Genomic DNA, 72089 nt, shown 5'->3' with positions numbered 1-72089 from the left:
AACAGCTCAGGTATCAAACATGACTCCCCCCATCCGCTTCAGCCTCACTACCTGTAAACCCTAGAACACAAATGTAGATAGGGAGCTGAATCAGTAAGTTGCAAAGTTGGGGTGCGAGAAGACATAGGAAATGGGACTTAGAAATTAAGATGAATCAGATACCTGCAGTTTTGAGTCTGCTGCACGAGAGGGGATTGCGCGTGAAGGATCTCGCCACCGATGCAGCGCCATCAGCGTGGGGAGAGGGGAGAAATCAGCCAGAGCACGATGGGTACCAGCGGAAAGAAACGAAGGGAACCGAACGATGATGCAGCCCTGCCGGCGTGGAGGATGGAGGAATCGGCCAAAGTGGAGTGCGCCGAGTGGAGGAGCCGATTCCGATCGGAGGAAGGATGTGATGGGAGCGGCGCCGCAGCACCGCCGGCGTGGGGGATTGAGGGAGGAAGAGGAGCGGCGGCACAGGCTCGCCGGTGTGGGGAGGCGGAGGGAGGGAGGGGAGTGGCTGCGCACGCCGGCGAGCGCTGTGAACAAGGTTGTCGGTATCCCGATACGTATCCTAGTATCTTACGATACTACGATCCTACCAAGTCGAAACGATACCGATCCCACATAGTATCCTAATTTTCATAGTATCTCGATCCTACTATTCATTAGTATATGATCCTACAAAATTTTAGGTGGTATCCTGATTCTACGATCCCTATGATACTATAAAATATTATTTAAAATAACATGGTATGAAAATAATGTAAATAAATATGTTCAAATTTATATAAAATCAGTTAAATATATCAAAACCAACGTGGTTTCTCTTAATAAATGCCTCTGTTTGCATGATATATATCATTACTACATTTTTTTATATAGAATGGCTACATATAATTAATATAAATATTAATTAAACTTAAAAAAGAAAATCTTATAGTACCCGATACTACGATACGACTCTACGATACGATATTACTTTGAGTAAAACGATACTAACTAGTATCCCGATCCTGACAACCTTGGCTGTGAATTGAGGGGAAAAAGCACAGAGAGAGGAAGGAAGCTGTGAGCTGCAAGCTGTAAGCCGTGGCGGAGAAAACGTTTTGGACGCCGTGCGATAGATTTTCTGTTGAAGGATATATACATGCTATCTTAGGCATTTTACAATGCACCTCGATATATTTTTCAGTAGGACACACTAAGGATGTGTTTGGTTGCTCGCATCCTTCTAGCCTGGCCCATCTCCCAGATTCGGGCTGAGCTTAGCCTGGTTAAGGACATACACATGCAGGTATTTGTTTGTCTGATTGGAACTAAACTGGATATGGCTAGATATTGTTTGGTTGGTTGCATTGAAGATACTGGATGTAGAAGATTTTGTTTGGTAGGTAGTATGAACTTCCAGTGCAGTCACCTTTTTATTTGATAGGGTGAGATTACCCCCCACAATATCATATATATTAAAAAACTATACTAATATCTAATTTAAGCAATTAGTTATATTTTGACCACATAATAAAAAAGTGCATTTACTAGACTTTAAGCACGGTATACATTATTTTTTTCTGAAGACTACAGTAATTCACTTGGATATACAGAGCCGGTGAATTAAAAAAAAGGGGAAAAGAAAAGGGGAAAAAAAAAAGAGAAAACACTAAGCTTCGTGGTCTCGGTGAGCTCGCGGCGGTGCAAAAATAGAAAAGAAAATGAAAAAAAAACAAAAAAGAAAGCACGAAGCTTCGTGGTCTGGGCGAGCTCACGGCGGCCGTGAACTCGGGACCGCCGGATCTGGCTGCCTGGCCGCTGGAGGGAAAACGGATGGTGTTGGTGAGGGGATGGATGGCGATGGCGAGGAGGGGATTAAGGGCGACAGTGCGACACAGAGGAAGAAAGGGAGCGCAATGGCGGCGACGGTGGCACGCTGTTGGCCACCAAATCTGGCAAAGAAGAGAGGAGGAGGAAGACGATGGCGGCGCGCTGTTGACCGCCGAATCTGACTGTGGAGATTATGGATACCCCATACCTACACGGCATGTATAGTCCGACTGGGTATGGAGTGCCATGTATAGATAGAATTTCTTTAGGAAGACTCGGGTTAAATTCTAAACTTGTGTATCAAGGAAATACCCGAGATCCTAGTCGGTTACGATTGTATTTTATCTGTAACTATATATTTCGTTAGGGATATGGACTGTATTTTGTAATACGGACCCCTTTCCCTATTTAAGGAGGGGTCCGGGTGCCTCTAGGGGCATAACTTTCTCCCAGATCATACTATCAATAACACACTCGGTGGATCAATCCTCGGACAGGAGTAGGGTATTACTTCTTAAATAAGAAGGCCTGAACCTGTATAAAATTCCTTGTCTCTTAACCCATCCACTTTTCCAGCTTGATAGCCACTCCCTTTTAGTATTGCCGAAATCTTGTTTCGACAGTTGGCGCGCCAGGTAGGGGTAGCGTCAAGTTTTTTGCCGACTAGTGCGATGGGTTTCGTCTCCGGCATCGACGACTTCGTCTTCCCTTCCGGGTAGGCGTTCCGGTTCGGCAGCCTCGACTTCATCACCAACGACTTCGGCAAGATTTCTCTCCTCGACTCGGATCCAAACCAATCGGGAAGAGGCCAGGTCTCCGCCCCGTTCGGTGTCCCAAACTCGGCCGAGATCTACCCCAAGATCATCTCGATCGAGTCGGCTTCAATCCACTCGGACGAGATCCAATCTACTCCAACACGACCTGATCAAGACGATGGGTCCTATCCCTCAATCTTAATGAGACTTCCCGATGATCTGGCTGCTGTCTTCACGACCAAGGCGTTTCCCACCCGAAGACCTAGATGGGATCCAGCTTCGGCTCCGATCCGATCTAGCTCTAGGGAGGTCGGCGTTATACTCCAACCTCTCGGGACGGTCTCGACGGAAGAATTGGACAGCTACCTCAGCTCCCTCGGTGTCAGTTCTCGACCAACAGAGATCCTCGAGTACGACGACTTCGGCTATCGTTACGACTACACTAACTTCGACGAAAGCTACGAGGACAACTACACGCCTCTCTTCTTCGGTGTATTCATGGCCGACAACGAGACGGCAGAACAGCGCCGAGCCCGAGAAGCAGAAGAAGAACGCACGCGACAAGAAGCTGAACGTCGCCGACTGGAGGAAGAACGACAACGACAAGAACAAGAACGACTGCAGCGTGAACAACAAGATCGCGAACGGGCTGCCAAGGAGGCTGAGGACCAACGACAGCGCGCCTTGGAACCCGGACGACTAGCACGAGAGCTCATCGGGCAAGACGACGTTGACGGGACGACGGTTTTTCGTGCCCCACAACAGAACGCGGTTGTAGCGATCACCCTCCTCGACACCCTCCTCACTGAAGATGCGCTCAACCAAGCTGATCACGTCGTCAACATCTTGAACTAGACCAAGACCATGATCGCCGCCTCGGTCCCGGCTAACTGCGCAAGCACCCGCACGCCGACTGGCAGCCGAGTTCCACCTCTTCGGTCTCAAGACTATCATCAGCCAAGCCTCAATGTCGTCGCCGAGGGATCCAATCGTAGGAGCAGGGATCATGGTGAACGATCCGTTCATTCACCCCCTGACCGGCACAGGGAGCGTCAAGCTGAACGCCCCCGCTCCCCCCACCGCAGGCGTCCCATCGATCTTCGCGAGACCATTAACCAGCGACGCGCGGCGAGAGGCCACAATCCTCATCATTCACCAGATCGCTCCGACGACAACGTGGATGGAGTAGCTGCCTTCACAAACGACCTACGTTAAGTGGATTGGCCAGCTGGCTTCAAGCCGCTAGAATCGAGAAGTATGACGGCACCACTAACCCTGAGTCTTGGCTCACCGTCTACGGTCTCGCCATCCATGCAGCAGGAGGAGACAGCAAAGCCATGGCAAACTATCTACCCGTGGCTCTAGCGGATTCTGCCCGGTCCTGGCTTCACGGGTTACCCCGTGGCACAATCGGATCATGGGCGGAACTTCGCGACCACTTCATCGCCAACTTCCAGGGTACCTTTGAACGCCCTGGTACACAGTTTGATCTCTACAACGTCATTCAGAAGTCGGGAGAATCCCTTCAAGATTACATCCGACGCTTCTCCGAGCAACGCAACAAGATATCCGACATTACCGACGACGTCATCATCGCCGCCTTCACCAAGGGCATTTGCCACGAGGACCTAGTCGGCAAGTTCGGGCGCAAGCCTCCCAAGACGGTCAAGCAGATGTTCGAAAAAGCCAATGAGTATGCCAAAGCCGAAGATGCTATTACCGCGTCCAAGCAATCGGGCACCACTTGGAAGCCGAAGAAAGATACGCCGACTACAGGGGGGAGTGGAAGTACCAATCACAAGGACCGCAAGCGTAAGCCCGAGGAACTTGTGGCAACCACTACACCATCCTCCCGACAGCGTTCCCGCGTCAACACTTTTGACAATATCATGAACTCCCCATGTCCGCATCATCCCAATTCCAATCACGCGGCCAAAGATTGCTTCGTCTACAAACAGTTTGCAGAACAATACGCCAAGAATGCACGCAAGGCCTCCGACGGAGATCAAAGCACGTCAAAGAAGAAGGATGATGAAGATGATGCCCCGACTGGTTTTCAAGACCATCGCAAGGAACTCAACCACATCTTCGGCGGACCCCTGGCTTATGAATCCAAGAGAAAGCAAAAGCTGACCGAACGGGAGATCAACGCTGTTCAGCCCGACACGCCCCAATATCTTTGGTGGTCAGAGACAACAATTAAGTTTGACCACTCGGATCATCCTGACCGAGTGGTCCACCCGGGGCGGTACCCCCTGGTACTAGACCCAGTGGTTCGTAACGTCAAGCTTCGAAGATCCCTCATCGATGGTGGCAGTGCACTCAACATCCTTTTCGCCAAGACTCTGGACGACATGCAGATCCCTCGCACGGAATTAAAGCTGAGTAATGCGCCCTTTCACAGAGTCATTCCAGGGCTATCCGCAACACCACTCGGCCAGATCACTCTTCCGGTCACTTTCGGCACTCGGGAGAACTTCCGTACAGAGAACATTTGTTTCGAGGTCGCTGACTTCGAGACAGCATATCATGTCATACTCGGACGCCCGGCGTTAGCCAAGTTCATGGCCGTCCCGCACTATACCTACATGATGATGAAGATGCCCGGTCCCCGAGGAGTCATATCCCTACGGAGTGACATCAAGCAAGCCGTCACGTGTGACAAGGAAAGTTGCGAGATGGCCCACACCCGCGAGATCACGCTCGCCCGAGAAGAAATCCGACTGGCTGCGTCCACAGCAAGCGAAGGAGAAGTGCCTGCGACCAAGACGCCAAAGACCGGAGAAAGCGACGCCAAGACCAAGAAGATTTCACTAGATCCCTCTGATCCTACCAAGACTGCTGTAATAGGCGTTGAGTTAGACTGTAAATAGGAAAGTGCGCTCATCACCTTTCTTCAAAATAATAAAGATATCTTTGCGTGGAAACCATCCGATATGCCTGGTATTCCTAGAGAGGTGATTGAGCACTCTTTACATGTCAAGGAAGACGCAAAACCTATTAAGCAACGACTCCGCCGGTTCGCACAAGATAGGAAGGACGCGATCAAGGAAAAATTGACCAAGCTGTTAGCAGCAGGCTTCATCAAAGAAGTCCTTCATCCCGACTGGCTGGCTAACCCAGTCCTGGTCCGGAAGAAGACGGGGCAATGGCGCATGTCTGTTGATTATACCGACCTTAACAAGTCTTGCCCTAAAGATCCTTTTGGGTTACCTCACATTGACCAGGTAGTTGACTCAACGGCCGACTGCGAGTTACTCAGCTTTTTGGATTGCTACTCTGGATATCATCAGATCCGACTAAAGGAATCCGACTGCTTAAAGACTTCATTCATCACGCCCTTCGGGGCTTACTGTTACATCACCATGCCTTTTGGATTGAAGAATGCAGGAGCAACTTATCAACGCATGATCCAGAGATGTTTTTCAACTCAGATCGGCCGCAACGTTGAAGCCTATGTAGATGACGTAGTCGTCAAGACCAAGTAGAAGGATGATTTGATTGCGGATCTAGAAGAAACTTTTGCGAGCATCCGCGCTTTCAAGATGAAACTAAACCCTGAAAAGTGCATCTTCGGAGTACCGTCAGAGAAGCTGCTTGGATTTATGGTGTCCCATAGAGGCATACAAGCCAACCCAGAGAAAATCAATGCCATCCTCAACATGAAACCGCCAAGCTCCTAGAAAGGTGTTCAAAAGCTAACCGGCTGCATGGTGGCGCTCAGCCGATTCGTTTCACAACTCGGCGAGCGGGGGATGCCCTTTTTCAAGCTGTTGAAGAAAACCGACAATTTCCAATGGGGGCCCGAAGCACAAAAAGCCTTTGAAGACTTCAAAAAACTTCTTACTACCCCACCAGTCTTAGCTTCACCACACTCGCAAGAGCCACTGTTGTTATAAGTGTCGACAACTTCCTAGGTGGTAAGCACAATCCTGGTTGTTGAGCGTGTAGAAGAAGGCCACGTTCAAAAAGTCCAACGACCAATCTACTTCGTTAGCAAGGTTTTGGCTGACTCCAAAACAAGATATCCTCAGGTTCAAAAGCTACTATATGGTGTTTTAATTACCGTCAGGAAATTATCCCACTACTTCCAAGGTCACTCGGTCACGGTGGTCACATCGTTTCCACTCGGGGATATACTTCATAATCACGAAGCAAATGGGCGGATCGCAAAGTGGGCCTTAGAGTTGATGTCCTTGGATATATCCCTCAAGCCGCGAACTTCGATCAAGTCCCAAGCTTTAGCCGACTTTGTTGTCGAGTGGACTGAGTGCCAAGAAGGCGTGCCTGTAGAGAAGATGGAGTATTGGACCATGCATTTTGACGGGTCAAAGAGGCTTTCAGGCACCGGAGCAGGGGTTGTTCTGATTTCCCCGACTGGAGAAAGGCTGAGCTACATATTGTGGATATATTTTTCTACATCCCATAACATGGCAGAATATGAGGCGCTCCTTCACGGACTAAGGCCCCGTTTGGTAGAGCTCCTAACTCCAACTCCCAACTCCAAACTCCAACTCCAGTGAGAGCTAGCTCCTCTAGGAGCTGAGGTAGGTAAAAAAGTGTTTGGCTAGATTACTCAGCTCCATATTTCTACATCCTTTGTCGCCATTTCATCGAACACCTTCTAGGCGTCGCCTTGACGTTGCCGCCGTAGCCAGTCAGCCCACGAGCCACCGCCGCCGAGAAGCCCACGCATCTCCGCCGCCTCCCAAGCCGCTGCGCAAGCGCCGCCGCACAGGCCGCCGCCGTCGCCCAGGCTGCCTCCTGCCGACGCCCCCGCACGCGACTCGCCTGCCGACGCCGCCGCCGCGTGCCGCCCGTCGCGGCCACCGCAACACCGCCCGCAGCCACCGCCACCGCCTGCCGCCGCCGATGCGCCGCGGCCTGCTGCCCCCGTATGCTGCCAACGCAGACGCCGCCACAACCGGTTGTGGCCGTCGTCGGAGGATGGGGAAGAAGATGGGCCATCGTCCCCCAACAGCCGCTCTCCGCCGCTGCCGCAGCCCCCCGCCGCCAGCCTCCGGCCGCGCGTGCGTGCCGCCCGTCGTCATCCCGCAGCCGCCGCCGCCCGCCGCTGTCGCTGCCCGTCGCCGTCAACGCTGCCGCAGCCCGCCGATGCCGCCGCACTAGCTCGGGATTGGGAGGAAGATTGGGGGAGGAGAGAGAACGGGAGGAAAGAAGGGGTGAAAGGGTAGTTGAGTGGCATTTTCGTGTAAATACACTAAAATATTAGAGGGTAGTGGGTCTTTTGGGGTGGAGTGGAGCTGTGTAGCAGCAAAAACCCAGCTCCACCCCCGTAGTTCATTTTCTAGGAGTAGCTCTGCCAACTCCACTCCAAAAAAAGGTGAATCTGGACCATTTGGCACAGCTCCCGCTCCAGGTAAGTTGGAGTTGGGAGCTAGAGTTGTGCCAAACGGGGCCTAAGGATTGCAATCTCTTTGGGAATCCGGCATCTGATAGTCTGTGTAGATTTTCAGTTGGTTGTTAATCAAGTCATGAAAGAATGGTCCTGCCTTGATGATAATATGACCGCTTACCGGCAGGAGGTACGCAAGTTGGAAGACAAATTCGACGGACTTGAGCTCACCCATGTTCTTCGGCATAATAACGAGGTGTCGCGACCGAGAAAATTGCCTTTTCCCGAACGCTAGTGTATTAATCCCCGTCCCAGGAAATGCCGGGGTACACCAAACAAACATGATACAAAAGGCACATCTTTATTATATCGATTATATTTACATTATTACAAAGGCACTTAAGGCCTGACAATCAAAAATAAACAGCAGCGGACTAGCGGGCCTACGGCTCCATCTTCACAGGCGCTCAACTGGGGTATAAGCCAGGACTCCACCTAAGACTTCTTCTCCAAAGCTTCTCTTACTGAAGGGGGGGAAAAGATTGAGCAAGAGTGAGTACAACCACAGTACTCAGCAAGCCACACCGGCAGATGCATGATTAATGCAAGGGGGGTACAAGGGGATAATAATATCGGGGTTAAGTTTTGCAGTAAACAGCATTTAAAAGTCACTTAGTTGCCCAAAGCTATTTTGTAAACACGATCCTAGAGCTATACAATATTATTAATCAAGGTCGTGAACCCTCACGAACCTGCCTTAACCCAAGGCCTACGATGATTCAGACCGAACTGGCAACCCGACCCTGGGTCCCAGCTCGTCCCAAGCCAACCCAGGCCAACCATTCCACATTTTAGTTGTTAAGCAAATTTTAAGAATTAAAACACTAACTTGGGTACATTGCTCGGCTTGCCCATAACCGAGGGCGCGGCTATTCGAATAGATTATACTCTGATCAGAGGTGTACATCTTTACCCACAAGACACATCTTCCTCACGTGTAACCACGTGCCACATACCACCACGGTATACGGACGGAAGACGTGACATAGTTCCCAACCCATCCTAGCCATAAACAAGAGTACCGACCCAACCCCACCTACGGCCGGAACCCCCGGGACAGGTAGGCAGGACTGAGCCCCCAGCAGCAGGACACCAGCCCTGTACCATGACATCTCGACTACCGGGCCGCAGCTCGTGTAGCCTTCATTTGTCCTAGAGATGTCCATCGACCCCCGACTTCGTCCATCTCCATCCGTGTACTTTTGTTTATAACCAGACTGAGCCACAAACTAAGCCTTACCCACTAGACATGTGGAAGTACGGTAGTGCTTTGCAACAGAGGCCCGAGCTTAATCCTTATAGTACCCGAGGTACGACTAGCAAAACCCAACCACGCACCTCGAGCCCAGCCTAAAACCATTTTGGGGGTTTTGAATAGAGGGGGAGGTGTGTGTCCAATTGCAACAAAAGCCAACCATTCCAAAGTATCCAAGTGATATGAATATTCCCAAAGTCTAAAGTTATAAAACCACCTAATGTTGCCTAATTAAACAGCGAAGCATCTACCTAAATTCATACTAGTGGAACCATGAATAGAGTACCCACTAGTTGGGGTTTTGTTTATTCCAGGGTGAACAAGGTAATAATAACAATAGCAATAATAATAAGGTCATAACAAAGGTAAATAGGCATGGCTAAATAAAACAGTGATAACGCAGGAATTTAAATAAAGCGATAATGCATTAATTTAAATCAGAATAATTTTATAAACTGGGATTCAATATGCTCAAGGATGATGTGACTTGCCTTGCTCAGAGAGAACGGCCTTCCGAACCTTCGGCGACGACCGCGAACCACGCTTCGGGAACCTCCGGAACGACAGAAGCTACGCGAAGCACACAAGCAAAGCTACAAGCCTATAAAGAAGCAATAACAATACATAAAAAGAAAGCACAGGGTTCTTTAGGTTATAACAAACATTAGGAGACTTGAACGGGTCGATTCAGAGTTCGTATGACCAAGATATGATCATCCGAAGTTTAATGCTGTTATATGGAGATTTGCGGATTATTATAATTAAGCTTTGCAATTATAAAACATGTGTAAGCGCTAGCCTAGAAAAGACAGGAAGGCTGCGCCGTTGACATGCGGACCTCACATGTCAACAAAAAGGACCGCGGTAGACCGAGTACACAGAGACGGTCCACGGGTCGACGGAAACGGATCCCGTGTGTCAACCGAGGCGAGTGGCCGACAAACGGACTCCAGTAGACACCACACGGGTTGCACACGTGGAAACCATGCGGCTACCGAGTGGGCACACTAACACGGTCACCACACGCACACCTGGACGACTACCGACACCGGTACACGGGTACCGGGGCCGACAACCGCACAACGAGCACGGGCGACACCGAAAGGACGAGGACGGGGCAGCGAGGGAGAGGGACCCTTACCACCACGCAACGAGGCGAGGGAACGACAATGACGAACGGGCGCGGCGGAGGCGGCCGGGAACGACGGAGACGAACGGCGAGGGGACGACTTCGGCGGCGATCCTTGGACGAAGGCGAGACGCGGCCGGCGCAACGCTTGACGATGCGGAGCCGAGGACGAAGACGACGACGGGGCTGCAGCGGCTCGCTTGACGAACGCGGACGACGGACGAGAACGGCTCGATGGAGGGACGAACGCCACGACGACCGGGAACGACGAGAGGACGACGACGACGACGACCGGGGCCGGCGAGGAGACGACGAGGGCAGCCGGCAGCGGCTGCACGGAGGCGAGGATGGCGTGGAACACGCCGCTGCGATGCCGACGACGGAGGCGGCGCCGCGAGACGACGAGCCGGCGAGGATGAACGGTGAAGACGACGACGGACACCGGCGGTGTTCGGCCGAAGGGGAAGCGATGCCGAGGACGACGTCGCGGCTGCGATGCCGAAGGTGGTGGAGGTGCGGCCGACCGGTGCACGGGCGAGGAGGGACGGGCGGCCGAACCACTCCGGTGAGGCGGATGGAGAGGTTCGCGGCGACGTGCGGCGGCTTCCGGGCGAAACCGAGGGGTGGACGAGGTGGAGGGCTACGTCACCGTGCCGAGAGAGGGGACGGCAGCGCCGGCTGATGCACGGGCGCGGCGGAAGGGGGCTGCCGGAGGAGACGTCGACGAGGAGGAAGAAGAGGCCGGCGCGGGCGACGGCGTTCCGGCGAAATTCGGGCGACGCCGTGGCCTTGCCGGGAAAGAGGACGGCACTCCGGTGCCGGGAGAGGTGGTGGCGACGTCGGCCGGCGCACAGGGGACGCGGCAGAGGCGGCCGGAGGCGGAATCGTGGCGGCAATACCACGGTTGCCGGCGGGGAGGCACTTCCGGAGGTCTCCGCGGAAAACAGAGGGTAGGCCGGCGAAGAGGAGGCGGCTGCGATGCTGGAGGAGGCGACGGCGCGACCGGACGGCGCTCCGGCGAGGAGGGAGATGCGGCTGGAGGCGGCCGGCGGCACGGGAGAGAGAGGAGGACGGCGGGGAGAGGTGATACGACCACGGGGAGGCTCGGGATGAGGTTAAAACGATAGAACGGAGGATGGGGATTCCATTTTATGGGATGGGGGAGGGAGCCGGCCACGGGAGGAGCAGGAACGGCGGCGGGAAACACGGCCGGCGGCAATGGAAGGCGGCCGGGAATGGCGCGGCCGTTCCCGGCGATTGGGGGCGCCATTCAAGGGGAAATTAAGGGGGAAAGAGAGAGGAGGGAAAGGGGATTAATTCCCCCCAATTAATTTTGGAATCCAACGCTTAAATCAAGCGGATTCGAGGGAGGAACGAAGCTAGGGTTCACGGGAGAGAGAGAGAGGAGGCCGGGCGGGAGGAAGGAGATGACCGGCCTGGCGCGTGGGCCCCACGCGGTCGGGCGCGCGGTCAGCGCACGCGCGGCGTGCGTGCGCGGGAGGGGAGCGGCTCAGGCAGGGGCGCGGCGTGGGCCGGGCGGCCGGCCCAGGAGGAGAGGAGGGGAGGGGTGGCCCAGGGAGAGAGGGAGGAGGAGGGAGTGGGCCGGGGAAGGAGGGAGGGAAGGAGAGGGAGAGAAAAAGAGGGAGGAGAGAAGGACTTCGGCCGCGGGCCGGGGGAGAGAGAGGGAGGCTTTGGGCCAGACTTGGCCCAAAGGAGGGAGAGGGATTATTTTTAGGTTTTTCTTTTTAATAAACTTTGATAATTGTTTTTGTTGCTTAATAATTATTTCCGGTGCTCTGGAAATTCAAGTAAAATTTGAGGGCTCCTTTTAGACCAAAGAGAATTTAACAAAAATTCTCCAGGCCACATTTGAATTTTTCTTGTATGTATTTTAGTGTTTGCCAATTTCTTTTCGAATTTTAATTAATTCTATTATTCCTTTTAGAAAATGATTTTTATTTCGGGATGAATTTATCAGGACGTGACACGAGGCAGCCGACAGATTGGCCAACTTCGGTTCAAAACGAGAAGCAGCTCCTTTTGACGTATTCGTCGAGCATCTCTATGAGCCAACCGTACCAAGGAAAGAAATAATCGAGGCCACGGTCACTCAAGATGTAAGCATGATTGAAGCTGACTGGAGAGAGCCCCTTATAAGATTTTTGCCCAAACAAGAACTCCCTCAAGATAAAGATGAAGCCGAGCGGATCTCCAGGCATAGCAGACACTATGTCATTCACGAGACCGAGCTGTACATAAAAAGTCCATCGGGAATCCTGCAACGCTGTGTGTCTCTCGAGGAGGGAAGGCAATTTCTAAAGGACATACATTTAGGCATCTGTGGCAATCACGCTGCTGCACGAACCATTGTTGGCAAGGCATACCAGCAGGGTTTCTTCTGGCCCACGGCTGTGTCCGACGCCGACAAAATTGTGCGAACATGTGAGGGTTGTCAATTTTTTGCCCGACAAACTCATCTACCGGCTCAGGAGTTGCAAACCATCCCGTTGTCTTGGCCGTTCGTGGTTCGGGGGCTCGACATGGTTGGCCCGTTTAAAAAGGCTGTCGGTAGATATACTCATCTCTTTGTAGCTGTTGACAAATTCTCCGAGTGGATCGAAGCTAAACCGGTCATTACAATCACGGTAGACAAAGCCAGAGATTTCTTCATCAACATTGTGCACCGGTTCAGGGTACCCAATCGGATCATCACTGATAACGGCACTCAATTTACAGGCGGAGTATTTAAAGATTTTTGTGAGGACTTCGGCATCAAAATTTGTTATGTCTCCGTAGCACACCCCATGAGCAATGGACAAGTCGAACGTGCCAATGGTATGATACTTCAAGGAATAAAAGCGCGAGTTTTTGACCGACTGCATCCCTATGCCGGCAAGTGGGTAGAACAGCTGCCGTCTGTACTTTGGTCCATGCGCACCACTCCCAGTCGGGCTACGGGCCAGTCGCCGTTCTTCCTACTCTATGGAGCGGAAGCAATGTTGCTGTTCTTCCGAGTAGATGACCTCAACCGACTGGAAGAAGTTCGTGAAGCAGCATTAATTCAGTCGGCTCGGTACTTGCAAGGGATGCGCCGTTATCACAATCGCAATGTTCGATCAAGAGCTTTTTTAGTCGGCGACCTGGTTCTGAGAAAAATCCAGACTACACGGGATTGGCACAAGTTATCTCCCTTGTGGGAAGGACCGTTCATAATTTCCGAAGTCACTCGGCAAGGTTCTTACCGACTCAAGCGTGAAGACGGTACTAATATCGACAACTCTTGGAATATTGAACATCTTCGCCATTTTTATGCTTAGGCGTTACTTTTGTATTTCCCTCTTTGACTGCTAACATCAAGTTTTTCCTTGAGTTATCAGTCGGGGGCTACTATAATAATAATGGAGTGTGATTTTTATCAATTCAATTTGCTTACTTGATTTGTCATTGCCCTGTTTGATTTTTTGACTTGGTTGATGAGGACTGAAAGTTTTTAATAACTTTTGCGGGTTCTAAGCTCAATAAGGTTTGACAAAAACTTTTAAGAAATCAGAAGCTAAGTCTAAATCATCAAGCATAGCATACATTTATCAGTATTGTACAAATTGTCCCTCCATCATCATCCAAACACAATGTTAGTCAGCTTTTTCATCATCAGAGTTAGTTGATCCAGTCGGCCTGAGGTCAGTGTCCTGGAACCTTTCAACAACATCAGCCGCTATCTTGTCGGCAGCATTTTGAGCTTCACTGATGAGATCAAGAGCAGCTTCTTCACTTGTCCCATCTGCAAAGCCGTCAACAGCTTCAATGTCTATCTTCGGGTACAAGGACTTGGTCATCGCCAGCGACAGGCCAGCTCCCATACTTCCAGCCTCCTTGATATTCTTAAAATATGTATCCGGAGCAATTCTCAGCTTGTCGAAGATCTCGTCAGCATCAAATGAACTCGGACCATTGTTATTGAAGAACATGGCTTGGACGAGTAGTGTGGCGGCGTTGGCAACCTCATCTCTAGCTCCCTCAAGCTTCTTGATTTTGCTGACCAAGACGTCAAATTGAGCTTGGGATTTGATTTTGCGATCTGCACAGATATACCTACATCAATGAGTGGTCATGAAGAGGTGAATATTTTTTAGTGCTTCGGCCGTCGGTACCTTCGACGTCTTTTTGGGCCCAGTCCCTTTGCTTAGTCAGTTCGGCCTTGTCCTTTTCCAGAGCTTTAACTCGCCTTTCCAGCTCGGAAATCTTGGCAGCTTGCGCTATATCGTTCCCTTTTGGTTAGTCGCACATGAACAACAACATGAAGCAAGTCAGGCAATGAGAAGAGTTACCTTTTGATGAGCCGCTCAGCTCAAAGTTGGAATCTTGGAGCTCGGCGATCCGGTCTCTCAGGTCATGCTCAGTCTTCTTGGCAAGCTCCTTGGCTTCGTGCAGCTGATCTCTGGTAGCTTTCAGAGTTCCAAGATAGGGAACTAATTTTTCAAGAGTTGCAGTCTTCGCCTCTTTCCTGAGATGGATTCTCTGTAATACAAAAGTATCCTTATTCAGCAAAGTGGCCGACAGGATGATAAGAGACATGTATGAGAAGACTTACATTTACAAGACGAGTGGCTTGGCCGAGAGCCTTTTTCAGCATACACAATTCCTCGTCTTCTTTTTGCTTGTTGATTACAATCCCTTGAGGTTGCATTTCATCATCCCACCATTTGATCAATATGGGTGGGCGAGAATCTTCAGCCGATCATATCCGGAGGACTTCTTCTTCTTCACCGATAATTGGGCCTTATATATTCATGGACGATGATTAGACGGATGAAGAAGGTTTATCGGATCAAAATGGATTTAGAAGAGTAGCTTTACCTGTTATTATCTCTGGTCGGGGACGAGAAGATCCTTGAACCTTAACAGGAGACTTGGATCCCGGGTCAGCGTTGGCATCCTTCTTAGGAGGGCTATCGGCTTGGGCCTCTGCTTTCGGGATATCTTCGCTCTGAGTTGTGCCCGACTGGTTTCCAGTTGGGGGCTCCTGTTCAGCACTGACGTTAGCTTCGGCCGACTAGTTTCCAGTCGGGGGCTCATTGCTAGCTTGTGCATTATCAGATGCTGGTTGATCTTTACTCGGGTGATCTTCGGTAGTCGGCCCGGTTTCAACTGAGGGGCCAGTCTCTGTGCCGATCGGCGTGGGGTCTTTTCCAGAAGGATCTATATCAGATGGCTTTCTGCAAATTCGATACACGTTGTCAGCTCTGCTACAATGATGAGCGACTAATGATACAGAGGCATTTTGTTAGATGATACACACCTGGATGACTTCCTTATTTTTGGCATGGGACGACCGGATGTTTTCTTCCTCGGGTTAGTGTCACGCCCCGAACTAGTCCCGAGCAGAACTAGCCCGTGACGCTCCAAATTAACCTGTTAACCGATACCAGTCCCAGAAAACAGTGCTGGTATCACAGGAAGACAGAATATCACAGCAACAGAGGTCTCTTTATTATAGAGTAGGAGTACAGTCATGTTGGGCTGCGGATAGATCCCGAGCTCACAACTGCATTACAAAAGGGGAACGGAAGCCAGACTTGGACCAAACATCACAGGCGCGACTTGGGAACTAGGCCGAAACCCTAAAACTCATCGTAGCCAGCTTGCTCCTAGAAGAACTCCTCGTCAGTGGGATCCGCTTCATCTTCTTCAGCAACTGGGGGGGATTATTTATATAGAGCAAGGGTGAGTACGGGAGTACTCAGCAAGCCATGGGAAATAAGTGTTTAATGCAGGCTTCAAAGAAAGGCTGTTGTTTTTGCAATTGATTTTATTTGAACTCTTTTCTGAAACAACTAAGGGAGTGCTTCTCAAACGACATGGGTGAGACAGTGCGTCTCGTCCGGTCGGAGTATGTGCAATGTATCAGTCTTTTGAATTGATTAAGATTGACTCCCGGCCAACAGCTTTCAAACGGCCACCCGGGCCTGGCTGATCCCATCAGCCGCAGATTTTCCAAACATCAAACCCATTCAACAACAGCAAATTTCACAAGGCAGTAGTCAAACAAACTACGCTAGGAATCACCTCACATCCGCCCATGACCGTGGGCACGGCTGTTCGAACAGTTTTAACAACCTCTGCAGAGGGTGTACACTTTACCCACACGACATTACTAACCCGGATCATCCAGTTCGTGCAGAACGGCCACGACTAGAGACCTTAAGGCTTTCATGACAAGGCATTTCGAAAGCCGACACAGGTTCACCATATGCCAACGAGAGGGGTCCCAGACCAACACCAGATTAGGTCCCAGACCATACTGTGCCAGGAAGCCCAGGGGTCCTCCCCGACACCACCCCGGCGAATCCACATGTCTCTTAGCATCATGGCTCCCCCGATAAGCTAGTTACTCAGCCAGGGGTGTCCCATTCCACCCATGTGGTCGTACTTGTCATATGTTCGGATGAAATTCCAAGGAAACGGTCCTTAAGTGCAAGAGCGGGAAACCGTACACCCGGTACGTTCCCCGGTCCGCGGTTTTGGAAATTCATTTAGTTCGCAAGCACCGACCTAGGTGTCGGGTTTTCCAAGTCTTTTGTAAAACCCAAGTTTTACCCAAGATGTTTCTCAGATTTTAAGTTTGAAGGCGACCGTCGATACCCGTGCAGAGTGCATGATTACCGAGGCGCGACTAGGTGGGTACAAGGGAGCATGGTATAACAATTACAATGGGAGGGTCAAAAGCAACAAATTAGGTAGGTCTGCCAATCTGCCTTGCAGATGGGACAAGCAGATTGAGTGCGATCCTATCAATCCATAATATTTTTCAAGCAACATAATTAAGTTCAAATATAGGCTCAAGATGTTCAAAGGTGGCTTGCCTCGCTCGAGATCATGAGCTTGATCCTCGAAATCCTCGCACTGCGGGTCTTCGGGCTCCGAAACTACACGCGAAACGGGACAACTCAGCAAACGGCGAAAATAAAGCCCTATTATTGACCTCTAAGTGTGCCATTAGATAGATCTCGAGATTTGATGAATTTTGGAAGTTGAACGGAGTCAAACGGACTTACTGTTGGGAAGATATTGAATTTCTAAGATTATTGGATTTTTGGTCTAAAGGAAAAGGATTTATTTAAATCCTTTTTGAAAAAGAAAAGAAAAGAAAAGAAGGCAGGAGGGAAATTAGACTTTTCTCGGGCGGCTAGGGCGCGGCCCGAGAGAAAGGGGCGGCTCGGCCGAGCTTAATGGGCCGGCCGGCCCAAGAAGGCGGCCCAAGGCGCGCGCGCGGGCGGGGAGGGAGAGAGAGAGCCGGTGGGCTAGGTCCATCCCGCGTGGTCCCGGGTGGGACCCGCTTGTCGGCGACTCGGCTCACCGTGACCAAGGTGCACGCGGGGCGAGCTAGGGTTTGGGGAGGGAGGCGCGGCGCATGCGCGCGGTTCGCGGAGGACGCGGTGCGGCGGGCCCACGCGCAGCCTCACGGCTCGCGGTGGACCGCGCGCGCGAGGGGGCGGAGGGAAGCGGCGGACCGGGGTCTACTTGACCCAGTCGCGGCCGAGGTGGTGCCGACGTGGCGCCTACGTTGCTGCCACGCGGGCCGGCGGGAGGTAGATGACGACGCCGGCCGGAACGGATGGCGGACGGCAGCGGAGTGATCTCTCCGGCCTCGGGCCAGGGAAGAGGAAGAAGGCGAGCTCCCGGAGTCCCCTTCCGCGTCCACGAACGCACCGGCTCTCCCGGTGCTTGGCGATGAACGGCGGAGGCGAGACAGAGGGGCAGCAATGGCGCGGTGGCAGCGAGCAAAACGAGAGGAATCAATGGGAGGGCGCCTTGGTTTATAGGACGACGATGTCGGTTTGGAAACCAACCTTGGGCGGTCAAGGCGCGAGCTGGCACTCGGCGCTCGCGGCCAAAACAGCGATAGAGGCGGATGACGCCGGCTGGGAGGGGAAAAGGAAAAAAAAGAAGGGAGAAAGGGGGCTTGCCCCTTGCCACTTTGGGAAAAGGAGGAGGGGATGGGGGCGACGCGGCAGAGGGAGGAGGAGCTCTGCCTCCATCCCTTGGAGGCTAGCGCGGGGAGAGGCGGGGCCGAGGCGATGACGACGACGATGACGGCCAGGCGGTTTGGAGCGGAGCGACGACACGGGCGGCAGGCGCGGGCAGGTGCGGCAGGCGCTGACGGCGGCGGCGACTGGCCGGTCGGCCACCATGGCGTGCCCGCGCGGGAAGCAACGGGCGGCGTGGCGATTTGGGCGGCGTCGGCGAGAAACGGCAGCGAGAGCGGAGGGCGCTCGGCTCGGCGCGGCTCACGCGCACGCGTGCGCAGCGCACGGGCAGAGCGGGGGAGAGGGAGAGAGAGAGAGAGAGAGAGAGCCAGGGAGGGAGGGGAAGATGGGCCGAGAGGGATTCGGCCCATCGAACCCGAGGGAGGCGAAAAAGACTTTTGTGGAGGGATTTGATTTGGGAAGGATTTGGATTCGGGATTGAACTCGACGATAGATCGGGGATTTGAGGTCTGAGATGGCACGGACACTAGACAACAAGCAAAGAAACGGAATTCGCAAATAGGGTTTTTAAGAGATAGTTTTCCCGCTAGGCGCCACGACGGAACGGGCGCTACAGTTAGCCAGCTTTGGCTGTCTCTCAGCTCCTTCCTTTTTGCTGCCGGATTTTTTGGCGTCATGACCCTCATCGTCGGTCAGCACTGATTTCCTCTTCCGAGAGTCTGACTGAGTGGTTCATCTTGAGGGGCCGGGTTGTACAACCGACCGATTTTTTGGCCCCCCACTAGCTTGACCAGTCGGTTGGCGTGATGAGCGTCGTTGAACAGTTGGAGGATCAGACTTTATCAAGGTGAATTCCTGTGCATGATGATTCACATTTTCAATTACTTTTAAAGAAGACCAAAGGATGTAACTTGTAAAGGCTGAGACGAGTGATACATACCGGAGAAGGAGGGTTGAAAGCGTTGTACGGCACCACTGGTAGTGCATGAGAGTAACTGACTACAATGGCATTAGAGAAGATTTTATACATTCTCTCCTGCATAATCTTGTATTCAAGAGCCTCTGGGTCCTCTCGGTTGGGATCATGCAGTGCGGGATCTCTCCTTGATTGGGGCTAACCGGGTCTTGATGAAGTGCCGAGTGATTTGCTCTCCTTGCAGACCTTGCTCTTTCAGTTTCAGCATGCAGTCCATTAGAGTAAGCACCTGGGCGGCCTCGTCTCCCATTGGGAGTGAATTCCAAGTGTCTTGATATACTGGAGGGAGACAGGAGTACTCGGGAAGAGCTGGCTCGAGGTTTTGTACATAAAACCAGTTGGCATGCCATCCTTTGTTTGAAGTCTTGAAGAGCATAGAGAAGTATTTTTGTCCCAAAGTTCCCCTCAACTGAAATCCGGCTCCACCAACTACGCATGGTTTGCTCTTATTCGGCTGGGGCTTGAGGAAGAACATGCGGTGAAAAAGCGCAAAATGCATGAATGAAGTTGGCGATGTGGACTATGGAATTGGGATTTAGGTGATGTAAGCTGATGCCGTAAAAATCCAAGATGCCCCGGAAGAAACTTGAAGTTGGAAGGGAAAATCCACCATAAAAGAAGAGAGAAAATACCACCGTCTCGTGTGTATCGGAGGTTGGAAATGCTTCCCCAAATGCTGGACGCCATCCGATGATCTCCTTCGCCGGAAGAACGCCATGCGCCACCATCTCCTTCAGATTCTCCTCCGTTACATCGGAAGGCGCCCACTGGTTCTCAAAGCTTTCTCTTTCTTCCGCCATGGATGCGAACTAGATGGCGAGATTTGGTCTGAAATGCGGTTGAGAATGAAGGGGAGATTGATGCGGTGGGTGCACGGATGATTTCTGTGGAATTTTGGAAGGTGGATTTGAGCGAATCGGTTAACCCTAGTTTCGCCGGAGCAGCCTTTGCACTGTAGCGGGAAATGGGGAAAGTGGCGAGAGTCTCGGTGAGGAAGACGAAGAGACATTCTGTTTCTCTTTGGTGTTATTAGGGTATCGGAAGTACTAATGGGCCTGGGCCTAAAATAGTACTTCAGCCCAATTTTGCTAATCGGCGTGGCTAAGTGGTGATCCGTAGGGACTTAGGCATTTTTTGTTTCGGCAATTTTTGCTCACCACAATATGGCCCGATGCTGTTAAATTCCTTTTTGATGTAGTTAGATAATTCCTTGGAATTACTACGATGCAAATAAAAAGGTACCCTACAGAAAGGTATTATACTACTTTTGTAAGCTTTTTTAAGCTGCAAAAGCTGTTTGGGTTTGGTTGAGATGACTGGTTTTTTAATGGTCATTCTCTCGGCATGTTATATGCTTATTTTTTATTATGGCGTGGGTCATAGCCTAGGCTATTTAGACTCATTAATTGCCATGATTTCTATCATATTTGGTGGATCATCTTAAGAGTTTTTACTCGGATTCTTATCAAATATGGTCATTTGTAGACCTTTTGAAGTGTTTTTCACTCAGGTTTCTTTATATCTTCTTTCTTGGTATATTAAAGCTAAAGCAGTCGGTTGGATGTTTTGCTGAACGTCATATCTGCTGAGCTACATAACTACTCGGATTGGATGATATTTGTTCCTTAACTATATGTTTAGTTTTTAACTAATCACATATTCGGGGGCTACACCTAATTAGGTGCATCTAGCCGATGCACCTGGTTATTTATATTTTTCAGCCCTTCGCAGTCTTTGATTTTGGTACTCGGGAGATCGATGCAGAAGAAATTGAAGCACTCGGATTATCATTTTACGCTAAGAGAAAAGGTTATTTCGTCGACTGCAAAGGTCTCAGGGGCTACTGTGGAGATTATGGATACCCCATATCTACACGGCATGTATAGTCCGACTGGGTATGGGGTGCCATGTATAGATAGAATATCTTTAGGAAGACTCGGGTTAAATTCTAAACTTGTGTATCAAGGAAATATTTGAGATCCTAGTCAGTTACGATTGTATTTTATCTGTAACTATATATTCTGTTAGGGATATGGACAGTATTTTGTAATACGGACCCCTTCCCCTATATAAGTAGCGGTCCAGGTGCCTCTAGCGGCAGCGAGTCGGCGATGTCCGACAGGATCACCTCCACCTCCACCTCCATGACGCCTGCAGAGCTCCCCGCTCCGCCGCCTTTCACCATCACCGGTGCCGGCGCCGGCGGCAGCAGGTTGGCCACCATCATCTTGAGCTGGTTGGTCGACTTCTGCGCCTTGAGGATGTGCTTTACCGTCGCCGCCGCGCCGCCGCCCCGGCCGCCGCCAGCCATCTCACAATGAGAAATTTATGTGTTCTCTCTTCCTCTTGTGCTGCTGATTTGTGATACTAAGTCTCACTGACTAATCATGCAAGTGTGTGCTTTCAAGGGTAAAGGACTAGGATACTCAAATATCTACGAAAGAGATACTTCAAATGCATATCATTTTTTTAGGGTAAAAGCAGAAGCTCTGCCTATTTCATATAAGGAGAAGAGAGAGGGACCAAAGTTTTTACAAACAAGGTTAAAAAAGATCCTAAGAGGACCCTCCTCTGAGAGTGACAGGTCGGAACAAGAATTTTAGGTAATGTAAAGAAACTAATGTGAGGATACGAGAACTACTAATCTAAATTGTGAGCTCCGTCATAGGCTCATCTTCAAATGCATATCATATACGCACTTTATTCCTTTTCAAGACTGCCAAATCGAATTCACTTTGTTGAATTAACAACTTCTTGAAGTCGGGTCAAGACGGTGACAGGTGACCAGTTAGCATCTCACTAATTAATCACAGCTTATGTAGTATATGGCCTATCTTATCCATCATGAGCATCATGGTGACAGCTCGGTGTCAAATATTTAGCATTATTTTAGTACAAGTCAAGTCTTCATTCCTACTATGTGGTCGGTTTGTTTCACAGATCAGAACATGTGCCTGCGTCAGTTTAATCTATTCTTGTCTTGTTGAGAATTAGCCAACATTAATTTGATAATCTAACCACGTCTCGTTGCAGGAACAACTTTTGATCAATATTTGATTCTACTTCTTGTTCACTGTATTTACCTGCAAAACAAGGTGTTTAAACTGTAAATATATTGTCACAAAGAATTAATTCCTCTTCTAGCAAACAAAGTACACCCTACTTCTTAAACTAAGAAAATAATTTTCTGATCATGAACCAACGTGGAAAGTTCGTAGTTAAAAATGGCTAAAAGTTTAATGCTTTTAGTACGGGGAGTGCGTTCTGTCATGCATGGTTCTCTCTTATATGTTCTTGTTAGAATAACTGAATAAGAGATTTATGTAATATGCTGTTGTTGCTGTTAATCAGATTGATAGCCACTTTGGTTGCTCACCCCTGACCTGAGCAGGATCGATTTAGTTCTGTTTTCTTTTTCTTCTGTAGGAAAATAAAATGGTCTTCATTCAGTTTGTCCAATTTGCGATCTTTTGCCACAAGTTTTTCGTTCCCCTGGACATATGTACATTGTTCTTTTAGGTATTGCAAGTTTGCATGATTGGCTTGGCTCTCTTTCTCGGATCATACAGCATGGATTTTGAAATTTATAAAACTCTCAACGGAACATCCCCTCATTTAGCTGACTCAAAAAAAATCTGGTCAACAGCATGGATCTTCAATTTATTAATTGGCCATCATAAGGCACTTTAGTACAGCCATACGGAGTACCAACTATATATGTATGCAGCGAATAACTCAATTGTTGTCAGATTATGAGCTGATAATCTTCAGTGCCAAAAGTGTTCCATTGGATTCGTAACTTTGCATTTTGCTTTGCTAGTCGCATTCTTCTTTGGATTTCGTATGCATGTAGCAGCTGACTGGAAGATACGATCTGAAATCAGTCAACCTGCTAGTTAATTTATGCAGCGCCAAACTCTGCTCATACTCTGTTTCCTCTGTTCTTCAGTTATTGTAACAGTTGGACAGAGTTAAGAGTTCTTCAGTTTTGCATCCACAGACAGCGTGAGCGCGCATGAGTGCATTTTGATCGTAAGCATGAGTGTGTTTTGCTGACATCGCTTATGTTCCTTACGGTGGAACCTATTACCTAGTCTTCGATCCAGCGTAAGTGCTTTGGTTGATCTTTGATTATTTTTTCAATGGTGTATCAAGTGTTCAATGACAACAAGATGCCTATAGACTATAGTGTGAAAAAGGGGCACTATATGTGTACTCACTCCATTTGAAGGATATATACATGCTATCTTAGGCATTTTACAATGCACCTCAACAGATTTTCAGTAGGTTTTGTCCAGTTGGACACATTACTCAGAGCTGACTATACGATGAAACACACGCTGACTAGTCACTCGGCAGCGGACCAAAAGGGATGAGTCTCCTATGACGTAAAGTCAGAGGGACATTGTCACTTACTGACATGTGGGACCCACAAAGATTAGACCCCCGTGTGGGTCTCTCTGACTTTACCTCATAGTATCGCGATCCGACCAAAAGAACTTTCTCCTGCGATTTGCTACATAAAATCCGGCACGACGGAGTTGTGGAGGGCGAGGGAGTCCTCGTCGGCGTCGCTCGGCTTCTTGTGCTCCTCCACCAGCTCCACCGGATCATACGGCTCCTGCCGCACCACCCGCAGCTCCGGAACCTCCCCCTCCGACAGAAGCTCCGACTGCGAGCACGCCGGCGAGGGTATGAACAGCCACGACGGCGTGCAGGCCATCATCATGTCGTCCGACGCCGCCGGGACATGTTCCTCCAGCTTCTGCTGCAGAGCTGACGGCAGAAGACGGTGACTACTGGTTGCTGCGTCGCAACGCGGGCCGTCGGCGGGGTTGGTGGGAGCCGGCGACGACGGCCGGTCGCCGCCGCAGGTGTGCAGGCCGATGTAGGTGATCTCCAGCCGGGACGGGTCGTCGTCGGATTGCTGCACCTGCTTCCTCGCCGTGCAGCCCAACATCTGGGCGCATCTGTAGTAGCTCCTGTAAGCACAGACAGCTTCAGATCACTTTCAAGCTCAATTTATTATGATTATTCTTTATTTTGTTGCTTTTGACCCAAAAAAAAACACAGATTCCTATTGATCCTCAACGAAAAAAGTTGCGTTGCGTTTTATGAAAAAAATTGCAGCCGGAGATTGCAAGGTTTCTCACAAGTCATCACAAGTTCACAACCCAAACCAAACGTTCTTCAAAGGTTTACTGAAACCGTCAATCTAGACTTGTCGTGTTATACCTTGCAAACCTGGCGCCAAGAATGTCCTTCTGCCCGTACTTCCTCCAGGGATAGGAATCGTCACGATCTCCAAGCTCTAGTATAATTCTTCGGGATGAACCATCTGCCCTGCTGCATTCAAAATCACAAGCTCAAATTCAGTATTCATTTATTTGTAATTGTGACAATTTTTCATGACATCACTGCTGAATACAACAAATTAATGATTCGTGACAACTGACAGCACTGCCAGGCGATGATTATCGGGGCTTTTTTCTGGTTCATTTCTAATATGTTAATTGAATCTTGAACAATTTAGATTTTGGGGGCAACAGAATCCTAAGAGCATCTCCAGCAGGGACCTCAAATCCAGCCCCTATTCAATTTTTGAGTGTTAAGATAAAAAAACTAGATCCAGCAGGGACCCTACTACAGCCCCCAAAGTGAGGAGGCCCTCAAATCCTCCCCCCAAGGCCCCAGTCCTGGGGGACTCCGGAGCACGCCCCCATCGTCATTTTTTTTGGCGCGGATATAATTTTGCTTCGCGCATTTTCTTGTTATTCCCGCACGGCTGCGATGACAGATCTTCTCCGGCGAGTACTGACGAATTCCCAGCACCTCCATCAAGACTGCCCTAGAAAGGTAAGACTTTTCCATACCTTTCTTGCCCACCGTTCTCAAGGCCTTCGGCGGCAGTCCATGCGCATGCCCGGCCGCCGATCTCCCGCCATCTGCCTGGCCACACGCCGGCCGTCGCGTGCCCTCCGAGGCTGCCCGCACACACGTCGTCCACCTGCACGCCGTCTGCCCCCACGCTGGCCTCCTGCCCCCATTGATTTTTCTGGAGAAACTCTAAGTAGGTCATGTGGTGCGGGGGTTCAGTGGTAGAGTACTAATCAATTTTCTGAATAACTCTGTTCTTGACACCTGTGGACATGTGGTGGTAGATGGTTCTGGTGGAGACTGACTTGTTTTTAATATTTTTTTTGGAGAATTGTAGTGGACTTTGTCGGCAAGAAAAATCTAAATTCTCAGCTAGTAATGGTTGTGTTTAGTTCACACTAAAATTAGAAGTTTAGTTGAAATTGAAACGATGTGATGAAAAAGTTAGAAGTTTATATGTGTAAGAAAGTTTTGATGTGATAGAAAAGTTGGAAGTTTGAAGAAAAACTGGATCTAAACACGGTGAATATATCACTGTATTTATACTTAGTAGCACTGTACAATTGTTGCAATGGATCGATTAGAACCATATATATATATACAGGAGTAAGTGGTACTGTACTAGTACGATTCCACTGCTTTTCATAGATTGAATGTTGCATACTGTATATGGGGTATACTCTGTACCGTGTATGTGTAGTTGGATGTGTGCATATGCTCTAAATTTTCTTATTAATTTTATGATCTTGTGATGGCAGTGTTTTTTACATGGACTTCTACGACGACGATGATCTCATTACCGATTGGTGGGATCAGGAGGAGTTGTCTGACGATGATGACTACTACATTGCAGCTGCTCTTCTTACAGACATAGAGCATAAGAGGACCAAAAGAAAGCATCGTGGTTCAGTCCCAGGTCGTGAGATAATTAATAGGGACAGGTTTGCTGGCAATTTACGCATAGTGGCTGATTATTTTGCAGATCCTCCTGTATATAGTGCAAAATTATTTAGGAGGAGGTTCAGAATGTCAAGGGAGCTCTTCTTGCGCATCGTGGCTAGTGTGGAGGCTCATGATGACTACTTCAGGCAGAGACCAAATGCAGTGGGTCTTCTCGGTGCCACTGCATTGCAGAAGGTGTATGGTGCAATTCGCATGCTTGCATATGATATTCCAGCCGATAGTCTTGATGAAGTCGTGAGGATTTCAGAGAGCACCATGATAGAAGCTTTCAAGCACTTTGTCAAGGCTGTGGTGGATGTGTTTGCTGATCAATACTTGAGAGCACCAACTGCTGAGGACACTACAAGGTTGATGGCTATAAACACTCCAAGGGGGTTCCCAGGGATGCTAGGTTGTATTGACTGTATGCATTGGAGGTGGAAGAATTGACCAACAGGCTGGAAAGGACAATACTCAGGGCATGTGGATGGGCCAACCATGATTCTTGAAGCTGTTGCATCTAAAGATTTGTGGATTTGGCATTCCTTCTTTGGACTACCAGGTTCTCTTAATGATATCATTGTACTACAGAGATCACCACTCTTTCAAAGGCTTACATTAGGGACAGCTCCAGAGTTGGAGTTTATGGTGAATGGAAATAAATACACCATGGGTTACTATCTTGCTGTTGGCATATACCCTTCTTGGGCCACTTTTGTGAAGACCATTTCTAATCCACAAGGTAACAAGAGAATACATTATGCAAAAGTTCAAGAAGGAGTGAGAAAGGATGTTGAAAGAGCATTTGGTGTTCTACAAGCCCGCTTTGCAATGGTGAGGGGTCCTGCTAGATTTTGAGATACAGAGACCCTATGGTACATAATGACAGCTTGTGTAATCATGCACAACATGATCATTGACAATGAGCGAGATGAAGATGTAGATTTTGACTATGATCAGGAGGACAGTGAGGTGTTGAGGAAGGAGGAATACCAACGACGTAATAAACCTGTGTTAGAAAAATTTCTAAAGATACATAAAGAAATTGAAGACCGACGGGTACATAAGCAACTTCGAGATGATCTTGTGGAACATTTGTGGGCGCTTCATGGTGCTCGGTAGTTTGTTTCATTGCATTTTCTATCATGTGTGGGTTATGTTCATTATTTACTTCTAGGATATATCATTTCCATGTTTGAAAATTTTGAATTCAATTTTGAATCGTGGTGTTTGAAATTGCAAATTTGAATATGGTTGAACTCCATGCGCTAGAATTATTTATGTTTAAATTACTATGTGTTAAACTAGATATAAATATAAATTCTATAATAAAATAAAAGAGAAAAAAAATAGGGGCTAAGATATGGAGGCTACTACTAGACATAAAGACATATTTAGGGTCTAGAACATTGAGGGCAGCCCCCATTTAACTTTTAGGGACTCGAAAGTAGGGGCTACTGCTAGAGATGCTCTAACCCTCTCCAAATCCAAATACACAACCATTTCCTTTTCCGGAGAAAATCTAGAGGAAAAAAAAAAGACCTTTTCAGTATCCTCCCTCGACATCTGAAATGTCAAATCGGAAGAGACATAAACAGAATTTGCAGACACAGCAATCAAACTTAATGAAGACCACAAGATATATAATTAATTTATACCTTCTCCGTTGAGCTTTCCTCTTCGAGACTGACCGGCCGCCGCTGTTCGCCACCACACACTGCCCATAGGACGGCAACAAGCTCGCCTCCGGCGGCGGCGGCGGCCGCCGCCGCCGGGAGCGACTGGTCGTCGCACGCCGCGCGGAGCATGAGAGACGCGAGCGCCTGAGACAGCGAGTCGGAGATGTCCGCCAGGATCACCTCCACGGCGCCGGAGCTCCTCCCTCCGCCGCCGCCGCCTCCCGCTAGCATCGCCTTGAGCTGGTTGGTCGACTTCTGCGCGCTGCGGATGAGCCTCTCCGTCGCCGCCGTGCCGCCTCCGGCGCCGCTAGCCATGTCAAAATGAGGGGAATAAAGTCAAGTGTTTCTCTCCTTCTCGTGCCAATGGTTTTTGATGCTGGTCGATCGATGGTGGCGAGTGTGCGCTAGTACAGAGGGTAACTATTAGGATAATCAATGTATCTTGCACTTTATTCCTTTTCGATACTGTCAGACTCACTTTTGTCTTTGTTAATTACTCCCTATTATACATTGACTTTTCCTAGCTAACTTCTTAAATTTAATTTAATCAAGTTTATAAAAAAAAATAGTAGACGTATTCAATACAAAACAAGATCCTTTAAAACTAATTTGGTGTTATAAGCGTGTGGTTAAATTTTTATATAAACTTAATTAATCTTGAACTAATTAATTAGAGAAAAAAATTTAAAACATATATAGTACTAATCCGAGTGATACCCTTTTAAATCAGTGAAGATATACCGTAACATATAGAGATGGTAATGGGCGATATGAACTGATACCCGACAGATTTTACTCTATTACTAGTCACATATTATCTAATTTTTGTACTCATTGGTCTATTAGCGGCTAAAAATCCTTAGCTGTTGAGTACATGGGACCTGTTCTTTAGTCAGTCATACCTATAAATCTATGTGTAAAAAAATGTGTGCCATTAATGTATTGTCTAATTCTTATATGGTTTGTTTATTTGCTTTGAATGTTATTAATGTTAGAATTACGGTCTTCTGTGATGAAGCTGGTATCACCATCAAGCTCAGAGGACTAATGCTACCTCTATTTTTTAATTTGTAGGACGCTGACTAGTTAATGTTTAAACTAACCAGTGTCATATAAAAAACAGGAGGGAGTATTATTTTTGAATGATCGATTAATTTTTATGGATGTCGATAGCTATTGATCATAGAGGTGACAGGAACGGTGAAGCCAGGCGGCGGCCGCCTGACCTTGCCCGGAAGGTGGATCCGCCGCGCGGACCATCTTATGCACCAGCTGAAAGCTACGTGGCAATTTTTTACTAGTAATTTAATTCTTACGTGTTTATCAAATTTCAGCTGAGTCGACGTGTACAACGGCAGACCATTTGTATCAATTTTCATGAGCACACGCGTCAAATGTTTTCTACGGTCAAAAAACGCAAGAGGATAAGCGCGCGTCTAAGTTCTGACACTCCGAAGCCTGGTATGTTATTCTCTTCGTCCAATAATATACGTTCTAATATAAATGAATTGTTTATCTAGATTTATTCTACTAGGATATACTAAATCCACCTAAAGTGCCTTATATTATGAGACAGAGGAAGTATTGTATAGCATATATTTTATAAATAATGTCGAATAGCAAGTCAAGTACATAACCACTCGATCTTAATTAGGACCCATTTGGTAAAGTTCTAACTCCTAAATTTAGCTTCAGGAGTTAAGGGTCTATTTGACACAGCTCCAGCTCCACCTCTCCTGGAGCTAGAGCGTAGCCAAACAGTTTCAGCTCCACCTAAAATGGGAGTGGAGTGGGTGGAGCTCTCTCACAAATGAATTAGCGAGGTGAAGCTGGGTTTGGGCAGCTCCACAACTCTACTCCAGACCTAACTCCTGGAGTTAAATTTAGGAGCTGCAGCTCTACCAAACGGGCCCTAAGTCTGGAGTGGAGTTGTGGAGCTGCCTAAACCCAGCTACAACTCTCTAGTTCATTTTGTGAGAACGCTTCACCCAGCTCCACTACCATTTCAAGTGGAGCTGAAACTGTTTGGCTGGACCTAGGAGAGGTGGAGCTGGAGCTGTGCTAAACAGATCCTTACTATCTGTCGAGCAATCTTTGTGTAGTTGCTGCACTGATGGAGAAAGGAACTTTAGTCCCGGTTGTGCAACCGGGACACATGATCCGAGACTAAAGATGTCTAACAGGGACTAAATATGCATACCAAGTTAAAAAAATGTGTGGGATGTGAGATTTAAACTCAAGATCTCTCACCTCAGCCCTCACGCACGTTACCATTCCACCTGCTACACACTAAAGATCGATTTTTTTTTTATCCCGGGACTAAAGATACTCCATCTAGCATCAACCCGGACTTAAAAATCAATTTTTTTCCTGGGGCTAAAGATCATCTTTTAGTCTCGGTTGATATCACCAATCGGGCTTTAAAAATTGATCTTTAGTCTCGGGTGGTAGATCGTTGGGGGCCTGACAGCTGTTGAACCTTTCTATTCGAACCAAGACAAATATGATCTTTTGGCATCCGAGTAATGATCAGTTCTCCAGTAATGTAGTCTTGCTTCATGGCAGTAATGTTTTGGACTGGAAAAATGTATGATCCCACCATATCCTATGTAAAAATAAGGTATCATTGCCACAATGCTTAAGACAAGAATATATATGAAGATGGGTTACACATCTAGATGTAAAATTCCTAATTTAAGATTAGGCCCACCATACCCTATAACCACTCTCACCATATCTGGTGTTGGTGTGCATGTGTGGCCTTATGATCCATTTTATGGCACATTATAGATGCTCTCACCCACTGACTCTTTAAGTAGTGGATCCACTACTTTAAGGCATTAGAGGTCAGGGCTAAGGGCAATGGTGCTAACCTTCTCGTTAACTCAGTGTGTCACCTCAAATCTCATTTGCCATCGCGGTGGGGTAAGTGGTGTTGTGGATAGCGGCGGTGTGGATTGCTATAACGTGTTAGACCTCTGCGCTAGAATGGATGGTGCTAAAATCAGGGCTTATTTTTTAAAACATTTAACGGGTCTAATCTTACAATAATATGTTTTTATAAGGGTAAATGGTCAGATTTTCGGTAGTTCAATATTATCGATCATGAACAGGATAATTTTAGCCAACATTTACTAATATTACTGTACTCTCGTCGTGTCATAATTGTAGGAACTCGAGATGATATTTGGCTGTAAGTTTCACATTTACTTATACGCGATTCGGTCAAACATTTAAACTTCAAATGTTTCAAAATTAGAACCAAATTTAGTCTAAATGCCAAATGTTTATAACTGGTGCTATACCCGTCTCAAAATTATAAAATATAACAATTTTTAGTTCACTTGTCCGTATTCATAGCTAAAAATTACAACTAAAATTTTAGGGTGGAGGTACAATAGTATTTATATGTTCTCTCCTTCTCATGGAACTGATTTGTGATGCTAATCAACTGTGCACAAATGTGATTTGTGGTCTTAGGCCCCGTTCGTTTTTATTAGGATATAAATTTTACCAGTATGTTTTTTAAACTGTTAAATGGTGTATTTCGTAAAAAAAACTTAATTAATCATTGGTTTGGCTTTGTTGTTTTAGGTATTCGTACCTAGGCCCTGTTTAGTTCCAAAGTTTTTTTTTCCAAACTTTCAATTTTCCATTACATCAAATCTTTTATACACACATAACTTTTCTATCACATCGTACCAATTTCAACCAAATTTCCAAATTTCAGCATGAACTAAACATAGCCCTAGTCTTTTTCTTCATCATTATCTAACGGGGCCTTATTACGAAGTACTAGGACTGTCAAATATCGTGCACTTTATTATTTTCAAAGATTTTCTCGATGCACCCTTTTCTGCCAAAATTGTTTCAAGTCAGTCAAGATGGTGACCAGTTATTACCTACGTGGCATCACATCGTGCTCTTATGTGGCATCTCCTGTTCTAGCTAGCAAACAGTTGGATATGCATGCATGTTGCAAATTTCAACTGAGCGCCGACGTGTTCACGGTGCAAACCAGATGCACAAAACTTAATATCAGACGCCAAGAAAGATATGCCAAAAAGCGCAAGAGATTTCTTGTCTGAATCTGACGTGCACTTCGGATTTAACTAATTAATTAGATTTTGTTCTTTTATTTTTGCTAGCTAGTACATTTCTCCTTTGGCTGACCACTTAATTGATACTATTTGGGTAAAAGTTTCCTTGCTTGAATTTAATATTAATTGTCTCGATCTATCATTCTGACATCGACTCTTTGAGCCAATGTCATACATCCAATCTCCTTTCAGGAATTCCTTCAATATTTGATTCTCTATTCTTTAAAAAAAATGTGCATACAGTTAAGAAATCGATATCTCCGGGTCAAAGCTTCAGCAAGCGAACAAGCTAAGGGCTCTTTTTAACCATAGGAATGAAAAAAAAGGAGAAATAGGAAAAACATAATATTCTGATAGGAATGTAAGGGTAAAACAGAGGATTACAAAATACAGAAAAAACATAGAAATGATCGTTTGATTGGACCATAGGGAAACACAGGAATCGGATAAGAGAGATAGACTCAAAGGATTTTTACCAAGAGGTTGGACCTCTTACTAAGTTTCCTCCAAAACCTATACGCAAAAAGTCATTCCATCAGAATTTTGTAGGATTTGGAAAACTTTAATCCTTTGAATCAAAGGGCCGTATAGGAAAATTTTCTATAGGATTTCAATCCTATGAAATCCTATGAAATTCCTTCATAATTTCTTTGATTGAAAGGGCCCTAAGGTAGTATGCCCTGGACAAACCTGATGTGCCTTGTTCAGGTAGAATCAATTTCTGTTTTCTCAGAAGAGTGTACTGTAATTGTAATTTGCGCAAGCCCAAACTCCATAACAGTGTTTATGCTTTACTGCAGCAGTACAATTAGTAATTTGAGTGCTTTCACATGGTCTCTACCGACAGTACTGTACTACTCGTAAAAACGACCTTAAACATTGATTCATGTATTCTACTATATGTGGAATAATGATACTTCAAGTAAATCATGTTGCGAGCTTTGCAATTATTTTTAAACTCAGTTTTGCTCGTCGCAATAATTGCCTTAAGAACAAATAGTGAATTTAGACTTGGACGATAAGTGATGCAGAAATGGTGTTAGTTGTGCACTGATAGCAGGAGTGTTCGCCTGAGTCGATTAAGAACCGAACTTTGTGTCACCCACTATTGTTTACCGTACATCCACATGTGCTAGTTATGGGATAGACTTAGTTGATTAAGTTATTTAGGGTCTAACCTTATATTTTGGTAGGCCGGAGTAGTATGAATTAGTTTTAGTGGTGATTAAGAGGAGCTAACTATTTGCCCGCTAAGGGTAATCCAGGCAACTATGTTTATCCAATATAATGGTATAGTCCCTCATGGGGAAACATATGTGTTTGACGTCATATCGTTAGGTTTAAGGCGTGGGCCAGCCACCTAATAGCTCTAGGTCATTCACACTTGTCGTTCCAGTGCAAAGCTAGGCTTTGAGTAATGTAAAGGTTACGTTGTAACTTCTAGACCGCATTCAACACGTAGAGTGTTGTGGTACCAATGGGTACCGGACAAATTAGAGTACTCACATTATGTAGTTAACGTTGTACAAACTTTGTAAAGTGTAAAACTGTTAACAACCAAATTTGGTAATTCAAGTATCGGAGATGAAGATAAAACCGAAGCGGAATCCAAGACGGAGATCGTTCTGGAAACAGAGCAAGAATCAGTTAAAGTCCGAATCAGCTAAGATCAGAATCGGCAGAGTTCGAGTCGGACAAGGTTAGCCGATTAAGCCGATTCTGACAATATGACTCGATATATGACATCGGGTTAGGTTAAAGTGCTAAATTCACATGGATTGCCATGCATAGATTGAGTTCTGAAAAGGCAATTGTATCTATTAATTAGGATATTTTATGTAATTTCCTTAGAGATATGTTCGGGAAAAAGTCTGCCGTAAAGACTTATGGTATCTTAGAGTTTGTTATAGATAAGAGTCGTGTCCGACATGGACATATTTTGTAATCTCGGGTATAAATAGACCCCGAGCCCCATGTAATCAATATAACACACGTTCAATAACAATCTCGGCGCATCGCCACCCATTTACTTTTGTTTACTTTCGACGAGTTCTTGCTTTTAGGTTGAGCTGCATCAGTTTCGATCTTCAACTAGAGGTAAAACTTGTTATGGCGGCTTGCGTTCTCGGGATTAGTGCTTCCATCTTTATGATACTCTAATCTTGTTTATGTAATTCGTCGAGTTATCATATATTCTATATAATCTCTGACAATATTGTTATCTAACCTTCAATCGGCTAACATCTACCATTAGAAGGCAGTCGATTAGGTTAAATAGCAATGTTGGCTTAGATTATATAGGGTATCTACCATCCTATGAAACATCCAATGGCTTGATTGTCTAGATATTGTTCTTCTCTTCATACTTATAGTTGCATCAGTTGAGTTTGACCTTATAAGTCGTGATTAGAACAATGATCTCTAGCCTGCTTTTGGTTGCCGATTAGGGTAGTGTCGGGATTTCAGCCGATCTTACCTGATTTAGCTTTATATTTTATGTGCTTAATTGATATGCTAGATCTGCCCTTTATGTTAAGATCTTAATACAACAAAGTATGTTAGGCTTCTGTTTGATATATTTTACTTGCTTTAATATCTTGATATAGAGTAGTATCAGAGTATTAGCCGATACATGCTAGGTCTATCTGATCGGCTATGTTATAAGCATCTATAATCTTATTGTTAATATATATTTTGATCTAAGTGATTTATACTATCTCGGCATGGCGACCGATCTATCCCAATCACTTGATTTAAGTATATATCGACATAAGGATTATATACTGTTAATATCTACAGCCGATCGAATAGATTTAGTTCTTCCTTACTTGTTCATGATTGCCGATCGACTTAAATATGACATCGGCTCAAAGATAAGTGATACGTCATCGGCGGCTGGCCGATTGGCTATCATTTATGGATTTAACTGCGGTTTCTTTGTCTTTATTTCTCGTTGATTGCAGGATCAAATCAACTGGCACGCTCACGAACCTAAAGGCAAGATTTTTTGGACATGCACTGGAGTTAAGCAGATCTCCCAGGCCTTCTGTTTCTCGCATCAACAAAAACTAATCGATTAGCCGTGCTCATGTTTATGCGCGACATAGTGTGGGTCATTGGCATAGATTTTGTGTTTTATAAATGCTTTTGAAAGTGATATTTAAAATGATGTTGATGATGATACTTGTGTATGATTGACTTGCTGCTGAGGAGGGTAGCAAGCATGCTACTTGTATTATGATGATGAATATGATGGTAATATGTCACTAATATGATGCTATACCATGATAACTATACTAAGTCTTGCAAATGCTTATTTAAAATTCTGTTGCAAAATGTTTGTGAAATTATTTCAGCTTAATGCAATTATGAGACCATAAATAGCCATTCCTTGGTATTTAGAGCTTGTATGTATTTAGGATTGTATTGCCTTGCCAGTACATTAAACGTGTTAATGTATTGACACTTGTTTCTTTGTGGTATATTTTAGTTGTGTTGCAGGTAGTTGAGTGCAGCGCGTTCCGTTGATCTCTTCAGGACGGTTCATTAGTGGTCTACCCCTAGTTGGCTTGCTTATGGGTCTTTGGTAGATAAACTTCCGTGTGAACCACTAATTATAAGGCCGGTCGACCGTATGTTTCTTAAACTTAGACTCTAAATTATCAATTTTTTATAACTCCTTGTTTATGGATGCCATTTGTTTTGATGAAAGTGCCTTGGTATGTTCTATGCTTATAGAATATCTAGACATGAGTGTGGATTGTTGAACAACATAGATATTCTAGAACTTAGCAAATTAAGTCAAGTCTCCTAGTATGTGTAACACATCTGGTTGCCACCTTCGAATGGTTAACGGGCATGTCTCAGACTGAAGTTGACCGGCACGCTAAGTTTTACTACCTCCGTCCCAAAAATGTAGCTATTTCTAGCATAGTGCCTTGTTCCAAAATGAAACTATTTCTTCACCTACCTCCTCTCAACCAATCACAACCATTCTTCTTCACCTACTTTCTATTTTCAACCAATCACACACTTCCTCCAATCATTCTCACATGCTTTCTTAATACCCGTGCCAATCTTAAAAATAGGTATATTTTGGGACGGAGGAAGTAGAAATATCTCTTTTGCTTACTATTTAGCACTACATAGATTATATTGAATGGTGTTTAATTGTGATCATAGGGCACATTGAGGCTTGAGTGACTATTATGCATGTTTGGATCCCACTCACCCAAAATAATGTGATGGTCGCATTAAACATTAGACTATATATTTTTTGGGTGCTCTACATAACGACGCTGTAGATCCCTTGGGTTATAAAAGGAGGGGTCATGCCACTAGAAAAAGAGATTTTCAGGGGAAAAAAGGAAACCCTAGGTAGAACAGAAACCCTAGTTCACTTCACAAGCTTGTATTGTACACTTTTGCATCCACATAGTCTCAAACACGGGAGTAGGGTGTTACGCTTCCGAGCGGCCTGAAGCTATATACTCGCTTGTGTTCATTTTTACATTTTCGCGGTAAACAAACTCGAACTCTGTTCGGCCCCTGGCTAAATCTCCAATGGGGGGAGGAGGGGGGGTCCTTTCTGCCCTGTTGTAGGAGTACCGATATCCGATATATACTTTTGTGGTACTTTGAACCACCCCGACTGTCTTCTCAAGCATATGAACGACAGTCCTGTACGCTGGCTCCTATTCATCAATAAACTCCCTATGTTGTAGACTGTTTCTTCAACATATGACAAATTGGATGTACACAAATAATAGAGTTGAGGATGATCCAAAGTGTCACAAAGGTATACTAACCCAGTCCAAAGTGAAAACATTGGTTAAATGGTGGTTCAAAGCTAAACACCGGTAATAAAATGTTGTCGAAAGTGAAGTTTACTTTAACCTTTTTATATACACATTGCATTTATTTTGTTTTTCCATTACTCCATATTGATTTCATTTTAGTTTCATATTCTATAGAAGTTATACACAACTTAGTGCAATTAGTTATGACATGGGCTTTGGTTTATACAAATCAAACACGTTTATGCACCAAAACAAACAACTGACAGGTAAATGTACGTACCTCGTAAAGGTGTACTGACTATGCAATTTACTTGTTCATTAATTTTATTTAGCTTTAAAAATCAATAAGTAGATGGGCAGCTAAATATTTTGCATGCTTAAGTAGATGTGTGAAAAATGATTATAACATATCATTATATCAATACACCCTTAAAATTGAAATAAACAATGAAAATAACTAATTAGTGTTATTAGCTAAAAATCAATGATTAGATGAGCAGGTAAATATTGTGTATGCATAAGTATATGTCGGGAAAATGACTCTTAATACACGCCTAAATCCCTAAATAATATGATATGCTGTATATTTTTCTCCAATTTTTCTAGCATGGGCTGTGCTGGAGTCCGCACGAAACGCCTTCTGTTGCAGGCCACTAACGGGCTAGCAGCCCACTTCGGAAGATGTAGGAATAAATTCACTTTGACTCCCTTAAAAGTGGCCCGAATTTATTCCATGATCCTAAACCGTAAAACTATTGAAACCGGTACAATATATTTGACTAACTTGTTGGTTTTGGAGGACGATTTCGCTGACGTGGTGATGCTGACGTGGCAGGGTTGACCTACTCTATGGGTTGACATGGCATTTAGTTAGCAATTGAATTAAAAACGTATATGTGAACCTATTTATCATTCACACGCATAAAAAGTTGTGGGGCCCACTGACATGTGAGCCCCACTGACATGTGGGCCCACCTATCATCCTCTCTCTCTTTTTCTTCTTCCTCCCATCTTCCTTCCTACCCTCTTTCTCTCCCCTTTTCTCCCCTTCGACCGGCCGCCGCCGCTCGGCGGCCGGTGGGAACTGAAGCGGCGGCGGCGATGGGAGCTGAGATTAGCGGCGGAAACAATGGCGTGGGCAGCGCCGGGAAGCATGGGGGAGGTGAGGATGCCGAGGAGGAACCAGTTGAGGCTGAGCAGCGGGACGGTGTTGGAGGAGGAGAAGGTCGGCCTGCCGCCCCGGAGCGCGGCGGCGGACTCGCGGAGGAAGAAGAAGCGCGTGACACTGCACATGGACACGCCCATCGTGGCGAACAGCCCCACCAGCAGCGGCAGGCACGGCGCGTCCGCCGCCCACGCCACCGCCCCCACCACCGCCGCCATGCCCAGGCTGACCAGGCTCCGCCGCCGCGCCACCGCCTTGCCCCGCCGCATCTGCACGGACGTCTCGGAATCCTACTCCTCCATGGTCACCTCCGTCGCGACGCCACCGCCCCCTCCTCCTCCTGAGCGGCGGCGGCGGCGGCAACTTCCTCTGCTTCGTCTTCCCGGTCCTTCCTCTTCCTCGTGTTCGACGGGCGCGTGGACGCCGGTAAGCTCTCGCCGCCGTGTGCCGTCGACGGCGGCTTCTTGTCCCACATGGACTTGCCCCTTTACTCGTTGAGCCGCATGTTCTCCAGCTTGAGAGGCTTCAGCTATGGCGCCGCACCACGCAACAAGTAGCTCATCAGTTCCCCACCATTGATGAACATCTCAATGCTTGACAGTTGACACTACTTTACTTACCTGGGTCTCGAGGAGAGTGATCCTGGCAAAGGCGTCGTCGTGCTTCTCCTCCATCTCGTCAAGAATCTCCTCCATGGCCTTGCTCTCCTTGAGCGCCATGCTCAGTTTCTCCTCCAGCTCCCTATTCTCCCACACCAACCTCTCTATCTACATCTGCATCTCCCCCAACAGCCCGTGCGGTGGCGGCTAGCCGAAGGGGAGAGAAAGAGAGAAGGGAAGAAGAGGGGAGGAAGAAGAGAGAGGATGACAGGTGGGGCTCATATGTTAGTGGGCCCCATATTTTTTTTTTTTGTGTGAATGACAAACGAGTCCCATCCCACATATACGTTTTTAATTCAAATGCCAACTAAGCGGCACGTCAACTCCACAGTGTAGGTCAATCCGCCACGTCAGCGAAACCACTCTCTAAAACCATAAAGGGAGTCAAATTACACCTGTTTCAATAGTTTGGGGGTGGAGATATCCGGTTTTGCGGTTTAAGATCATGGATTAGGTTCGGGTCACATTTAAGGAGTCAACGTGGATTTATTCCGAAGATGTAGCGCGTAGCCTCGATAGGCCGAATTCCTGTTCCAGCCTAACAACTATGGGCCCCGCGCGGGTCGGCCGCAATTTCGTCCTGGCCCATGTGAATTTGGCCCTGAAAATATCTATAATAGAACTGAGGCCCATTGTTGCGCGTGCTGGGCTGAAAAGAAGAAATGGAGAAAGTTGGAAAACATATCACGTATGGAAAAAGTCCAGTTTGACTCCCTTAATTGTACACCGAATCTAATTCGTACCCCTCAACCAGAAAACCGGATAGAACGACTCCCCGAACTATTGAAACCGGTACAATTTGACTCCCTCAGCGGTATTGGAGGACGGTTTTGCTGACGTGGCGCTGACATGACGGTGTTGACCCGGTTTTCGTCCCACGTGGCGCTTAAGTGGCATTAGAATTAAAAAAAAATTGTGGGACCCATCTGTCATTCATATCGTGGGACCCATTGACATGTGGGGGGCCCACATGTCATCCTTTCTCTCCAACCCTTCTTCCTCCTCCCTCTCTCTCTACCTTCTCTATCTTTTCTCTCCTTTTTTCTCTTCCCCATCGGATGGTAGTGCCGGTGAAGGACAGGGGGCGGCGGTGCCGGCGTCGGGGACATGGGGACGCGGTGGGGCGAGGAGGCCGCGGCGGCGAGGAAGGCACGAGGGAGCGACTGGGGGGAGGCGGCAGCGACCGGCGCGGGCGGGGATGTCGCGCGCCGGGAGGGGGGGAAGGGGGGGCGCGGTCGTAGCTGCCGGCCGCATCAGCGGTGGGGACGACATGTCGGGGATACGGGGTCGCGGTGGGGCGAGGAGGCCGCGGCAACGAGGAAGGCACGAGGGAGCGGCTGGGGGGAGGTGGCGGTGGCCGGTGCGGGCGAGGGGCGCGGCCGTATCTGTCGGCCTCTGCAGCGGTGGGGACGACATGTTGGGGAAGCGGAGACGGCGGCGAGCGACGCGGGCAACACCTCCCCTTCCACCCCTCCTCCTCCTCCTCCAGGCCCATCTCCATCTCCGCCGCCCCGTCCGACCTCCTCGCCAGCGTCCAGTCCGTTGCCACCGCCGCCTCCGTCCTCGCCACCATCGTCCTCGTCACGAGTCGGGCCACTTCCTTGCCGCCACCTCCCCGATGACGACCCAGACTCCGGCTTCGCGCCCGACGACCCGGACCTCCTCTGCAACTGCCCCGTCCCCGACCGCCTCCTCGTCGTCTCCGCGGGCGTAGCCGCCAACCTCCTCTTCGCCTTCCTCATCGTCTACGCCCTCGCTCGCCCGCCGCCGCCGCTCTCGTCTCCAGCGTCCTCGGCCGCAGATGGGGAAGGGGGAGAGAAAGGGGAGAGAGAGAGAGGAAGGGAGGAGGAAGAAGGATTGGAGAGAGAGGATGACATTTGGGCCCCATATGTCAGTGGGTCCTACAATATATTTTTTGTGTGAATGACAGATGGGTCCCATAATTTTTTTTAATTCTAATGCCACTTAAGCGCCATGTGGGACGAAGACCGGGTCAACACCGCCACGTTAGCGCCACGTCAGCAAAACCGCCCTCCAATACCGCTGAGGGAGTCAAATTGCACCGGTTCAATAGTTCGGGGAGTCGTTCTATCCGGTTTTCTGGTTGAGAGGTACGAATTAAATTCGGCATACAATTAAGGGAGTCAAAGTGGACTTTTTCCTATCACGTATTCACGTGTGAAATCTAAAGGGGACCTGCTCTATACTTTTATTTTTTAAAAAAAATATTTAGAAAAAAAAACTTATGATAAATCAACGTTGTCATGAGCTTGTGACGTTTGTTGGTTGGCCTCTTACGACAAAATAACACTCGTCACAATAATATTGCCACTAGACTAGGTTACGACGATTTGTAGTTCGTCTCATTGATGAACCCCTTATTTTTGTCGCTAAGTTACACTATCCCATAGAGAGCGAAATAAAACTGAATGACATAATTATAAATAGCTTCGATGTCAGGAAAAATTCTTCGCAAAAGGTCATGTGTGTTGTAGTGGACGGATTATTGCAGAATAATCAGTGCAAGGATCAGCATTTTGGTCCTTTTGAAAAACTTATTTCGTAAATAGATCCCTAGAAAAACTTATCCTAAAAATGGTCCTTTTTGGGGCGCCCCCCTGCCGACGTTGCGGGGCGATGCTGAGGTGGCTAGGGGGAGTGCGCCAGAGTGGCTGACGCCCACCCCCCTAAATTTTTTATTTTTGTTTTATTTGTTTGATATTTTTTTCACGCTTAGAGACACACAAGAACCAAACATAAAAAAAATTGAACTCAAATGGACGTAATATGTGACATGTAGAATTTTTCCTCTCCTCTCCTCTCTCTCTGAACTAGTGCAGAGGAAAGAGATGTGCAACTTTTTTATTTTTATTTTATTTTTTTGATATTTTTTTCACACTTAGGAACTCACATGAACCAATCATGTAAAAAATAAACTCAAACGGACGAAATATGTGGCATGTGCAATTTTCCAAAGCTCTACCGAAAAACTTCTCTCCTCGAAAACACAATCTTACAAGCGGAATTTGGAGGTTTTAATATCGCCGAACCTGGCGAAGCTTGGGAGAATCGGATGTAACTTTTTCTGTAGATGTCCATGCATATATTATTTGTCTGATTCCGAGTCCGTATGAGAAAGTTACGCCTATTTTAATAGATGACATATTTTGTCCGTTTCGGTAGAGTTTTGGAAAATTCTATATGTAACATATTTTGTCCGTTTGAGTTTATTTTTTATACAGTTGGTTCCTATGTTCTCCTAAGTGTGAAAAAAATATCAAAAAAATGAAATAAAAATAAAAAATTGCATCTCTATGTACTGTTTAACTTATATATGTCATTTCATGTGGTTATAGTGGTAGAGTGCATTATGTTTAACATGCTGATCAAAGGGTTTTACTAAAAGAATTATGGTCTAATTTTAGTGAAGGTACAAAGTAGACTAAGTGGTATGCTAGATATTTTCAGACTTAGCTAAGTGGTAGTTCTAGTTTAAATTTTTTTTGTGGTTGGTTGTATTGTGATCCTGAGTGTGAAAAAACATCCGAAAAAATAAAATAAAAATGACACCGTTGCAACTCCACACAGAGAAACAGGAATGGAGGCGGCGGCGCCAGCATGGCTGGCGCCCTCCTCCTGCCACGTCGGTTCACGTGCGCCACGGTGGCAGGAGGACGGCGCCAGCCGCCGTCCCGTTGGATGACGGCGCCAGCCACTCTGGCGCCCCAAAAAGGACCATTTCTGGTATAAGTTTTTTTAGAGGTCTATTTGTGAAATAATTTTTTTAAAAGGACCAAAATGTGAAAAATCCAGCTGCAATCGCCATAGAGCAAGTGAACGGGAGTCCCGAGAACCCGGATCGCATAGTATACTTGTATATAAATAGAAGAAGTTTTCTTCTAAACTTTTGTATCCTGTTATTCTAAGCAATAAGAAACACACCAGGTTAGCCCCAATTTCCAGATTGAGTGTCATTCCACATTTTATTTCCCTTTGTTCTTTGCCATTGCAGGACAACTACATTCACCCGCAAGGTGTTCGATTGAGGTTCTAGGCAACAAAGGAATTCCAAAGTATTGAAAGTAAATGTGCAACATATTAATTATAAACTGAAATGTAAAAATTCGAAAATGTACATTTTTCTGATCGTTTTTACAGGAATATTTTTATGGATTGTCTTCCCACCGTCACCGTGATATTATGCATAATTTATCTACTTAATTTATAATCTTGTAGGTCCTGTCATGCCATATGATACTACAGGACAGTGTACGTCGTCAATGCGTACAATCAGACGGGGGCAGAGCTAAAATAAAATAGAGAAGGGTGACACTTGCTTAATTTACTCTCTTTAGATTAAGTTTAACCTGATGCGGGTGTCTAAATTTGTATTGAGTGGGATACACACATAATGAAAATAAGTGAGATATAGCTTAAAAAAAATTTCTTGACCGGGTTCCTGGTACCCCTCCAATACTCTAGTACTCGATGCTCTCCGCCTTCGACGTCGCCATCAGCTCCTGTTTCGTCTTGTTGCCTTTAAAAAAAAAGCGTTGCCAGTAAGGGTGAAAACGGTACGGAAATTTCCGAGAATTCCGGCTACCGTTTCCGGTTTGCGCCGACCGTTTCAGTCGGTATCGGAAATGGAAACGGTAATCGCTTTTCGGAAATGGTAGCGGAAATGATATGGGGTTTTTTCCGACCGTTTTGTCGGTAACCGTTTTTTATCGGTAATTTCCGTCAAATTTCCAACAAAATTCCGAAGAAGAAAGCCGACTGGGCCTGGCTAGCAGGAGCAGGAGCAGCCCATTAGGCATTAAGAGACTAAAGCAGTCGACATCGCTGACGCGGGTCGCAGCCTCCTTCGCCCCGATGGCCTCCGTCGCTGCCGGCCCTCTTTTCCTCCCCCATCCTCCACTGCCGGCCTCTGTGCCGCCGAGCCAAGCGCCACCGCGCCAAGCGCCGAGCGACGTCGTGCCGAGCACCGCCGCACCGCCCCGGCCTCCTCTTCCCCACCGGCACCGCCCCTTTCTCCTCTCTCTCCTTCCCCCACCGCCGCGCTGCGCCAGGCCGCCATCTCCGGCGCCTCTCTCCTCTCGGGCGCGCGTGAAGGAGCCGAAGGCAGAGAAGAGAACGGGTGAGAAAACAGAGAAGAAATTGAGAGAGCAGGAGAAGGAACCGAGAGAAGAGAAGGATAAGAGAGAGAGAAAAGAAAAGAAAGAGAGAAAAACAAAGACAGTGGGACCCACCGGCGGGCCCCACTATCTTGACTCTTCTCCGTGACCCCCTTACCTGGAAACTACCAAAAAGTCTAGTTTAGCATGAAGCTTAATTACAATGGTAGTTATATAGTGTCAACAAAAAACTTAATTACAATGGTAGTTACCACATTGTATGCTTTAGCCATATTGATGTTGAAATATCGTTGAACTTTTTATATTGTTTGTCGACCTTATTGTCAACTTATTAATCATCGTATAACGGTGTTGTGTGGCAGCGTGATGATGCAAGGGTGAAATTATAAGGTCATCTTCATACATAGTTAAATGTGGGATGATACCACAGTTCGTTGTTTCCGACATGAATTTTTGACTTCCGACCGATATCGGTAGATTCCCGTTCCGACGATTCCGTTTCAGATATACCGACATTACTGATATCGTTACTGTTTCCGAGTAGACCGTTCCGATTCCATTTTCGAGAAAATAAAATGAAAATGGAAATGGTATAGGGTTTTTCCGACCGTTTCTGACCGTTTTCATCCCTTACCAAGCCACAGATGTTGGTTTCACCTTTCCTTCTCGTGCCACTGTGAAGTGATTAGGGACAAGCAATGGAGAAGCTGTAGTCCTGCCTGATCATGCGTGTTAAATGTTGTCAACAGCGCTTGTCGAAACATGAATTCGGCAATAATAAAAGGGGGTAGCGCACGAGACCTAAAAGTGGATGGATGCAGAGACAAGGATTTAGACAGGTTCAGGCCCCCTCGTTGAGAGGTAATACCCTACTTCTGTTTGGGGATTTGAATCCGCCATGTATATTATAGATCTGACGATCTAGTTGTCTCATGCCCCCTAGAGGGCCTCCTGCCCACCTTATATAGGATGGGGGCCATGATTACAAGATAGAAACCTTAACCAATACGGTATCGGTTTCCTAAATCTACTTTACAATCTTATCAAACCAGGACTTTAGGCCGTTCCATAATATAGAGGGAAACATAATACCCAAGTCATGATCCGTTACATATTTCATAGATATAAGTTATCCCCTATAACCAGTCGGATAACTATGCCGTATGGGTATGGGGTACCCACAATCTTCACAGTAGCCCCTGAGACCTTCACAGTCGAAAAGATAATCTTTTCTCGAACTAGATTACTCCAAAGATAAGTGCTTCAATCATCTTCGCCATGGTCTCCCGAGTACTTTTACCAAATCAGAAGACTGTGGAGGGCTGAAAAATAATTAAATGAAATTTTAGGTGCATCGACTAGATGCACCTAATAGGTGTAGCCCCCGACTATGTGGTTAGTTGAGCAAACTGAACATATAGTCAAAGAGTAAATAATCCAACCAACTGAGTGATTCTTGATAATTATAGTCAACTAAGTGACTTGATAGCATATACGGTGTGAATCCCTAAATAACATGATCCAAGTGATATACCGACTGCTTTGTAGAATATGATGCGTGCAACCTAAAGTTGACTACATCATTGAAAATTCACATAGCAAAATAGTTATAAAGAAGCTTGTATGTTGTGAATAAAGAAATTTCCAAAGTATTGGGCACACACCATGCGCACACTGCTTTAACAGATGTGCTTAAGTCCCTAAAAGACACATGGTTTCACCACACATGGAAATATATGGCATATGTAGTGTAACATCCGAGTAAATAAACTCATAAAGGATTTACCAACCGCCTGGAAAATGACCAAAATATATAATCAGCCTAAGCCATAATATTGGTAAATAAAAATGCACACTTACGTGACAAAAAGCAATGATATTGTATCCAATCAATTGCTTGATAAACCCAAACAACACCTTGACTATATAAAAAAGTCAGCGGGACAGCTATATAAAGCTTTACTGTTCGACACCTTTTAAGATGCATTGTACCAACTCCTAAAAAGTTGAGTAACTGTGGTATAAAAGGATTTTAAGGTATTGGGCACTTGATCACGCGCACTTTGACCTAAGAAAAAAGTGCCTAAGTCCCTAAAAGAACGTGACAGGTCACACCTGAAAATATGGGCTGCAGACATATTAGGCCTAGGCCAAAAAATATGCCTTCGACACCCTTTAAAGGATGACGCATGTAACATGCTCTCGAGTAATAAATCTTCCGGGTGATATAGACCAAGTGTAGCTCATATGAATAGCTTCTAATCTGAGTGATTATCCCTTATGGGATACTCCAAAATAGATATAATAATTGAATCCCGACTGGCGCAAGTATTCGGTTGATAACCCTTACTGGGAATAATAAATAGTCCAGTCTTTGAGCATAGAAAATAGACCCATGATCATGAATTCATGTTGCATGTATCCGGAACAAGTCCAAATTGAAGGTATAATACTTGTGTTTGAGCTAGTAAGCCCCTGATCATATAGCTTGTCCTTTTGTCGTAGTTACAATGGTCCATTGATAGTAGCTGACGCAGTTGGCATAGAGACAAGACGACCAATATAGAGATAATATTGCCCACCAGAGGTGGCAAAAATATTGGTGGTGGTGAAGATAGTGATACCAATCAAAAGTGATGAAGTTGTACAACCGTGGAGGCGAAGAAACCAGTCGACAGCAGTCAGGTCAGCCAGCAATGAAGATGAAGGCGCCCAACGATAAAGTTGTGTAGCCATGGCAGCGAAATAATCAGTCGGTAACTGATGAGGCAGCTGGTTAAGAAGATGAAGATGCCCATTAGTGGCGACATAATAAGCCATCCATGAAGGCGAGGATACCGGTCGGTGGCGATGAAAGCAAGCCGACGGTGAAGATGTAGACACGCATCAAAGGCGATGACGAAATCCACCAATCATGAGGATGAAGAAAATAGTCGGCGACGACAAACGCAACCGACAGTAATGATGATAAGTAGCAATCATAGATGATTGACTATGATGACGAAGTTGCCCATCAAACAGCAGTAGAATAGGCTATGTTGAAGAGGCTTGACAGGATATTGATGAAGATGACGATGTCGGTGATCCAGTCAATAGCAGTGTAGCAACTGATGATAATGATGAAGATGCTCATCAGCGTTTGCATAGTAGGTCATCCGTGAAGATGAAATAACAAGTCGGCGATGAAAGTAGGTGATGACAGAAGCAACCGAAGGTGAATACGTAGTCACCCCTTAGCAACAGCGGAGACGTCAGGGCCGATGAAGTAGAGGTTCTGTTGATGATGTCAGTGACAATAATCCTTCAAATTGTTGAGAAGATGTCGAAGCTCGAATAGTTTCCTTGATGCAAGCATGTGCATAATGAAGACTGATGCAACGCCCCTTGATTTATAAAGATGGCAGTAGAACTTGGTGCTATAACTGTTGCAGATGCTTTACTTAGAGGAAAGTATATGCTGTTGTTCAACTCATTGAATCTGATCTGAGTTGATTGTTTGATGACTCCAAACTCCCAGACATGTAAATTTAATCTTGACCTACCGGTGTAATAATTGGAGTCGCTGAAGTAAAATGCCAGCTCTGAAGCGCAGACGAAGATAATAACTCCCAGAGTTGACTCGTTGATTGATTGATTGCTTCATCTTGTCAAATTTTGAGAGTCTTGTATTTGTGTAGCCCCCAACTCTTTGATTAGTTGGGAAACAACTGAACATAGAGTCGAGAACTGTAGCTTCTTGTCGTCGAGTAGCCATCACTTGAGTGAAGATATGTATTGAGGATGTCCGGAGAGAAATCTTGAATATTGGAGCACCACTTGTTGTAGTAAAATAACACGGCATCATATTTGGTGACGCATACCGAGATGTCGAAGCTCTTGTAGACGTCATGGCTAGTGAAGTAGCAAAACTTGCGAAGTAGCGGCAATAGAGTTTGCCGGTGCCGAAGACAATGAAGATGAAGTAGCTCCACCATGGTGACAAAGTTGCATAGCTGTGATGAAGTGAACACGAGTCGGCGGCGACAGAACCAGTTGGCGACGGAAGAAGTAGAATAATGACGAAAACGGAGATGTTCTTTAACGGTGGTAAAATAGGCCAGCCATGAAGGTGAAGTCACAATGGGCGGCGGTGAAAGCAAACCGGCGATGACGATGACGCCAGTCAATGACGATGAAGACGCGCAGCCGTGGAGGCGAACAAGCCAGTCGGCGTTAGACAAGGCGACCAGCAATGAAGATGAGGACGTCCATCAGTAGTGGTAGCGGTATAAATCAACCGTAGAGGCAAGGGCACTAGTCAGTAGCAGACGAGATGACCGGCGGTGAAGACGATAAGGCCAATCAACACTGGCAGAATCATGTAGCCATGGAAGTAAAGAAACCAGTCGGCAGCAGACGTAGACAGCTTGCGTTGAAGGTGATGATGCCTGTTTGCGGTGGTGGCGACGTGGCCAACCGTGAAGACGATAGCACCAGTTGGCGTCATATGAGGTGGCCAGTCGGAGAAGATGTAGACGTCCTACAATGGCGGCATAATAAACCAACCGTGCAGGCGAAGACACCAGTCGGCGGCGGCGAAGGCGAGCCGGCGGTGAAGACGTAGACACCCAACAACGGCGGCATAATAGGCCAGCCATGCAGGCGGAGACACCAGTCGGCGGCGACGAAGGCAAGCCGGTCGGTGAAGACGTAGACGCCCAACAAATGGCGGCATAATAGACCAGCCGTGCAGGCGGAGACACCAGTCAGCGGTGGCGAAGGCAAGCCGGTCGGTGAAGACATAGACGCCCAACAAACGGTGGCATAATAGGCTAGCCGTGCAGGTGGAGACACCAGTCGGCGGCGGCGAAGGCAAGCCGGTCGGTGAAGACGTAGACGCCCAACAAACGGCGGCATAATAGGTCAGCCGTGCAGGCTGAGACACCAGTCGGTGGCGACGAAGGCAAGCCGGTCGGTGAAGACGTAGACGCCCAACAAACGACGGCATAATAGGCCAGTCGTGCAGGTGGAGACACCAGTCGGCGGCGGCGAAGGCAAGCCGGTCGGTGAAGACGTAGACGCCCAACAAACGGTGGTGTGACCAACCAACCGTATAGGCGAAAACACCAGTCGACGGCGGACGAGGCAGCCAGTCGGTGAAGAAAACGGCGCCCAACAACGGCGGTGTGACCACCCAATCATATAGGCGAAAACACCAGTCGACGGCGGACGAGGCAGCCGGTCAGTGAAGAAAACGACGCCCAACAACGGCGGTGTGACTACCCAACCGTATAGGTGAGGACACCAGTCGGCGGCGACGACGGCAAGCCGGTGGTGATGTTCTGACTGATCCATTCCTGTAACATAGGAGATAAGCTTAAAGCCATGAATCCCTTTGATGCATATCTGGATCTGGATCCTGCAGAACAAATATATAGGATGAGTAGTATCTGATGTAAATACAGTACTTGAGAAAGATTCAAGTATTAAAAGTGTTTATAAATATGTATTTCTCCTCTCGTCAATTTTGATTTCCCCGAGCAGATGACTCATTACGTTTAAACACTCTGCCTGACTAGTCATAGCCACCAAGCACCGGGAGTCGGCCTAGGCACTTCCCAAACATGCATATGAGTGACATGAGTTCGTCATTAATGGAACAAAGTTTCACGAATCAAAATTTACTACTCGGGTATTTTTGCAATTGTTAAGAGAAGAAAATAAATAAATTTATCTTATCTCTATGCTTTTGATTTATTCCGAATATAATACTTAGCATCTTGCGTTACTCGGTCCATCCAACGAGCCCCCGGGTGCTAGGAATCGGCCCAAAGGCAACTATCCATCGACAAACCAAACGGAAAGCATAGGAAGATAGAACTCCATAACTCGATAGTCACTTTTGTACTCAGATTATGTCGCAAGCAATCAAGATAAATATTATGAAAATTGTTGAAAAAATATGACATAGCATCTCTAGCCCCCGACTCACTAGTCAATGGCGAACCAATTGATGTAGTGAGTTAGAGGAAAAGAAAAATATCATATAAAGAAGAAAATTAATGATGACTTAGCTTTGTAATATTCTCCTTGGTGACGGAGAGATGACCGATATAGGAACGAAGTCATCCGTCAATGGCGATGAAATAAGCCAGTCATGAAGGCAAAGACATCAATCGGCGGCGACGAAGGTGACCAGTCGGTGAAGACGAAGATGCCCATCAACGGTGGTGTGATCAACCAACCGTATAGGCGAGAACACTAGTCGGCGACGACGGAGGCAAGCCAGCGGTAATAACGAAGACATAGGCCCTTCCAGACTCAACGCCATGTTGTACTGATCCGGTAGTGGTTTATAACTCAAGCTCATGATGTCAGAGGAGTGCTTGAAGGGAAAACCGGAGCATGTTTTGATGGAGTCCGAGATAATATCTCCTGATGATGTCAGCCAATATATCATATATCCTCACGTAGGAGTATGGTGCTAGGACTCCTGATCTGATTAGTTGGCAAGGTAGCCATATATGCTCACATGCGTATGAGCTGGATGGAAATATTAATTGGTGTCCCTTATTGAGGATAGCTCATGACAACCAATTAACGATGTGTATGCCTGGCAATTCTTCTGGGATGTAGATGCAAAACCAATAGCTCTGGAATTGATCAAATGCATAGCGTTCGTTGCTTTTCCCAGAGCTGGGGTACTGGTAAGTGTTGGGGCTCGTGCCGACCACATTCCCAGTGCTTTCCTTGCATGCCGAGTGTATTTTTGTTTTGACCTGATCATCCAGTAGTCAGCCGAGTCCGAGAATGATCCAATCAGCTAAATCCGAGTCTGGACTTCTATTGTACGCCTGGTATAAGATCAATACGATCTACCCATATAGAGATGTGTGCTCAGTGAGCTGATGTCTTGATCTCCCGTGACAATGATCGAAAGACTCGGAGGTCAGAACCAGCAACAGTACATGCAAGGCATAGATTAATTTAATTAGTAGTTATATCAGAGACCAATCTAATAACGATTAGTAGATTGGAACGACGAACCTGGTTATTCTTGTAACCACAAAGTGTAGCTCCTGAAGCAGAGATCTTTGTGGAGATGCACAGGAGATATCGGTGACCCCGACGATTGAAGCCTCCAACTTGATGACGTAAATCTTTGATCGCCGTTCTCTCGACTGGTTAAAACCCAAGTCGAAGAGGGAGAGATTGTTGGAGTCACCATCAAAGAAGACGAATCCGTCAAAACCGAAAGCCAGCCTTCGGGGTGAAGGAAAATCCGGCCACTCCTGATCTTGATTCCATCACACTTCTTGACGGAAAACTTGACGCACCCCTACCTGGCGCGCCAACTGTCGAAACATGAATTCAGCAATAATAAAAGGGTAGCGCACGAGACCTAAAAGTGGATGGATGCGGAGACAAGGATTTAGATAGGTTCAGGCCCCCTCGATGAGAGGTAATACCCTACTCCTGTTTGGGGATTTGAATCCACCATGTGTATTATAGATCTGACGATCTAGTTGTCTCATGCCCCCTAGAGGGCCTCCTGCCCACCTTATATAGGATGGGGGGCAGGATTACAAGATAGAAATCTTAACCAATACGGTATCGGTTTCCTAAATCTACTTTACAATCTTATCAAACCAGGACTTTAGGCCGTTCCATAATATACAGGGAAACGTAATACCCAAGTCATGATCCGTTATATATTTCATAGATATAAGTTATCCCCTATAACCAGTCGGATAACCATGTCGTGTGGGTATGGGGTACCCATAATCTCCACAGCGCTAGTTCTATCACCAGAAACCGGATGAAATCAATTCCCAATGCCTCCTAAACCTAAAATTGACACATGGTATTTCCCTTCTTTTTTTTTGAGACGGTCGCTAGTTAGATGAGGGTTTGTATGTGTGTTACGCGTGCGTACTAACACCTCGAAGGATGTTGTCTAATTTGTCAAGTGTGACTGTGAGAGTGACTTTTAGGGATTGGGATTTTGTGGATTTGGAATAAACAAAGCCTATATATGTAGTGAAGGAATCATCTGGTTTTTTTTTGTTTGTTTTTGGGAGGAGGGGTTAAATTAATTATTTCGTATACATGTGTCAATGAAACAAACTTTTTATCCAGTTTTACTAAAGGAACTCCAAAGTATTGAGAGGAAATGTACAATGCATTAATTATAAACTGAAAGGTAAAATATTTTTTTTTTGAAGAAACCGACGGTAGGAGATCTACCGGAATATTATAAGAAGAGAGTTGACCTTGTTAATAAGAAAAACCGGGCTCAAAAACCTTACAACTGCATAGTTTGCTAAAGGGAAACTGACGAAACCTTACACAGAAGACAGAGAAAAAAGCCTGGGACAAACGACCGAACCACAAAAGTGACCGAGGGAAGAGCAAGACCTTCAAGGCGAAGCCTCCAAGGAGGGGAACAACGACAGAAGCCGCTGCCGACGCCTGCCCAAAAATTGGACTGAGTTTTCACCCAAAGGGGGAGAGAGTCCACAAAGCAGCACCTCCAAGAAGGATACGACACCCACAAGCGTCGATGTTGCCGATTCTGGAAGACAAGACAGGGCTTTCACCCGAGACTCCCTCCAAAGGAGGATCTACAATGGGCCAGAGCAAAAGTGTTGTGTTATCGTTGCCCAGCTCATCGGCTAAGCCCGATGCAGCAGCTCCGACTCCGCCAAACACAAAACTCTGGCACTGAAGATAAGCACACCGCTCCAACTCGGCACTACGATAGGTTCACTTAGTCGCAGGACACTAGAAGCACTTGCGAGGCCCAAGAGCCCTGACTACAGACAGACTGAACCACCTTCATAGACGAACACTTCTCCTCAACCACCGAAAGACTCCACGGCCGAGACTGGAAGCAGACGGCCAAAAAAAGGGAGGAGCATCAAGGAGGAGAGAAGGCATCGAAGGCATCGGTGTCATCCATGTTTCCGGCGAGGACCCCGGCCTTCGCAGGACACCCCTTACAGCTGCGACAAACCACCTCCAACTTCACCACTAGCACAGAGAGAGGAGCACTGGTGTAAGAAGCAAAGCAACTAAACAACTAGGCAGCAGAGCTGCCAGGGAGGAAGCGAGAAGAAGGGAGACAAGGGTGGCGGACACCCCCTTCTGCTTGCAAAGAGGAAGAAGCCAAGAGAGGGGAGGGTGGTTGTGGCTACTGTCGACACCGGAGGGGTAGGTGTGGCGATGGGGGGCGGCTGGCGAGCCAGTGTAGCCGACGCCCCCAGCGACGCGCCTCGCCGATCGGGAGCCAGCAGATGTCGCCATGCCGCCTCGCAAGCGCCGTCCTCCGCGCCACCACGCGCGCACCGGACCACCCACGCGCGCGCTGGACTTCGCCGCCTCGCGCCGCCACGCGCGCACCGGCCGCCGCCAACCTTGCCGCCTCCGCACACGCCGCCCCACGGCGCCGCCGCCAGTACTCCGGCCGAAAACCGGAGAGGCTGGCCAGATCCGGCGACGGCGGCGCCGGATCTGCCACTGCCTAGCCCAGAGGCCTCGCCGCCACCACTCCCCGACGCCGGCGAACGTCTCCTCCACCGCGCCTTAGAAGGGACGCCGCCGCGAAGAAGGCCCCGCCGCCGCCATCCTAGCTCGCCAGCCGGCAAAGGAGAGCTCCGGCGGCGGCGAGGTAGGGGGAGGGGGGAGGGGGAGCGGCGACGGAGGCGCGGCGGCGACGCGGGGGGAGAGTTATTCCTTTTCAGATATAACAGATCTGAAAGCTAAAATATACATGTTAGCTGTTTTGCGGTCTTTGATCAGTTTGTGACAAAAACTCGAACCTATAAGCGATAGCTAGCTCTTCGCATAATATCAAAGCGAAACATATGTATCGCAAATTGCTGGGCATCACTGCTAGCTCCAGCTGACAAGGAAGTGCAAACTACAAAACACTGCGAACCATCAATTCCTTTTTGGATGAATCCTGTATGCATCCCATGCCTAACTGATACCAGGAAACATAATCTATGCTTTTTAGGATGAAGCAGGTAAAAGTTTATAAGAACTTGGTTTTAGAAAACTCTACACCATCATCGGACAATTCGAAGAGCATTTTCAGACATGGATTCGATTCGTGGTGCTCGTTCAAATAGCCAAGGATAAATATTTTGCCTCAAAATCAATTTACACGTAGATCCCTTTCTTCTGACTAGTTCTGTTTGATTGTTTTATTTATTCTTATATGTGTATGCACAGTATACTATTTTGGTAATTTTAACATATTTCAAAAGATACCAGGAGATACCATAGTTTCTAATATATATAAATTAATTTTGATATCCTCGAATGAAGTACCAAAAAATTTAATATAAAATTTAGATACCTTGAGATACTTTCTCAAATACTGTATAATTTCTCATAATATTTTACGTGTCCACAATATAAGACCATATCGTCCACTCTTTACCATAAAAAAACATAATGGATTATTAGAGGATTCCAAAGGAAGCAATGATACAAATAGGCACATCAGGCACAGTGGGATGTCAATTATACAAATTTCACATTGGGCTTTATACTAACACGTCTAAACTACTAAGCTGGTTTTTACTTGGGTAACCAGATTGCACACTTCCATCCATAAGTAGAGGGAGGAGGCTTGGTAAGATCAGGCGGTGTTTTTCTTTAAATACCAAAACAAGAAACAGAACTGATCGAGAGGTGGCATCAAATCAAAATTGATGTTTTTGATGCGTTGAACGTAACAGGATTAGGGACAGGCCATGGAGCAGTTTAGTCTTTACCTACTAGTGAGAGGGTTCACACTGAAACTAAGGCACATGCTGAATTTATTTTGAAAATACATGAGATCATTGAAAAGATGACTAAAAAGTATAGAATTAATTGCTGGTAGTAAAGGTAAGCAAGAAGTGAAGTTTGAACCGGGTGATTTAGTTTGGTTACACTTGCGAAAGGATCAATTTTCAGATTTTAGAATGTCTAAGTTAATGCCTAGAGCTGATGGTCCTTTCAAAATTATTGAGGAGGTTAATGATAATGCATATAAACTTGAATTGCTTCCTGAGTTTGGGGTTAGTCCCACTTTTAACATTTAGATTTAAAACCATACTTGAGAGAAGAAGATGTACTTGAGTCGAGGACGACTCTAATTCAAGAGAGGGAGGATGATAAGGACATCACTCCTTCGGATACACACAACAATCCTCCACCGGTCATTCAAGGACCAATAACAAGAGCTCGCGCGAGACAATTGAATTTAGAGGTAAGCTCGTTCCTATTCTTCTTTGTATGATTTTGAGAATATATTGCTACCTAATAATTATAGGAATCATGGAGAGGACAAAGAGACACTTAGGGTGTGTTTGCAACCCCTTTTTCTCAACCCATCTCCCTCGTTTTTCGCGCGCACGCTTTTCAAACTGTTAAACGGTGCGTTTTTTACAAAAAGTTTCTATACGAAAGTTGCTTTAAAAAAATCAAATTAATCCATTTTTAAAAAAAATAGCTAATATTTAATTAATCACGCGCTAATGGACCGCTCTGTTTTCCGTGTCTATTGTTCCGGATGGGAACATGAACCAGCGAACACACCCTTAGAGAGGGACTTAGAGGCGCGGAGGATCATCAAGGACGTCCAAGTCAAGATGGAGGCCCAAACCAAGTCGACTTCGAGTACGATTCGGAGTCCAGGACCCTCTGCACTAAAACGGGCACCCAGATCGCATACATGCTCGGATTATGGCGTTCTTTATATGGCTGGAAAGCTAAGAAGATAATATTTCCAATGGTTCTAGTCCCACGTCCAAATTCTTTCCAAGTCAACAGGAATCGACCGAACAATTTGACGTCAAGAATCTGTCCCGGTGCTGCGTCACCGTATTTGGGCATTTGGGCCGTGTATCGTATTGGAACCCATTAGGGTTGCATCAAGGGTTGTTTGCACGACCGTAAACTCTATATATCAGTACCAGCCGTCACCTTTAGGGTTTAGGTTTTTCTTAGATTATTCTGTTAAGAACACTTTCGCCACTAGATCGGTTTGTAAGACACCAACTTGTGAGCTTAATCATTCATCTACAATTTTAGTTGTATTCTTCCTTGTTCTTGTTTGTGTTCTTCGATTCGCAAACAGGGATTAGCCTTTTCGGCGAGGTCTTCCGCGTTTCGATACGGGTGATAACCAGAGGAGACGTGGTGCTACGATTGCGGGGCTCAAGAGCGTGTTCGTTCAGAAGCCGGATCGGGCTGTGTCGCGACTCCGCTCAAATTGACTGCCTATTAGAACCTTTCGGAAGATCGGTAACCCTCGTCCACATCACAATGGACCACTATGGGCTGCAGTTGCTACTCACAATGAGGAACAAACTATAAAACTTGGCGTTGTCATCGGAGAGGCAGATGAATCCAGTATGGCTCCCATGCCTAATTGATGGATAGGAAGAGGAATCTGTGGTGCTTTGGTTTGCTGGTATCCACAATATACTCCGCAAGCTTTGTATGTTACAGGGGACATGAGAAATCACTTTAAGACGCGCTCTCTAGGAATTGATGTTACAGAGGAAGCAATGATACAAACAGGCAAATAGAAACAACGGGATATCAATTATAGGATAGACGATCTGAAGTTCTGAACGTACTCTTAAACTTTTAAGTCAGAACTATCCTCTGGATTGAATGAAAGTTATGGGCTATAAAGAGAAGTTCAATTCAGCAGTTGTAATAAAGACAAAATGGTACTTTTTTTCTTCTTTGATTCAGTTTAAGAACTAGCTAGTAAGCAATATGTAATAGTATAATAAAAAATACAAAAATTTCGTTTATACATTTTCAAGCCACTTTCTGTACTTTACCAGCTCAACTTACTAGTTCGTTGTAAAATTGCTCTATCAGTAGACACTGGATAAAATCAATTCCCAATGCCTCCAAAACCTAAAATTGAGACAAAGGTAATCGGATGCTGGTTTGTATGTGTGTGTATGAGTATGAACGCTCGCATACTAACACCTCGAAGATTGTTGTCAGAATTGTCAAGTGAGAATGACTTTTAAGGATTGGGATTTGGTGGATTTGGGAATAAGCAAAGCCTATAATGCAGGCATCATCTGGGGTCTTTTTTTGTTTTTGGGAGAGGAGGGGTTAAATTAATTATTTCGTACATGTGTCAATGAAACACACTTTTTTTTTCCAATGATACTAAAGGAACTCCAAATTAAAGATTGAAAGTAAATGTACAATTCATTACTTAACTGAAATTTAAAATATCCATGTTAGCTAGCTGTTTTGCGGTCATTCAGTTTGTGACAAAAACTCAACCTATAAGCCAAACATATGTATCACAAATTGCTGGCATAACTGCTAGCTCCAGACGAACAGCAAACTACAGTACAGCCAACCATCAAGTCCTTTTTGGATGAATCCTGTATGCATCCCATGCCTAACTGATACCAGGAAAAAGATGTTGGCTAACCGATGACTCAGCTCCTCTCACGCGAGCACACACACGAGAATGAAACGCAAACAAGATTAATTTCTTACAAAAGAATCTGTGCTTTTTAGGATGAAGCATGTAAAAGTTTATAAGAACTTGGTTTTAGAAAACTCTACACCATCATCGGACAATTCGGAGAGCATTTTCAAACATGGATTCAATTCGTGGTGCTCATTCAAATAGACAAGGAGAAATACTTGCCTCAAAATCGATTTACACGTAGATCCCTTTCTTCTTATTACTCCTTCCGTCCTAAAATAAATCAACTTCTAGATTTCAAATTTGTCCCAAAATAAACAACTTCTACCTTCTTACCTGCCACCAATCCGCAAAACGAGAAATTTTATTACTTCAATACCCCTCACCTATCCATTATTCAATACAACATTCACGTTAATTAAGAGTATTGTGGTCTTTTATTTCTCTCCTTAAAAGCTCCTTGGGAAGCTAAGGTTTGATTTATGTAGGGATAGAGGGAGTACTTCTGCCTGATTGCTTTATTTATTCATATCTGTGTATGCACAGAATAATATTTGAGTAATTTTACCATTGTTAAGAAGGTACTGAGAGTTACCATATTTTCTAATGTAAATTTTGGTATTAATTTTAATGTAAAACTTATGTACCTCAAGATATTTTCTCAAGTACTGTATAACTTCTCATAATATTTTACATGTCCACAATATAAGATCATATCGTCCACTTTTTACCATAAAAACACAATGGATTATTAGAGGGTTCCAAAGGAAGCAGTCATACAAATAGGCACATCAGGCACAGTGGGATGTCAATTATACAAATTTCACATTGGGCTTTATACTAACACATCTAAACTACTAAGCCGGCCGGTTTTTACTTGGGTAACCAGATTGCACACTTCCATCCATAAGTAGGGGAGGTGGCTTGGTAAGATCAGGTGGGGTTTTTCTCTAAGTGCCAAAACAAGAAACAGAACTGATCGAGAGGTGGCATCCAATCAAAATTGATGTTTTTGATGCATTGAGCGTTACAGGATTAGGGACAGGCCAGAGAGCAGTTCTAGCCCGGTCTCTGTGTGTTAAATGTTCTCGACAGCAACTGTATATATATGTGCCAGTACCCTAGGTTCTCTTTATTGGGCTAGTTCTAGCAACAAACGCAGGATGTAATCGATTCATGATGCCTCCTAAACCTAGCTAAAACCTGACAAAAGCGAAATTAAGTTCATTATGGTTTCAGATTGAAGGGGAGAGGGAAGTTACAGAAGCAGCAAGAGGCAGGGTGGTGGGGAAGGGTTTTATATTGAGATGTGGTAGCTGGATGAAGGGTTTTTTTTTTTAATGTGTGTGTATATATATATCCATGCGTGCATGGTAGGCTCTCGATTGGTGTTGTCAAATTTGCCGAAGGAGAATGAATTTTAGGAATTGAGATTTGAAGTATTCAAGAGACAAGTGGGAAAAGAACCAAGGGAGGTAAATTGGGGGCCTACATGTGTCATGTAACCGGAAAAATTCGAAAATATACATTTTTCTAATCGTTTTTACAGAATATATGTGTTTATAGAGAGAAGTGCCAAAAATATACCATCGTTGCAGTTAACTGCTCTACGAGTTCGCTTGGCTGCTCAGTGAACGGGCTGGGCGCAGCAGCAAGTTCGCTTGACTGCCCATCGAACTGGCTGGCTAATGGCTAATGACACCGTTAAATACCATGATTACTTGTTAATTACTTTATAATGATATTAGTTAAAAGAAACTTGGAAGGAAACCTGTGCGGATGCACGGGCACCTCACTTATTATTTATGAAAAAATGCTAAAAGAAATCATATCTCAGTACAAATTATTTAAATAAATAGAAAAAATATCTATGTTGTAAAATATACGTAGACTTAAATATAGTAAATATTACTTTGTCTTGATTATGAATGGCACCAAGGCTTTCTTTCATGCTGCCTCTAAACATGGATCTCCCATTGATGTAGATCTACTCCTTAAAACCAGCATGAACCATAATTTCATATTGTCTAATTCACTATCGGCATCCTCATACATAATTGCATCGTTAAGTAGGAAGTTGAGTTTTATCGCCAATCGATTTAACTATATGTATGTTCTTACCATACTTATAAAAATATAGTAAGCTCTGTTATCCATGCTCGAGGCCCTTTAGAAAAGAACAAAGAGAAAACGAAGATGATGACAATATTTTTTTAATGTTATGAGTTGTTTTGCAGAATAGCGTAGACGTAATTTATTTATGGTGTTAATTTATCAATAATACTTAAGTTTTTATTTTTTAAAATACTATACAAACGCATGTGCTCATAATGCCAACCCACTTACCTCCCTATGTATGCGCAACCACATATCCTATTCTTATAATCACCTCCGAAAGATTAGATCAGCATATCTTAAAATTGGTGAAGTCAGCACCAAAGCAAGTATTCATAATGCGCACACATATACCTTACCCTATGAGCACCTTCAAAAGATTGGACCGATATATCTTAAGATTGATGGACCTAGTCATTTGTTTACTTACCGGGTGAATTGCAGGGAAAATATGAAAGACATTTGTTGCTGAAAAATCCTGTGCGTGTGTGCAGGTGCGTTTCCTTTGTGTCCATTCCGGCCGTGAACTCTTGAGTTCGTGCTTCGATTCAGCCGTGAGTGTTCATTCTCAGTTGACGCCTATTGGTGGCCACTAAAAACTCCAATTCGAGTACAAAAATTTTAATAAAATAAATGGAGATAACATGTTACCTTATCGTTGTTTCTTTACACTAATGGGATTCTATGAGTTTTGTTGGTCTAACAGGTTTTGCAAGTTTAGGTCATAAAATGTAAACATGTCGGGATATTTGGGCTTATTCCCAATTGAATTTTGAAGGAGCACCAAAACTACCTATAAGATATGAAACCAAATCACATATTTGAGTATACCACATTGAAGTCAACACGACGATAGAACAGATATATGGTTTGTCTGATTTGGAATCTGGACGAAGGAGATACGATAACCAGAAAAACAAGCCATCTTGCCAAGCTGAGGGTGGAGAGTATGGGGTCAATTGGAAGGAAGAGAAGTCACATGGCAACCCAGATTAGGAAGAAAAACTTAACTCTAAATTTTCTTCTCACCTTACCTCTATCTCTATCGTATTTTCAAAACTAGGAAGTTGATTAGGTGACGATACTTAAGAAACTACCGATTGAAAGCAACAGTGCTATCCATGGCCGCCAACGTCGTCAACAAAAATCTCATCCATCTACCAACGGTAAGTTGACATGGGAATTAAGGATATGCATTGCGGATTATTGAGAAAGCAGTTCACAATTAATTCATAATGCCATCAATATGCCTGTACCGGACAGGGCCATCATTGATGTCAGTGTCGCCGCCAGACTGCGGCGTGATCTGTTCCCCGAAAGATCTGGTAGGAGTAGCCGACGGTGATCCGGGGGGCGAGGAATGAGCAGGTGTGCTCGGTAGTGATGGTGACGCCTCCAGTGAGCTTGCCAGGGAAGAATTTCCCCTTTCCACCACCACCGGTTCCTTGCATGGACATCTGCCGGGTGATGGTGCTTGGTACCGCGGTACGAAGCCTACCACAGATGTCGTCGAGCCAGCTGGTTGCTCGACGGTCTCCTCCACATCAAATTCAGCAGAGACCTACTCGCCTGTAGCTCTATACCATGGTCAAACAACATTTTCTTCAAATATGACACCATGACTTACATGGATGCGACCTCGACGAGGATCAAATAGTCGATGCACCTTGCTCCCTTCTTCCACGCCCAAGTACACATACGGTGCACTTCGGTCGTCCAGCTTCTCGAGGTGTGGTACTGTGTTCTTCGCGTGTGCAGTACACCCGAACACACGCAAATGCGCCCGCAAATGCGCCAAGTGCGGCTTCTTAACCATCCACGCTTCATACGGAGTGCGATTTCCCATCGCCTTGGTTGGCGGCCAGTTGAGAATTGAAGGTACACTGTGTGGCGCACTGCCTCCCCCCAAAGCCAGCCTGACACGCTCCTCCCCTTCAACAGTGAGCGCGCCATCACCATCATTGACCTGTTGCGGCGCTCGCCACCCCGTTCTGCTGCGGCGAGTACGGCACTGTCAAATGCCGCTGGATACCAGCCGATTCACACTGTTGTGCAAACTCGCCGGACAGGAACTCGCCACCGTGATCCGATCTCAGCGTCTTTATGCGCCGCCCAACCACGTTCTCAGCCAGGGGTTTGAACTTGGTGAAGGTTTCCAAAGCTTGGCCCTTGGATTTAATCACAAACACCCACATCCACCATGTAAAGTCATCAACAATCAAAACAAAGTATCGGTTACCAGTCATTCTCGCCGGTGAGATCCACCCGCATAGGTGGAGCAACGACTCGCATTCTCGCCGGTGAGATCCACCCGCATAGGTGGAGCAACGACTCGCGGCTTAACGCTCCAAAAGAAAACTTCTGGATTTTTCTTGAAATTTTCCGGCAAGTTGAAACCAGTCATGTACTACCCTGTTTCCATAAGAAAAGTGAAAACAACCAAGGTTAGCCTGCAAATGACAGTGATTATATAGAGGTAAATATAAAGTATTAGTCATGGTAATCTCTGTTATAAATCCTCCCCGGCAACGGCGCCAGAAATGTTGTTGGTATTTCTTAACGACGTTACTAGAAATATAATTCCCAGCAATAGCGCAGAAATACTTCTGGTATATTATGGTTACAGAGTTCATCCGCAAGCGCACGGATATACCATTGTAGCATTTCACCCGAGAGTATTCCAAGGGTATCGTATTTGTTTAATCCCGTGGGAAGATTATAATAGAGATACCATACTAATAATTTATATATTAATTGTAATAATCAAAGTCTAAGCATGAGTTAATATAATCCAAAGGGTAGAGTGACACTAAGCACAAGCATTCATACTCTTACTCATAATTATCTAAGCTAAGTGGAAAGAACATAGAAAGATCATATTCCTATACTTCTAGTATACATACATATTATACATACATCCTAGCCATATTATTACTTAGCTAATAACCTCTTTCTGATAACCTACTGGTGCTTCGAGAAGCCAACCCTGATTGCCAAGTTCCTTACGACAATCCGTCATGACCATCCAATCAGGGCTAAATACGGAGGACTACCCTCCCCAGGAAATTAACTTAGGACTATATACACGCGCGGAGGAATACATGTACTGAGCTGTCACCATCAGCGGCCCACCTCGCTTCTACAACATATAACCCCAAATAATGATATCCAGTAATCTAAACACCATGCTTAAATTACCAAATACTATTCTAATATCATCGTCATGACATAGAGTCATCGTAAATATGATCATTATACTCACACCATTGTATCTCCCAGATAAGCTAGCATCATAATGAATATAACTTGAACATATAGTAAAGTAGATATTCATATACTCGAAAAGTAATACAATACCAAAGTAGTATAAAGAAGAATATTCTAAATAAAATATAAGTCTTACAAAAGAAGAAAAAGCTACTAGAGTCCCCGCAAAAAAAAAAGCTACTAGAGGCATACCCAAATTCTTCCGAAGACTCCGAGGACTGAAGATTCTATTATATTTCTATTCCGCTATACTCCAGGGACTATACTAAATTTGAGAGATGAAATGATCTTCTTGTTTGAGGTGTGTCTTGAAATGGAGAGAGAGTGAGCCTTTTACAGACAGGTAGTGATGGTTATGGCGGTTGGAAAGGTTGGTAATACCCTTCAATCGCTATAGGGAAGCCATCCACACCATCCATCACCAACCCTGGATCGAGCGGCGCTGAGGAGGGTTCGACCGAACCATGGGTCGGCCCAACCAGCCCAGGTTTTGGCTGGTGGCCTCCTCTTTTGCTCCCATGTGCAGACTTGTGAATTTTGGCCCAATTGGTCATGTCATTTCTGCATTTTTGGCCCATTCGTTGATAAGTCTGATTCTTGACATCGTCCGATTGAACGATCGCTTGTTTTGATGTTGATTCTCGTCCATTTTTTGGTCATTCTATGCAAGAGGTTAGTAATCCTAGTGCTAGAGGACTATTTATTATTAAACATAAATATGCATTGCAAGTATAACTAGTTCTCATTTATTTTAGTAATATTGACGGTCAAAACTGATCGCTAACGACCGTCAATAAAACCGGATCTGCTGCCGCCGGAACTATGGACATGGTGTCAGATCAGCCCTCAGCCCGAGTGCTCTGATACCACTTGTTGGCGACAAACCTCGGATCAAACACTTTGTGTGCACACTGCAGCAATCCGACACGGCAACAGACGAGAACATAGAATGCAGAAAGGAGATCTTCAGAGGAAGAACAGTGAAGTTTCAGAGAACAATCGATGTACTGGAAATTGTGGGGTTGATTTTCTGTGGTTTTTATTCAACTGAATAGAGTAACATACAACTCAAATAACATGACTAGAATCCAAGGCTCAAATCGCGCCATCCCACGATACCACTTTTCGAATTCAATGACTCACACATCCGCGCTAAACTCACGCACGCGAACCCTACTGACACAGTCTGCTTAAGGACTTGATCGCCGCATCATCTGCATCTGCTAACAAACTCCAGCAGACTTATTCCTTCAACCTTTGCAACTGCTAACTTCTGGAACACGTAGGAGCCACAGCTGAACTAACAAACTCAACAACGTGTGACTATATTCATCGCAGCTTGTTAGCAACGGCCACCGGCACCGACGCCGGCGACCTAGCCGATGTAGTACATGGGGTCAGGCAGCTTGAAGGTGCGAGCGCCCTCCGGTGCACCCAAGATGTCACTCCACTGGTCTCCGATGTTACCGACGATGATGAAGCCGGCGTCCTGCAGCTTCTGACGCTCGCCGGACTTGTACGCCACAGCCGATAACTGGAGCCCGCCGGCGACATGAGCTGCCGGCTTCAACAGCAGCTTCTCCCATCCAGTGTAGCCCTGCCGGCGGAGGTTCGCGACGGTGATGGCCCTCTGGTCCTCGGTGCGGCCTGTCAGGAACACTGGCTTGACACCGAGCTCCAGCAGCCGCCGGTACAGGCGCCTCGTCTCCGGCAGCGCCGGCGCGCTCCCCTCTGCCACATACTCACGAAAGCTCGTGTCGTTGTACGGCGTAGCTCTGCCAAGGGATTAGTAAAGATAATTATAATTAATTAATTTCTTCATATGCATAAACGTATGCATCGTTGCATGCAAGGCAAAGTTAATTATTCGAATAAAACAGAAGCTTTCAATGGAACTGTCGAACTCATGGTACAGGACCGAATTCACGAATAAATAAAGTTGCAAGTTTGCTGGAAACTGTACAAACTTAATCATTAGTAAAAAGAATTTATAGCATATGAGCGTGCAGTGCGTCCATAGCTCCATACTTGTCTAGGATTAAATTTTCGATATGATATATATAGCATGCAGACAAAAATGTATCTGTCAAGTTATCTTGTCTTCACTGTTCATATGCATACATGCATCATGCATGGTCCCAGGGCTATACATAAGATCCCGATGCTAAATATAAAATTAGGTTGTACATTGAAGAATTTCCAAGATCAAACTTTTTAATTCTGTTTACTTATGGAATTGCAACATATATATTTTGTAATAATACTAAGAATTGCAAAGGATATTCCTGATACAAGTGTAAAAGATATGCTCTCTTCACGAAATTAAATAAAGGATGTTATACGGGAAAGCGTAACATGTCCTTGTTCAAACAAAAGAAAGAGCAAAAAAACCTTGTTCGATCTGCTTGAGCCTTGATGCAATGTTGTTGGAAAGTTGTAATATCTAAAGATTTCTTCTATTTACTGACAACATAGGCCGGCCGATTTCAACTTTTTCCATGTAGTTCATGAATTTTGATTCACGTTCAATAGTAGTTCATCCTAGTTTAACACTGTCATCAGCAAGATATATATCCTTGTTGTTCATATAATATTCCATATACTTTGTCAGCAAGTTGAGGGGTAAATATATTACAAGATTATTAAAGTCCCAACTTCAATTAATGAAGAGTATATATACCTACTGAAATTAAATACGTTCAAAATACTAATTCCGTTTTTTATTTGACAATGTTGAATTATTATATAACTTTTCAAATAGAATGAAGTGCACGGGCGGTTCTTAAACTTGTACAGATGTGTCATCTAGATGACTAGATTTCTAACATCTCAAAAATGCATTTTTGGGTCCCCAAACTCGTCATGTGTCATATAGATCTAAATGGACTCCAACCCGCTCCGTGAGATGACGTGGTATACCACGGTGATACTTTCGTGTCAGTGGGATCCACATGCATGCTAGTCATGTAGAAAAAAATAAAATTTAAAAGGAGATGAGAAAATAATGTTTTCAATTTTGAAAAAATAAATGAAAAAAGAAAGGGGAAAAATATTTCCTTTTTTTTTAATATGTGGCGGACATATATATGAGTTCTATTGACACGTAGGTGCCAACATGGCTGCCACGTCAGCACACGGGGCGGGTTGGAACCCGTTTGGATCTATATGACACACGAGACAAGTTAAAGGGCTAAAAAGTTCATTTTGAGAGTTTAGTGACCTAGTTTAGTGATCTAGTTGATACACCCATACAAGTTTAGAGACCGCCCGTGCACTTTACTTTTTAAATAGTAAGACCAATAATCAAACTGTGTCTATGTATATACATATATACGGGATGCCGGGCCCCACGCGGCAGCCGCACGGTGCGCCCGAAGGCGGCCACGCCGGCGCAGCGGCGGGAGGCGGCGCGCCCGCGCCCCTATGGTCGCCGGCGGCGGCCATAGGCACGGCGGAGCGGCGGCCGAGAGAGGGGAAGGGAAGGGGGAAAAGAAGCGGCGGTCCACGGCTCACCCCGGGTCGACGGCGACGACGGAAACGGCGACCGGAGCGGAGGAAGGCGGCGGCGCGGCTCGGGTGGACGGGGTCGACGGTGCTCCGGCGGTCGGCGAGCGAAACGGAGGGGTGGACGAGGTCGTCGGGGATGCGGTGAAGCCGAAGGTGGCGACGCCGAGGCGGGAGGTGGTCCGGGGCGACGACAGCGGCGGACCGGAGCTCGGCGGTGACGGCGGAGAGAGAGAGCGACGGCGCGAGCTCGATTCCGACGGGGAGAGAGGGCGGCGAGTGGCGGAAACGGTGGAGGGTGGCACGGGGAAGGTTTATATAGGATTGGGAGGGGGAGGGAGCTGCCGGACGAGGGGGAAACGGGCGCGGAAGATCCGGTCGCCATTGATGGCGCCGGCGAGGTTAGGGGAGAGGTTTCCAAACGAATGCGAGGGAGAGAGGGAGGGAAAAATGGGGGGAAAGAGGGAGGGAATCACGGGGAATATTTCCCCCCACTTTATTGCGCGCGTGGACGGCGGGAGGCGGCGGGATTCGCGGTGGCGGCGGCGCTAGGGCACGGGCGAGGCGGCGGGAGCGGCGGGAGGAAGGGGATGACGGGTGGGCCCCACCCGTCAGTGAGGGTGGCGGGCGGGCCCGCCCGTCAGCGGCACGCGCGCGGGGAGGAGGCCGAATTTGCCGCGGGGGAGAGGAGAGAGAGGGAGAGAGATGGGCCGAGCCGGCCCAAGAGGGGGAGGGGGGGAAAAGGACTTTTTAGGGTTTTTCTTTTTATAAAACCTTTTTAACTTTGTTTATTTCTTCTTAATTATTATTTGTGCTCTGAAAATTCCACTAAAATTTATTTACGCATTTTAGGCTTTTAGGAAATATACAAAAATCCTCCAAGCCTTATTTGACTTTTAACTTTGCACATTTTAATTGTTGGAGGCTTTCACACGGATTTTAATTATTCTAGGCATAATTTCGGGGATGTATTTTAGAGTCGTTTTGGGACGCGACAAGGGCGCTCTCCCCGGTCGCGGGACCATGGAGAGGGAACCAGGAGGTACTGAACCTGAACCTGTCCTAGGTCACATGGTTGCGGTGGAGGATTATATTCTCTGTGGTTTTCTCCCCCCGCCTTCTGAGTTTCTACAGTCTTTCTTTCCTCCATTTGAACCCCAATTCCATCACCTTCCTCAATATCTTTTCGCATCTTTGTGAGGCCTACATTGGGGTAGAGCCATTTCTCGACCTTTTTCGCTTCTACTACAAGCTGCGTTGGATGGAATCCACCAGGGTATCTGGATGCGTCGGTTTCCGACTCCGGGATGGCCTAAAGTCGCGCTATATCCCCTTCCAATGCCCTTCTTCTCGCAGCAAGTGGCAGGCGAGGTGGTTCTATCTTCAGGTAGAGGATTCAGATCCAATCTTTGTTGTTCCTGAGGAACAACCAGACAAGATTCCGTCTTGGACTGCCAAACCCGCCTTGACCCCTTCTCTTCAGTTCTTCATCAATCCCATCGATGACCTCCGAGTACGAGGTTTGTCGAGGTATGAAGTCGCTGCCGACTTCATTGGTAGGCGGATCCAGCCGCTCCAGGCTCGAGCCCACCCAGCCTTTGACTATTCTGGGCCGGAGGACGCGACCCGAGTTTCTCCTCGGGTATTTTTCTTTGTGTTTAATTTGACTTCCTTATGTGCATGTTCCTCCTGACTTACCGAATTCTGGTTCTGTCTACAGGTTTGAACAGCGAGACCATGGAGCGTTGCGTCGGACAATTGATGATCAGTGGCCCGACAACGGTGAGTAACGTCCCCATCCCCCTTTGCGAGAAGGGGAAGGCTGAGCATGAAGCCGCAATTAACGTGAGTGTATTTGACGACCCCCTTTATTTTTGCTCCTAGATCGCATAATGACTTCACGCGGTGCAGGCTCTCCCTCTGACCGACGTCATTGGACCGCTCTTGGACCACCAGGCGGCGGCCTCGTTGAAGGAGGGCGTCGCCCAAGAGGCGTCCGACGCGGCCATTGCTGCTGCTGCCACGACTAGTGGCAGCCGTGTCCCGAGGAAGGGGAGGAAATTCACCTCCGTGCTCGGCAGCCGCCGGAAAGCGTCCTCCCATCGGTAAGTCTCTTGAGTTGTTAACTACGTAGTCGGAAGATGTCCCCCTCACGTCGTACTCGGTTTACTTAGGCCTTGGATGCGTCTCCGCCACCTCCACGACGGCAGAATCTGGTGACACTTGGCGAGAAGTAAGTGGACAAAATTTGAGGTCCTTCCCTTGGTTGAATTCTGGCGACTTGTCTTGAGGGCCAGACATGTTAATCTTCTGTAGGTCGGCGCGGGCGAAGGCGGTGCAAGACGGGTCCGGAGGGAACTCCAGCACGTCTCCTGCGATGGCCTCGACCGATGTCGTGGTCGTGCCCAGGAGCCGTGAGGTGACGCCCAACGGCCCAGCCAGTGATCTCGTGCCTGCTCGAGGCCTGCCTGCTGACGTCCTCACCTGGGGGGAGCTCCAAGTCGAGATGGGGCACATCCTTGAGGTTGGTGCTCATGGCATAAGTCGCGAGATTGCGGAGGCGAGGACGGCAGCAGCGTCGTCGGCAAATGAGCGTGCCGATAAGCTGGCGCGTGACCTGGCGGAGGTTCGTGAGGACCTCCAGAAAATGAGGGAACTAGTGGCCGGCAACGAGTGACAACGGTGGGGACTCGAGAACCGGATGTCGGAACTCGAGAATGTCACGTCCGGAAATAACCCAACGGGCGTTCCTTACGTGTGTGTATTATTCCTTGTCCCAGGAGGCAAGGTACACCAAAAGTTGATACAATTCAGAGTTTAACAAGCGGAAGCGTATATAGATAATTTATTACATGGGCGGCGAAGGCCCAGCACACAAGAAGACAAACGAAAAACAGCAGAAGACTAGGGCGACGACCACAGGCGCTTGACGGCAGGCACCAGCTAGACACCAAAGCCTTCATCTTCCGGGAACTCCTCTTCTGGGTTTGGGAAAAATTGAGCAAGACTGAGTACAACCACCGTACTCAACAAGACACACCCACAAGTGCAGAATAAATGCAAGGGAGTACAAGGGAGTTATAACATAGGGGTTAAGTTTTGCAGTAAACAGCATTTAAAAGTCACTTAGTTGCCAAAACCTATTTTATGAAGACGATCCTAGAGCTATACAAGATTATTAATCAAGGCCGTGAACCCACACAAACCTGCCTTAACCCAAGGCCTACGATGATTCAAACCGAACTGGCAACCCGACCCTGGGTCCTAGCTCGTCCCAAGCCAACCCAGGCCAACCATTCCACATTTTAGTTGTTAAGCAGGTTTTAAGAATTAAAACACTAACTTGGGTACATTGCTAGGCTTGCCCATAACCGAGGGCGCGGCTATTTGAATAGGTTTTACTCTGATCAGAGGTGTACATCTTTACCCACAAGACATGTCTTCCTCACGTGTAACCACATGCCACATACCACCACGGCATACAGACGGAAGACATGACATAGTTTCCAACCCATCCTAGCCATAGACAAGAGTACCGACCCAACCCCACCTACGGCCGGAACCTCCGGGACAGGTAGGCAGGACTGAGCCCCTAGCAGCAGGACACCAGCCCCGTGCCATGACATCTCGACTACCGGGCCGCAGCTCGTGTAGCCTTCATTTGCCCTAGAGATGTCCATCGACCCCCGACTTCGTCCATCTGCATCCGTGTACTTTTGTTTATAACCAGACTGAGCCACAAACTAAGCCTTACCCACTAGACATGTGGAAGTACGGTAGTGCTTTGCAACAGAGGCCCGAAGACCGGTCCTTATGTGGCCGAGGTGCTACTATCAAAACCATGCACCCCGAGCCCAGCCTAAAACCATTTTGAGGGTTTTGAATAGAGGGGGAGGTGTGAATCCAATTCCACAATAATCCAACCATTCCAATGTCCATGTGATATGAATATTCCCAATCCTTGGCGCGAAGCGTCACAGTACAACATGAAGTCCTTGCGAGTATCCGGTAAGATTAAAACCGGCGAGGAAACCAGCCTTTCCTTGAGAGTTTGGAATGCCTTCTCGCATTGCGGGCTCCACACAAATTTCTCTTCTTTCTTCAACAACTGTGTCATGGGTCGAGCGATTTTGGAGAAGTTCTCGATGAACCTCCGGTAGTATCCTGCCAAACCCAAAAAACTGCGAATTTGAGTGACTGTCTTAGGTTGCTTCCAATCAGTGACGGCGGTCACTGTTTCGGGGTCCACAGCAACTCCTTTAGCAGATATCACGTGCCCTAAGAATTTGACTTCGGACAACCAGAACTCACACTTGCTAAGTTTGGCATACAATTGATGTTCCCGCAACTTTCCCAACACCAGACGGAGATGGTGCTGATGGTCTTCCTCTGATTGTGAGTACACCAGAATGTCGTCAATGAAAACCACAACAAACATATCCAAGTATTCCATGAACACTTTGTTCATTAAGTTCATGAAGAAGGCAGGAGCATTGGTTAAACCGAACGACATCACCGTGAATTCATATAGTCCGTATCGCGAGGTGAATGCGGTCTTCGGGATATCTTCTTCACGGATGCGCAACTGGTGATATCCGGAACGAAGATCAATCTTGGAGAATACCGTGGCACCTTTAAGCTGATCGAACAGATCATCGATCCGGGGAAGAGGGTACTTGTTTTTGATAGTAACTTCATTGAGAGCTCTGTAATCAACGCACATCCTCTTCGTCTTGTCTTTCTTCTCCACAAAAATCACAGGAGCACCCCAGGGGGAAGTACTCGGCCGTATATACCCCTTTTCTTTCAACTCTTCCAACTGTTTCTTGACTTCGGCCAGTTCATTTGCTGCCATACGGTAGGGTCGCTTGTACAGAGGAGTGGTTCCTAGAGCAAGATCTATCCGGAACTCAATCTCTCGCTTGGGCGGCATACCGGGTAGTTCTTCCGGAAACACGTCTCCGAACTCTCTGATGATGGGGATTTCCGACAGTCTTATCTGATGAAGTTCTGAACTACCGACAGAGGTTGGGGGTGCAAAGAAAACAACCGGTTGTTCCGGCCCTCGGTACAGAGTGACAGTGCGTCTTGCACAATCCACTACTCCTTGGAATTGAGCCAACCAATTCATCCCAAGGATCACATCCAAGTTCTTGGTGTCTAGAAGAATCAGATCCGAGGAAAAAGGAATTCCCTGAATTTCTATAGGAACGGCAGGGCTATAATACTTTGCTGTCATAACCCCTCCAGGGGTGGTGATGAGCAGAGGGTTCCTAAGCCTTTCTACCCCCAACTGATTTCTCCCCACGAATGGCACAAATATAAACAAGTGGGAAGCTCCAGAGTCGAACAAAATGGTAGCAGGGATGGAATGAATGAGGAACGTACCAACGATGACGTCTGGAGTTGTCAGCACGTCCTCGGCCATCACGTGGTTCACACGACCCCGTATGACATCCTTACCACCGTGGTTGGAGCGGGGAGGCGCTTGGCCTTGCTGGCACCTCGGCTTTGGGCATTTATCCGCAAAGTGCCCAGGCTCGAAGCAGTTGAAGCACAGACACTGCTGACCTTGAACGTCCCTGCGGCCTTGACCAGGCTGCACGGCTGGCGTAGGAGGACGGGGCGCACGAGTCCCTTGCTGACTCTGCTGTTGCTGCGGCTGTGGGACGCGCACCACGAATTGAGGTCGGGGCGCGGAGCGAGGTTGCTGCTGCTGTTGCTGCTGCGAGGAGGATCTCCCTGGATAGGGATTGGTGTAGCGGTGTAGCGGACCTTTTGGTTAGCCCCCTGTTGGTTGCGGAAATTCGCCAAGCGACGCTTGTGCGACTCCAGTTCCTTGTGCTTGGCTTCCAAGCGGATGCTCTTGTCCACCAGACGTTGGAAATCCAGATAGTCCCCGGAGACCAGACGCACGGACAGCTCAGGGTCCATTCCTGCCAAGAACTTCTCTTGCTTCTCCTCATCTTCACGAACATCCTCCAGGGCGTACCGGGCCAGGTTGTTAAACTCATGCAAATACTCCATCACGGAGCGGTTGCCTTGCTTCAACTCTCGGAATTCCCTTTTCTTAAGGGC

The 72089-nt window shown here is 46.5% G+C and overlaps 4 protein-coding genes and 1 pseudogene across 4 annotated transcripts; 2 read left to right on the top strand and 3 right to left on the bottom strand.

The window, feature by feature from the left end:
• The first annotated feature begins 3895 nt into the window (after positions 1-3895).
• On the top strand, positions 3896-5431 carry LOC136357423 (uncharacterized). Its single transcript, XM_066312679.1, has 2 exons — positions 3896-4610; positions 4749-5431. The coding sequence occupies exons 1-2, from the start codon at positions 3896-3898 to the stop codon at positions 5429-5431; spliced, it is 1398 nt and encodes a 465-aa protein (XP_066168776.1).
• An 18070-nt stretch (positions 5432-23501) lies between these two features.
• On the bottom strand, positions 23502-28162 carry LOC107278742 (uncharacterized). Its single transcript, XM_015790046.3, has 4 exons — positions 27800-28162; positions 25196-25377; positions 24558-24668; positions 23502-24304 (listed from the first exon to the last, which is right to left on the bottom strand). Exons 1-4 carry the CDS (start codon positions 28133-28135, stop codon positions 23839-23841), a joined length of 1095 nt encoding a protein of 364 aa, XP_015645532.1. The 5' UTR covers positions 28136-28162; the 3' UTR covers positions 23502-23838.
• LOC9272611 (protein ALP1-like) lies at positions 24188-27404 on the top strand (annotated as a pseudogene).
• A 9450-nt stretch (positions 28163-37612) lies between the features above and the next one.
• Positions 37613-40285, bottom strand: LOC107281686 (uncharacterized). The gene is given in 4 exon segments (XM_066312678.1): positions 37613-38177; positions 38180-38413; positions 38505-38690; positions 39827-40285. Coding segments are annotated over 4 exon segments (1359 nt in total). The 3' UTR covers positions 37613-37697.
• A 23548-nt stretch (positions 40286-63833) lies between these two features.
• Positions 63834-64525, bottom strand: LOC9270081 (stem 28 kDa glycoprotein). Its single transcript, XM_015790489.3, has 2 exons — positions 64515-64525; positions 63834-64282 (listed from the first exon to the last, which is right to left on the bottom strand). The coding sequence occupies exons 1-2, from the start codon at positions 64523-64525 to the stop codon at positions 63883-63885; spliced, it is 411 nt and encodes a 136-aa protein (XP_015645975.1). The 3' UTR covers positions 63834-63882.
• Between the last annotated feature and the right edge of the window lie 7564 nt (positions 64526-72089).

This window comes from Oryza sativa, chromosome 7 (genome assembly GCF_034140825.1).
Source record: "Oryza sativa Japonica Group chromosome 7, ASM3414082v1".
NCBI lineage: Eukaryota > Viridiplantae > Streptophyta > Magnoliopsida > Poales > Poaceae > Oryza > Oryza sativa.
This window is presented reverse-complemented; position numbering and strand designations above follow the sequence as displayed.

Bases quoted from the DNA above. Each gene is read 5' to 3' on its own strand.
- LOC107278742 (XM_015790046.3), bottom strand. From the start codon at position 28,135: ATGGCTAGCGGCGCCGGAGGCGGCACGGCGGCGACGGAGAGGCTCATC. The intron at 25,378-27,799 runs GTATAAATTAAT...GAGTTTCTCCAG, and splicing joins AGGAAAGCTCAACGGAGAAG to AAAAATCAATGGGGGCAGGA. The intron at 24,669-25,195 runs GTATGGAAAAGT...TTTTGAATGCAG, and splicing joins GAGAACGGTGGGCAAGAAAG to CAGGGCAGATGGTTCATCCC.
- LOC136357423 (XM_066312679.1), top strand. From the start codon at position 3,896: ATGGCAAACTATCTACCCGTGGCTCTAGCGGATTCTGCCCGGTCCTGG. The intron at 4,611-4,748 runs GTTTTCAAGACC...TTTGGTGGTCAG, and splicing joins TGAAGATGATGCCCCGACTG to AGACAACAATTAAGTTTGAC.